The sequence below is a fragment of the Lepidochelys kempii genome, chromosome 4 (assembly GCF_965140265.1).
Source record: "Lepidochelys kempii isolate rLepKem1 chromosome 4, rLepKem1.hap2, whole genome shotgun sequence".
Taxonomy (NCBI): domain Eukaryota; kingdom Metazoa; phylum Chordata; order Testudines; family Cheloniidae; genus Lepidochelys; species Lepidochelys kempii.
Window position 1 is genome coordinate 11,075,952 of NC_133259.1, and position 52,457 is coordinate 11,128,408.

Below are 52,457 nucleotides of genomic sequence, written 5' to 3' on the forward strand. Positions count from 1 at the left end.
CACCTCCCTAGGTAACGCAGTCCAGTGTTTCACCACCCTCCTAGTGAAAAAGTTTTTCCTAATATCCAATCTAAACCTCCCCCACTGCAACTTGAGACCATTACTCCTCGTTCTGTCATCTGCTACCATTGAGAACAGTCTAGAGCCATCCTCTTTGGAACCCCCTTTCAGGTAGTTGAAAGCAGCTATCAAATCCCCCCTCATTCTTCTCTTCTGCAGGCTAAACAATCCCAGCTCCCTCAGCCTCTCCTCATAAGTCATGTGTTCTAGACCCCTAATCATTTTTGTTGCCCTTCGCTGGACTCTCTCCAATTTATCCACATCCTTCTTCATTCATGAATGGATCCTGACTTTTGTGAACATATTTGGCATGCACCGAATAGTAGTCTAAATCAACAACTGTCAACCTAAGGGTGGTCAGCTAACTGTTCACTTAGACCCTTAACTGTTTGCAGCGTGAATTCATCTGCTGAAACTTCTTAAACTCGGAGCAACAAACTGTGACCAGCAAAGAGTGAATAATTTACTTCTGGTACAAACCTTTGGATGAATAATGATTTGTGCTCAAACTCATGGAACTTTCAGGATTCAGCAACACTTTTTCGTGACTACCTTGTGGTTGTATACATAGTCTTAAATACAGAATCACATGAAGCCATGAATAATAGTGACCTGGACTCAAGGCTTTCATTCATGAATCGGCTTTTTACATTTTCAACCAGTTCTGCCTTTGTCTCCGAATACCATCTGACTGAACATCTCACTGCTCTCCTGGGCATGTCCTCTGCAGTCTAATCAGGTGAAGAACCAGGGCTTCTGAACTTCAGTCAGGGTCAGTTTTACAGGCAGGTAGTATTGCCCATATTACATGTCAGAGCTGAGGGTCTCCAAAAGAGACATCAGCCTGAACCAGATGGGAAAACATGGGACAGTATTAATATGTACTAGAGGTGTTCTAGTAAATGTACTAACCCACAGCTATTTACTAGAACAATGTAACACTTCAATGGTTTTCAGTCAAACAGAGTTTTGTGACCTCTGTGCAGTGCAAGAGCACTGATTATGGTGTATGTTTTGAATGAGGCATCTCTGAACTTAAAACCACATTTGCTGTCTGTGGCTGTGTTTAAGAGAGAAATATATGAGCTGCAAATCCAGATCTTTATCCAAATTTTCCCCAAGTTTAGGAATATTAGGAGCCATCTTTACTGATGTAAAATGTTTGTTTTGTAAAAGGCCAGATTCTGATAGCTTTATTCATGTTAACTAGACTAGAATGGTTAGACTAGAATCATCTGGTGGTCCCTCCTGACCTGAAACTCCTGATATTCTACATATAGCCTCTTTAGTCAATAGAACAGTTCAGTTAGTGTTACTGACCAGGGTAAGGGTCTCAATATCTGGCCCAAAGTAATATTACAATCATTCATTATAATGATTGTTACACTAAAATTTTACAAGAGATGGAAAAGAAGGGACAAGGGGGATCCATCTCTAGTATGTAAGTGTTACAATATGAAACCATTTGACTATAGGGTGTTGCAAACTTTTTGTATCACAAAATTAATCAAGAGACTAAGACAATGAGGACTTGTTTACAACTTGTACTTATTGTTAACAGCTGAGAAGTTTCTGAAGAATCTGTGGTTCATAAAACATTCAGTATTTTTTTAAACAGCATTCTAAACCACATGTAAGTGTTGTGGGGGCAGGAAGCAAAGTACAGGAGAAGTTGCACAGATGAATTTCACCTTTCTCCATTGGTGACCTGGGTAGAAGGAGAAACAAAAAGGATGACTCGGTAAAACTAAAATGTACATCTAAACCACCAATAATTGTATATGACAGACAGGGTGGGTGAGGTAATATTTTATTGGACCAAGTTCTGTTGGTGAGAGAGACAAGCTTTTGAGCTTAGATAGAGCTCTTCTTCTTTTCCCAAATCTGAAGAGCTATGTAAGCTCAAAAGCTTGCCTCTCTCCCCAAAGAAGTTGGTCCAATAAAAGATATTTCCTCACCCACCTTGTCTCTCTAATATCCTGGACCAACACGGCTACAACAACACTGCACACAATAATTCTGTCTGTCTGATAACCAAAGGTGACACAATCCATTTGTGAAAGTACATGTGTGGTAGTTAAGAGTTCTGTTCACATCATCTGCTTGGTTTTTTTGTTTTGGTTTTTTTAAAAAAAATACAGTTTAAGATCGCAGGATCAGAGCCTCTGTACTCCAAATTATTCACATGCTTAACTTCACACACTAGGTGCTTGATTCTGTACTATTCAAGTCAATCAGAGTTTTCCATTAACTTGAATGTGAGCAGGATCTTGCCCTATGAAATCATTTGGGACTGCTCACATCACAAAGTTAAGCATGTGAGTAACTCCTTGTAGGATTGGGACCATAATGCTTCTCAGTGTTGTAAGTCAGACTTCCATTGTCAGCTCAGCATAGGAATGTCCTGAGCACAGCTACATCTGTGCCAGAAGACCAAGTTAAAGCACAGAGCTCCCCAACTCAGTTAGAGCCTTGATCACGTCCACACAAGTTGTATTTGTGTTCTATCTCCAGTCATGGAACAGGGTTAAGCTACAACCCACATTTAGCCATCTTGTAAAGGGATCAGTAGAGAATCATACTGTAACTATATATGCAGTTGGACAGGTCTACCATGTTTCTACAACTCTATGGATCATGTTGCCGTAATATCTGAACACCTTACAAATATTAATTTATCCTTCTAACATCCCAGTGAGGTACTGTAAAAACTTCTCCCATTTTGCAGGTGAAGAACTAAGGTAAGGAGAGACTGTGACCTGCCCTCAATTTAGGAATAAAAACTGGATTTCCAATTCCTAAATCCCAGTTCAGTGCCTTAACCCCCAAACCCATCCAAAACCATCCATTCTCTCTTGCTTTGATCAATATGCAGTCTTGATGATGGTTGTATGGCTATCGCAACTAACCTATCTGGGATGATTTAGAGGTCCAAATACAAGTCAAAATCATGAATGAGATTTACAGTTCATAGTTTGGGTTTTTCAAAAGAGCCTAAGGGAGTTAGGCACCCATCTCCTTAGGTTCCTTTGAAAATCCCAGCCTGATCTTTGCCCTGGTCTAAAAGGTGAAATGTATGAAAATTACTATGAAGGGTTCTTTGTCAGCATGTATCATTTAGATTAAGAACCCTAGAATTTCAGCAGAATGTTGATTATTCTTCGGATTGGGCTCGCCAAAGTTAGTGAGATGTTCAGTGATGATAAAGGAGTAATTAGGAAACCCCTTCTGAATTTGGGAAGAAAATTTTGGCACATTCTCTGTAAGAGCAAAAACCACATACATAAGGGGCCAGGACCATCTTTTTGTTCTGTGTTTGTACAGAACCCTAGAACAATGGGATACTGGTCAATTAGTAGGCCTCCTAGGCACCATGGTAACACAAATAACAACAAGGGAGATATCTGACATTAAATTATGAGCATATTTGTTCTGAGCAGTTAAATGCACAGAGATCCCAATAGATATATATTGTTGCTGTTACCTGAAATGCTTTAGACTCCGACAATTCCTAAAATGGCTTTAATTTCAGCTATCAGTTTTGGATCCTGGAAAAAGATTACAAATATTTACAAGAGAGAATCAAAGAAAGGAAATTGCATAGTATTTGAGCAGGGAGCTTCTATAAGCTAAATTCTACAGCCTGTGTTACACAGGAGGTTTGACGAGATAATTATAATGGTCCTTGTCCTGAAGGACTGGAAGACCTGTGGCAGTTTGCCTGGGAGAGGCTTGCTGCAAGAGTTCATACTTTATTCTGCAAACTCAAAGTGATAACACGTTTATATAGAAATTTATTTCCAAAAGATTAATATCCTATCTGCCTGTATTATGTCCTTGCATTTTTAATGTACCCACCTATGTGGTATCTGAGTAATGAGAAAAAAATAAAATACGTAATTAGTCTAAAATACCCCAATTCTATATTTCAGTTATACGCTCATATGAACATATTCAATATATGGATGATAATGGAAGTAGCATTAAAGGATAAATCATTACTAAAATTGGATGGGGGACCATTTTAAAGGGAGGGTATGTGTCATGAGAGCCAACTGAGTAATTTAAAATAAGAATATTTGACAAATTTTAATACTTTCTCTGAGTTGTCTGTGAGTCTTAAATTATTTTTCCAATTTCTGTGAATAATTCTTAGTAGGTCGCTCGCAGGTAGCTTTTCCCAAATATTTTATTTTTGAATTTTGAAATTTGAACTGTTTTGACTGGACACAAGTCACGTTGCACACTTCTGTCTCCTGACTGGATAAGCATAAAGCTTAGAACTTGCAGAAATTGCTTTCTGATACTGTTCTCCAATATTTGCTTAAAATTAACAGTCTCTGTGATTGTCTGCCTGAATATTCAGCAAAAGCAAAAATCAAAAGGAGTTGGAGGGCTTAGTCAAAGGAAACTTGTTTAAAAGTTGGAATGAATATCCACAGAACATAATTTGCCCAGCTCTTCCTCTTTCCATGTTATTATTCAGACCTCTCTGCAATTATACAGATGCAGTTTTTATTTGTAATCCTTAAAGCTCCTATTTTGGAAATCCTAGAAGAATCTTTAGCACAAAGGGAAAATGTTGGATGCAAGCTCAAGCAGATTTAAACATATCTTTTAGATTAAATAAATTCTCTATGCATGCATACACACACACACACACGTATGTATATATATTGCTGTAGAGTATATCATCTAGGCAAAATTATTGCTTCTTCACACACAGAGCCATTCTAGGTTGCTGAACATTTGATTAAAATGTATATATTGACATTTTCCATGCGTGCCTTTAATCAAGAATATACCCTCAATACATGAAAATAGTGAGATACCTCTACCCCAAAGCATGCCTCGTGTTGTTCTGCTTTGCAGCACTTTTGTACCATGCCAGTAAAATCTGTTAAGATTTTCTTTAGCTGTTCATCTGTTACAGTGGTCTTTAGTTTAATGAGGTTGACAAGCAATCTGAAACAAACACAAAATACAGCAAAGTAAAATTAATACTAGTTATTGTGACTTGAGTTACCAATTTGTAATATCACATTTCCCTGATTCCTGTGCAGATCCAGGGCCTGTTGTGGCTTTACAATATTCTCCATATGGGCCTGAGCTGATGTTCAGTGAAGTTTAAGGGAGTTTTTCCATTGATTCCAATGGACTTTGGATCAAGCCTAAGTGCGGAATATAATAAAACTATGCAGAGGAAACTTTAAATAACCACCAGCCCTGCTTCTGCCACTCCACCTACAACTCCAGCCTCATGACACTGTTTGTCCACTGCTCCCACAACCACCTTCATCCCTTTTGCAACATTGCCCCTATGTCTGGAATAGACTTCTTGCACAGATTGGCAAAAAGCCACCATCAAAGTCCCTCTTTAAGGCCTAACTCTGCTAGGATAACTATGTGAAACTGGCCAACATAGACCCTTTTTAGTATTCAGAGAAAATAACACCTTACTTAGCATTGCACAGCTATGTATTGGCTCATGCTGAATAACCATGTCCTCTTATTGATGTTATCACTGCCTAAAATCGTTCTCACATGCTGCTGGATCCTAAAACATAGAAAATTCTTCCTCTTTAAAAAACAAAAAAACTAAGCTATATGACAGGTTTCAGAGTAGCAGCTGTGTTAGTCTGTATTCGCAAAAAGAAAAGGAGTACTCGTGGCACTTTAGAGACTAACCAATTTATTTGAGCATAAGCTTTCGTGAGCTACAGCTCACTTCATCGGATGCTCAGATAAATTGGTTAGTCTCTAAGGTGCCACAAGTACTCCTTTTCTTTAAGCTACATGAGTTGACCGTGAAGTGAATTAACTGGACTATTGGAAATTATTGCTCAAAGTTTCAGTGCAATGGGTCAGATCCTCAGGTGGGGTATACTGGTATAGTCAGTTGACTTACACCAACTGAGAATTTGGCCCACTGAATGCCTACAATTGTGAAAATAGTAGCTGCAAAGCCCTGGCTAGGTATAAAATTCATCACATTAGTAAATGATGATGTGTTGACAAATCGCTGGTAAGACTACCATAGTGCTATTGTAGCAAATGATTCCACACTGTGTATGGAAAATTTTAGAGACAAGGTGTGGGCGAGGTAATATCTTTTATTGGACCAACTTCTGTTGGTGAGAGACAAGCTTTCGAGCCACACAGAGCTCTTCTTTAGGACTGGGAAAGGTACTCCCAGCATCATACAAAATGCATGGTGGAACAGATTGTTTAGAAATGAGCAGTTACAATATGTGCAAGGGACCACTCAAGGTAGAGTGGCCCATTAACACTTAGCAATCATAGGACAAAAAGAGGGGGTTAGCGGGTTACAGATTGTTGTAATCAGCCATAAATCCAGTGTCTCTGTTCAGTCCATAATTTTTAGTGTCTAGCAGAGTAATGAATTGAAGCTCCCAGGCTCGTCTTATGAAGGTGTTGTGCAGGTTTCCTTTGAGGCTGAGGACTGAAGGGTCAGATAAGGAGTGATCGCTTTGTGAAAAGTGTTCACCCACAGGTGATAGTGTGTTTTTTGTGTTTTATCATTTTCCTGTGCAAGTTCATTTTGAGAGCGTAGTGATTGTCTGGTTTCACCCACCTTACGTTTTGCTGTGACTCTGGGAGTACCTTTCCCACACCTGAAGAAGAGCTCTGTGTGGCCCAAAAGCTGGTTTCTCTCACTAATAGAAGTTGGTCCAATAAAAGATACTACCTCACCCACCTTGTCTCTCTAATATCCTGGGACCAACATGGCTACAACTACACTGCATATGGAAAATTATGTTAAACTGTGACTCTCCTTCTCTATCAGAGCTTAATCCTAAAATCTGCTGTGAATTAGCAGACAGACATCTTACGTTAGCTGTTTTATATGCTGTGTTTCAGCAGGAGCAGTGCACAAATCTTCATGGAAGGTGAACAGTTCAGGGGTGAATTGAGGGGGCTTGTAGCTTTCATCAGCTCCCATCTTGGTGAAACATGGTCTCCTGTCAGCATATGAGTCATCACAGCAGTGTGTGACTTTTTCATTTATAGGTGTAGCCTCCTGTCTCATGCACATATCCTGAATCACCACGCTCAGCTGAACAAAGAGGAAGAGCAATAAAACAAGGTTCACAGCACTCTTAGCTTTAATGCTAATAAAAGCAATGCATGTTCCTAATGTTGCAATAGTATAGGCAGGGGTGCTGGCAGCTTTCACTTCTTGTTAAGCAGAGCTCCCATGAAAACAGAATGAAAACATTCAGTCATTCTGGAACTTTTCAGACTTAGACAAGTGATTGTCCTAGACAAAAGTTGCCCTTTCTAAATCATGGTCTCTCCCATTGGGTGCTCTTTGCTAGTTTCACAAGTGGCATCATTTCCTAGCAAGATGAGCCCACTGCCAGATCTAGATCCTTGTTCAGAAATGCCTAAATCTTTAAACTGCTTTCAGATAAAACCTATTTCACATGGTAACCAGCATTTGGGGAGATCATCTCCATTGCAAATGGGGCAGATTTCCACCTATGCATTTGGAAGCCTAACTTTAGGCTTCTATTTAAAAAAAAAGATATTGGCCAATGTCTCCATGAGAGAGCGTACTTTGTACTTCCTCCTTAACAGGATGTTGAACCTTCGAGAACAATATTGCTGCTCTCTCTGCATTTGGGCAGAATACCTAGAGTTGTAAATGTGCAGTACACAGAAAACACATAAAAAAGAAAGCTACAGTAAAGAAAGAAACGTACTCACATGTTCTTCTAAACAAGGTATGTGTCTAGCTTCAGGTTGCTGACAGCACTTGCTACCAGCGGCTGCCATTTTCTTTGAGATTTCAATCAATGTTTCAGGTGACACTTGAGGCATTTTCCTGGTGTAGCGGCCAAGGATACTGAAATAAAAAATATTCTAGCCTGTTCAACTATGAAGAAAATTTTTAAATAAAGCACCTCGATAGGGCTGTTCAATGAAATACAAATATATCGGTCCAAAGCTGAACTAATTTTTTGCATTCTTAGCCGTTGTAACAGAAGCAGCAATGAGTCTACTATTACATACACTATGAAAGCCTACATTCCTGTTCATACCATAACTTCTAAATACTCTTCTTCTTAATTGGAATAATGGCATCGTCTGCACTGCCAGCTGAACAAACGCTAATGGTTAAATTGTACCCTTGTCTTATTCATTTGGGTCTGGAGAATTTCACCTTTATAAAATCCCGAACATTCACTATATAAACATGAAACCACTCCAAAACAAAGAAACATACACTTTTTGGAAGTCATGTTCTCCCAAGCTCGCAAGGAGATCACAGTTAGTTTTTATTATTTCCTGAGTCTCCTGGATGTGACTCCTGAGTTTCTCTTCCTGCAAGTAAATATAATCATTATTAGAGGCAGGTTATTTATCTAAGGCTCTCATTAGAGCGTACACCCAACTCACAAAGGAACTCCTATCTATCCCATTTAGGCCCTTTCTATTCATAAATATTGTATAATTTCTGAGGTACACCTATGGCCCTCATCACCAGTGTGTCTGAGACCCTTGCAGTCATTACTGTATTTGTCCTCACAACACATCTGCGTGGTAGGAAAATATTCTCAATATACAGATGGGGACCTGAGTCACAGGCAGCCTAAGTGACTTGCCCAAGGGCATGCACCAAGTCTGTGGCAGACTAGGGAACTGAATGTTATATCCTGAGTCACAGACTACTGCCCTAACCACTCTATCATCCTTCCTCTTGAGAATGACCTTTGACTTGTAGGAACTTGTTCATTATTCAGAATTATTCACTCCTAATGTGAATGTTCATTTAGACAGTATACATCGTATTTCCTCTGTCTATGAACGTTCTTGTGAAAATATTTTTGCTCACACAGACATCTGTGAAAAGTGAACAGAAGGTTCACAAATGCTATAGAAGCAAATAGGTGGGTTTCAAATGGAAAAAAGTGTTTGTGCACCACTTTAGTTTTAGTGCAGTTTTGTCCAGGTTTGCAAAATCATAGCGCCATAGATTTTAAGGATCAAAGAGAATAGTATAACCATTTATTTTGATGTCCTGCCTATCACAAGTATAGAATTTCACCCAGTAATTCCTGCACTGAGTATAATAACTTGTGGTTGAACTAGAGTATATTTTAGAAAGACATCCAATCTTGTTTAAAAGTCTCCAAGTAATTAGCAATCTATTACCCAAGGATGTAAATTCTTCCAATAGCTAATTATTCTCACTGCAAAAATTTGCAACTTATTTTCAGTTTTAAATTTGTATAGCTTCATCTTCCAGCAATTGACTCCAGTAGCACTGTAAAAAGAGCTTATGCAAGTTGTCACCTTCTAACAAATCCACTTCCATTCTGTCTAGTTAGAATGTCTCACTGAATGGTAAACTCTTTGGGAGAGAGACTGTTTATATACATTTGTACAAGGCCTAGTACAATGTGTCCCTGATCCCCACTGGGGCCACTGCCATTGCTGCCATTAGTCCTATTAGGTTAGCATAGGGTTTTGAAAGTGGATTCAAATCCATCCATTGACGGGGGTGGGAGGGGAGGAAACGCTTTGACTTACTACATACAAGATGTCTGGAGTTTTGTTTTATTTTTGTATCTTTTTATTAAACCAATTTAGTGTTAGTAAAAGTTACAGGGCTTTTAACTTTGGAGATCGTTCAATGGATTAAAAAGAGAACAACAAAATTAAAGGCGACATATGTTGTTCTACTAACATGCCTTAACCCTCAATTTGAGGGACCGTTTCTGGAATCACAGAACTATCCATTCTCCGTGTTCACTGAATCTTAAGCCCCTCTGCAGAAGTTAACATATAAGATGTCTCTATGAGGTTGCTTTTTTGAGGGGCATACATGTCCATTAGAACTTAACGATCTCAGTCATTTTACATGGGCTCGGGGTGCTTTATGGAGTTACTCTAATTCTTCATTCATTCATTCCAGAAAACCATAGGTCTTTGTCATGAATGACAAACACAGAAATGCTATGTCATCTATGCAAATCCCAACTAATCCCCTTTATTAATCCCCAGTAAATCCCTAACCATCAGAATCCTATCGGTCACGATCAACTCATGAGAGTTCATCACCAAAACATTCTAATGTTTTCCTGTTATGTGTGATTGAACAGTAGAACTTACTGCGTGACTGTAACATTCAGAAGCACTCTCTTTTTTGCAGCACTCTTTCAGGATGGATTCGTAGCCCTTAGCAATCCGCAAAAGCATCTGACTAGAGAACTCAGGATGCCTTCTCGAATATTCATAAAGAAATCTGGAACATGAAAACTGCCAACATTAGAGTTTAAGAATGTAGTAGCCTCTACTGGATAGAAAATGGATAGAATTTCAAGATGCCATAAGCGATAGGTCAGCCACTCAAAGAACCAGACAAAGGAATCTCTCCATTATATACTTGATTACAATACTCTGCAGGACAGATCCTCAGGTGGTGTAAAATGACAGTTCAGAGACGTCACCAGCAGGACATCTGGCCCTTTATATTTTAGTCATTTCAAATAAATCTACTTCTGGCCTATCAGTCCCTCTGCGTACATACAAACGTAATGAGCTAAGGCTAGACACAAGAACATGTGACATTTGCTATACGTACTCTGCCATGAAGACATCTTGCCCTGCAGTAAAGGGTTTGCACACCTCCTTGTCTTCTATGTACTTCTTAGCTAGCAAGGGCAAGCCTTCAGGTGTGTCATCAAACTGTGCCCTAACAACACACTCACTTCGTTCCACCACTGGCTTCTCACAACAATCTTTTATTTTACTGGAGAAGAGGTCTTGTTTAGAGCAGATATAGTTCACAACCTCTGCCTGCAAAAGGAATGATACTGTGTCAGTTAAAAGGCCTTTATAAGCAACTACTTATTTTTAGTTTCCCAGTTGCTTTTCTTTTTCCAGTTTTGAGGCCAAAGTCAGAGCTGAGCTTGCCAATTTGTTAAGGAAATGGGAGACTCACTAGAGAGGGGAAACAGTTTTTTCAGGAGGCTACACCAGAAACTCCATTAGGCTGCTTTCTGCCTAGTGAAGAGCAGCCAGAGCTAATGGAGTTCCAGCTGTAGACACTGCTGTCTGCTGAAACATGGTTGGAGCCATGGCAACCCTGGGCCAGCATGGGGTGGTGATGTCCCTTCCTTTGTCATTAGAAAGCTAGAGGGGGTGAACAGTCAGGAGAGTTTGTGCCCACTAGAGCACATGCCTCTCCAGTACCCAGAATAGAACCCGAGATCTCTGAGTCTCCCTGTTCCTCCGCTGTCAGCAACTATCAATGAAACCCACTGGCAAAGTGTCCCATCCCCCAAACTGATTAATGATCTACTACTACTACCATCAGTTACTCCATAAATTCAAGTGGCAGAGGTCTTTGTGGTGAATGGAAAAGTTCCAGTCCAACATGACAAACTATGTTTAAAAAATATTAATATGGAAAAAATAGTATAGTAAGTGTCACATAATTAAAGACTGTATTATAATACATATACACAAGCAGGCCAAATTAAGGTGGCACAGGCAAATTTATTCCTGGCATTTCCTAACTTTTTTGAATGTTTGACTTTGCAACCTTACTGTTCTTTTAATGTAACAGATCCAGAGTTGGTGTAAATTGGCCCAATTTACACTAGCTGAGGATCCAGCTTTGACTTTTTAAGGTGCCAACCAGCGAAGAGTGTATAGGTGTATCATTGTAAGGGAACAGGCAGTGTTCTGATTTTTTCAAATATGTCAATATGAAGCAAAAGCAATGTAACTTACCCTGTCATCTGTACATTCGATCATGTCACCAGCACAACACTCCACATGGACATGTACGATATCCTTTACAATTTTGGAAATCTCTGAAAATGAAGCCTTAGGAAATTTTTGGCTAATTAAAGCAAGAGTACTAAAAAGGGGAAAAATCAGAAAAATGTCTGATTTAAAGCTCTGTATTGAAAATGAAACTTGCAAGTCATTACAATTTAGGTTACTCTAAATCATGATGGATTGGTTTAAATAAAGCAATTTTAAATCATTTATTTTAATCATGACTTAAATCAGCAAACAGAAGAGCTTGAATTAAATCAGTGATTTTCATTTTGTTTTGTATTTGTACTTTTTTAGGGTTTCCACTCTACCCCTAAAGAAAGTCTCATTGGCTGGTAATCATTAAAACATGTTGATTTGTAACCAAATATAGCATTTACACTAAACTTGGTCATCTTCTGACTGACTAGGAGGACACACTTTATCTATACACATTTATTTAAGCAATTATATAGCTAAATGTACATTTAATCAGAAACTTAATTTTCACATTTTTGATTGTTAACAAATGGTGAATGATGCATTTCTTATTTACAAGAAGCTGATTAACTTTGTACTTGTGATTTGTGTCAAGCTCTATTTGGGTGCAAATTCAAATTCAGTTAAATACACAAAAACAGCATTTTACCTTGTTTTTTAGTTAAATAAAACTAATGATTTTAGAACTAGTATATCTCATTCTCTCACACCTCATTTCTGTTCATAGATTGGAAGAGGAAAACAAGCTTTTCTGCTGTTTGTTTGTTTTTGTTTTTTAACTCCCATTGGCTTCTTAACTTTAAATGACTAGTCAGTGAACTGAACTGAAAACAATATTCTCACTGCACCCATAGAAGAGGATTCTGCTGTAATTTCTTAATTAAGTTTTTCAACAAACTGGTTCCAGGGTCTTATATAGTAACTACTACCAGGTGAGTGGCTTGACTTTCTTAAAATCTTGGCAGCAGCCATGTACTGTTTCATATATATTTTATTTAATCTAAATGTTTTAATAGATTGTAATACATTTAGGCTTTAACATAAGATGCCATAATTTCAAATTTAATTTTAAATAGGATTATTTTTAAAAACTTGTATTTAATTTAAATGAAATACAACTTATTTTTTAATCACTGAATTGTATCCACCCTGCTTTAAATTACGCAGGGTTAAGGGAAATATTTCATCACTGGGAGTCTTTAAATTGGTTCCGTGTGTGTGGCTCTTCTAAAACAAATGCACTAGTTCAACTTCAAGGTACTGGGCTACTTGCAGGAATCACTGGGTGTAATCTGTCTCTTCTGTTATGCGGAAAGTTAGACTAGATCATTAGACGGACCCTCTACTGACCTTAAAATCTATAAATCTGAAACTGAACTACAATTCTGCTGGGGACGGGGCTCCCTTCTGTCTTCTGGAACAGGCTCCGGATTCAGGGACTAGCAGAGGAGGGGGGTTGTGGAGCTATAGCCCCCAGTACTGCCCAGCTCCAGCTTCTGGCCTCCAACCTGGGCAGGGCCTCTGGCGGGGGGAGGTGGAGCTACCATTTACCTAAGGAGGAGCAGGGGATTGGATGACGGAGAGGGGCAGGGCCTCAAGGGGAGGTGCAGCCCCTCCAATTTCCTGTCTAGCCCACCTCAGCCATCCACACACCCTCCCCCAAAAGAGGTTGGTGCCGTCCCTGTCCGGATTGATTGATTGATTTTTGTCATTTACAAAAGTGCCCATCACCAAAATCTCCAAGCTATATATATATATATATATATATATATATATATATATATATATATATATATATAAATTTGAAGAAAGGTAGATTAAGAACATCAGAGTCTCTGATTCTGAGGTAAGTGACACCATCGTATGCAACTCCATAGCTGAGCGAACAGTTTGGCAAAATGAATTCTAGAGATGGTTAAATCTGCCTTTAGCCCATGTGGCTAGCCTTTCACTAACATTCACCATTAACGTAAAAAATATCATTCTTCCTTAGTGTGTGTCAATATACTAAAACTAACCCACAATTCTATTAGACATTGAAATCAATGGGAGCTTAGCAGAAGCACAGTAGGAATTGGCCCATAACTGGGAAAACGCTTTCCTGGCCTAATCTTTACACTGGATTTCAGAATGGCTGTCAGAGCTAGTTGTTCCTTCTGCAAAAAGCACCTCCACATGTATTAGAAGGAGGAGCATCAAACTCAGCACATGCAAACAAGTTACTGATTTGTTTTTGATGCTTTTCTCTGATGTGTCTTCAGGTCTTATAACAACCACTCGATTTTTATTCTAAAGTAGGGGTCAGAGACTTACTTTGCCTGGAAAGTTCTTTCTCCGAACTTCTTCAGGATTCCACAGGTGTAGGTGTACTTCTTGCTCAGAAGTAGGACTCTTTCCTTTATCAAAGAAAGCTAGAGTAATAACAAGCACATTGTTAAACGAAATGATCACATTTCATGGATTAGAAAAGAAAAGGCTGGCAGCGCCAGTTTAGAAACACAAAGGGCTCTTTCCTGATTAACTAAAAGTCCAAGCAAACCTAGAGTTCATTAGGCAATCCTTAGCTCCAGCCCTTTATTTTGTGTGTGGGTGTATTGTGCACCCAAATTCTACTACTCGCCTCCTGTGTAAGAAGCACCTTGCTCTGCAAATAGCTCAGTTGATTTGAATGGGACTACACAGCCCTATGCTCGTAGGACTGTATGCTACTCTCTGTGCCACCTACCTGACCCACCACATTGAAATAACTGGGAGTGAATAATCACTGTGTCTGAGTATTAGTAAAGGCAGAATTTAGCCCATAGCATTCTAAAAGTAGGTTAATGGCTAGATCGTAACTTCCCCATAAACTGTATGTCAAGGGAGATACTCTGCTACAGATCCATACTGGTACCAAATCATGAGAGTGCATGCAGTTGAAAAGAAAGCAGAACCAAAGCTGTTAATGTTTCATGTCCTATCTGCTCAGGGCAGGAAGTACAATGACTGCTTACCCCTGCATGCCTGGACCTAAGGTGTGTCTTACTCCCCCTTGCTCTCCTGTACTGCATGCTGCTCCATCACAGTCTAGACCCAGGCAATAAGCATGTGATTTTTTTCCTAAGGAATGTATATTGCCAATATTTAGTACAGCTGAGCAATAATGATCACGGATTGACAGAATGGGTTGGGAAAGGGATAAAAATCTTGCAAAATTTTTGATGGTAAAAATATATACTCGTATCATGAAATTTCAAAATGTGAAATTTTTCAACCCTCTGTCTGTAACATACTGATTCGTTCATGAGCAGATAGTTTTCTGTGAGAGGTCAGGTAGTATTTATTCAGACGAAGATCAGTTTTCACACACAAACATGCAAAAATGTGATTTCCTTCCCCCCGCCCCCCACCACACACACACACACATTTTGCTGCATGAAGCCACCCACTTTATGAAAATTTCACAAAAAGCAAACTTTCCAGGCAATTAGATGACCTGGAACATAACTATAACTATTTTCATCTAATTTTTATCAATATTTCCCCTGCCATTTTCACACACCACTACATTCAATGCCAGTAATCTGTCATTTGTGTGCATTGCTTTAAAAAAAACAGATTAGTGTATACAGATACGAGGGGGGAGAGAGGCAGATTTTAATTTCAAAATTCCTAGAGATTATTGTAAAAAAATTGACAGAACAAAATTATTTGAAAAATGTTATTAAACAAGATTTGTTTGTGTCCCCTTAAGGTTAAAATTGTTCAATAAACAGAAGTACAGTTAAGAGCAGAAGGAAACTTTTTAATAGTTAGCAATATTTGGTTTTTCACACTGAAAATCTGAATACCTTTCCATCCAAGCAAATGCTAATGGTGGCCTCTTTGCAACAGTGTTCAATTGCATGCTCAACGTCAACAGCCAGAGCAAGGATTGTGGGGGCATAAAGAAATGGGTGCCGTCTTGAGACCTCATAAATGTGACTGAAAAGAAAATGCAAAACAATGTGTGTTACAACCAGCAACAAATAGCCTCTAGTCTATAGAAAGCTTTTATTAAACAATTCTATACTAAAACAAACCAGTTCTAGCTCTGGTAACTACCAATGATACATGCCCAGTTCTCAGCTGTATTGCAGATTTTTGTGTGAACTCCTTACATTTTCAGCTGCTCAGATTTTTGTTAACATTCTTTATTCGTTTATTTATTTGGGGGAGCAAAACTTGCAAAATTCCCTGATTTTTTTTAAAGGGAAATAAACAAAAAAATCCCTTTTAAAGAGGTTTTTGGGGAGAGCAGACTGCAGCTTTTTTCTCTCTCTTTTTAACATTTCCCTGTCTCTCTTCAGTAACAAAATGAGAAAAGGAACAAGGGGAGGGGGGGGTGGAAGAGAAATCCAAAAACCAGAAATGAAGGGGGGAAAGGTTTGCCAAAAAGCAAGATTTCAAAGAAAATTCTCAAATGAAAAAATTCAATCCAGTCTAGCAACTACATTCAGTGAAAATTTTCATTAAAATTTCTAATTTTGACCAGCTGTATATTCTAAAAACTGCATAAGTGACCTAGTCGAGTGTTCACAATGTGTGTGTGCAGCGGTTTCCGCACATACACAGAGGCAGTTTTTCTAAAATGTGCTCCTGTGTGGCAGGATAGCACAGGCAGCATGGTGAACACTGCTTTTCTCCACAACTAAAAATATATAATATAAAATCAATGTTCTTACTGTGCCATAAACGACTCTTTGTTTTCTTGGAATGTCTTGCACATTACTTCAGGCTCAGGTCTTTGATATGGAGGAAGGAACCCTGGAGAAGAATGTTTGAATGACAGGAAACACTGATTTCTTTCGGGGTCAGCTTTGCTACAGCAGTTGGCCATTTTGCCATATGCTTGACCAAGCATCTCTATTTTGCAGATTTCATCCAGGACAATAGTAGGCTATAGGGGAAAATACATTGACTAGGGTCAGAGTTAAGGTTGTTCATGGAATGTCTGATGTAAATTTTCAGTCATCTAGATTTTTATAAAATACATCTAATCTGAAAAGAATTAGAATTCATGAGCCAGAATCTCACCTGGTGTACATTGACACAGCTCCATTGACTTAATTAGAGTTTTGCCAATTGAGATCACCTGAAAATCTGGTCCTATATTTATATTACTTTAATTTACCATTTTAATGCTTTATTATTGGGATGGATTCACTGGAGGTTTGACTTAGTAGGCTCTAGAACAAATCCTGCTCACCTTATGCAGGTAGCCTCACTGAAGTCAATGAGCATATGTGGGTGAATTTGGGAAGCAATTGTTATTCCTATAGTTAAATATTAATTTGGGCAGCCTTTGAGATGAAGCCATAGGATTCCTGTTAGTTGAATTACCAGTTAGAATGAGCTAGAATACAGTTCCAAACTGGCACATTAACTATAGTGCTGCCTATGAGCATATGTTAATGTGGCTGAGCCCAAGTTGCAAATTTCAGGTCTGGTTCCAAATTTCAAAGCATTCAGAATTCAGGTGTTTTCAAATTGTGATTGACTTGACTGGGCAAGCATCTGTGGAAATTTAATGCACTCAGGCTAAACATTTTCAAAAGTGCCTAAGGGCTAGATTTTCAAAGTTATTTAGGTACCTGAAGATGCATAGATGCTTAGGTGCCTACGACTGGGATTTTCTAAAATGCCTAAGTAAGCTAAATACCTATATGCATTTTAGACACCTAAGCATCTTTGAAAATCTGAGCAAAGACTTAAGACCCCGCATCCCATTGAAAATGAATGGAACATAGGCTTGTAAGTCATTTAGATGCTTTTGGAAATCCCACTCTCAAAATGTAAGAGAATCAAGCACCATGTTTCAGAATATATATACAATGGAGAGTAGCTCGCTAGCAGTATCAAAACCTGAGAGTCTTAAAGTTTTGTGATGAAATACCAATAAGTGATTTTGGTTCAGTATTAAAGATTGCTACTGAGTGCTTTATCATAATGCTGTATTTGCAGTGTAAACAGAGAAGAATCACAATAACAATGGACTCTTTGCCTACCACTGGTTTCAAACACTCCGGGTCCTGCTCATTGGCAACACACTTGTGTGCAAGATCCATGACATCCTTCACCTGTTTAGCTATCTCTTCATAAGGGCACTTGTAGAGATACTGGGCAAATGTGATCAGGGCACTGAAACACAAAGCATATTTGTAAAGATGTAGATAAAGGGGAGAAAAAAACTTCCCTGAAGTGCTAGTCTTCTTCTGGATTCAGAGACTTTGCTGGTATCTTTGGTAACCAGACAGAGAACCACTGAGTGAAAGAGGCAGGCAAGAAGTTTGCTGTAGGCTCAACAAAATTAGTGAGGGCCAGATGTTCCAGGGGCCTCAGTACCAGTGTACACAAACTTGTATGCACTATCGTGCAAATGGCTGAGAGCAAAAATTGTGCATTCAAATGTCAAACAGATGCCTAAACTGAGAAACCACATAATCATATTTCCACAATCAGTATCCTTCCTTGTCCATTCCTCTTCCTAGTGTATGGTTTATCTTAACACTTCTCTAGCAAGACCATGACATAGACTATAAGTGCCTCAGACCATGGACTTTTCTTCTGTGTGTTTCCTGGAACTTGTACCCAGCACACCTGTAGGTGCTATAAGTTTATTATTATTGTCATTGTTGAATAATGAGATCTTCTGTTATCTCCATCATGCCTAAAAACCACATAGGTCAAGCTGACTTTTCTCAAATAAACATCCGTTTGATCTATAAATGTGACTCCTTCAGTCATCCAGAGGGAATCACACTACCACACTACTCTTAGGCCCTAGCGGGTCACTGAGGGACTCTGACTAAATCTTGCAAGGAGCAATGTATTGTGTTGCCACAAGGCCAGACAATGATACTGTCGCTCACCCCTGAGCATCAACCAAATGTAGGATTGTGACTGCTTCAGCAAGCAAGTTTTATCCATATATTATCTAACTGGACATTTAGAAGGCTAAAATTTCTGTCACATTCTTTGTTTATATGTCTCGTGTATTCTATTGATTCATCTTGATGGGGTTTTTTGGCCAACTAAAAATGTAAAATGATGAGGATGATTATCACTACAGAACATAACTCGAATGGTCACTTACGCTCCTTTAAAAGTATCTTCTTTTAAATCGTTGAAACGGTGGACAATCTCACTCTTGTGTTCTGAGTGGAAAAAGAAAAGAGAACAATGAGGATCATTTTTTACATTAGCTATGTATAGAATCGTGCCCCTATAGTGAATATATTCTGGGCATTTGGGGTGGGATTTTCAAACATGTTCACCATTAACCTAACTCTTGAACTCTGGCAATTTTCCCACTGATTTCAGTGGGATCGGAGAAAGGCCAATGCTGAGCACTTTAGAAATCCCACCACTTGCTAACCTGCATTTCTGCTAACCCTGTATTCTCCCTCTCTCTAATCTCATCTCATCTGGCCCACCTATTCCACTTGCCATTGGCTACCCTGGCCTCTTACATGTGCTAATCTATCCTAAGTAAAATATTCCCACCATTGGCATTTTTCTGATTTAGTGTTTAACTGCATAAGTATGTTCCTATTTCAAGTATAGGAAATAACTACCATGAGTATGTCTACACTTCAGTATAGACACTACCTGTGCCGACAGGCTGGGTTCTCTCATTTGCATAGATAATCCACCTCCCCAAGAGGTGATAGCTCAGTCAACAGAAGAATTTTTCCATTGACCTAGCACTGTCTACACAGCGACTTAGACTGGAATAACTCTGCCACTCAGGGATGTGGATTTTTCACACCCCTGAGAGACATAGTTATGCCAACCTAATTTTCTGGTGTAGACCAGGCCTATAACTATTGGCAAGTGTGGACTTTCAATGACAACCATTGTACTATTCAAACTGGAGATGAGATGAGGACGATACATTTTGGTTTGGGGATCTGTTGGAAGAGTTTTTATTTTGCAAACTCAAAATTAAAGCCAGGTTGGGTTGGATTCTTGTTCCACTGTATGCAAATCACTATTGTCCTCAGTGAGTGGAAGTGTCATATAAAAGATTTCAGTTTGGCCTATCTGCAGTGAATGTAGCTTATGATTATACAGCATTGTTCATTCCAAGGCTCTTTGCAAGGTGTGTGCATAAAGCAATTATTCATCTACCACTGTACTTCATACACCTCTGGGGTGGAACTTGGCAGCCATTCTGCCCTAATAACACTACTCGGTGATTTTTTTGAAGCAGTGAAGAACAATTACGCTAACTGAAAGTAAAAGAGAGACTTTCACTAGATAAAACGTAATTACTACAGGTGTTATCTGGAAGGATATTGCTTCAGGCCTACCTAAGATTATGGGATTTCTACATTCCTTTTTGGGGTGTGATTCTAAGCCTCCTGAAATAAGTGGTAATTGTTTCATTAATTTCCATTGACTTTGGATCATGCCTTTAAAGTTCAGTTATGAAATGGCAAAATTAACTTCAACCAGTCACCAAAACAATTATAAAATACAAGGTTTGCAAAGACAACATGAAAGCAAGTAGCTAATATAGATCTTTCTTACCTGCATCTCTAGCAGATCTTTTCAGATCTCTGGATATACCAAAACTGAAGAGTAAAGTAAAAGAAATAAATGCTAGCCACTTCATGGTTGCAGCTTATTTTTTGGGGATGAATTATTCAGGAATGGTAGAAAGACTGATGGAAAGAGCATTGATTAATATACTCTTCTCAGGCGGTGTCTGTAAAAGATTAACCATACACTAGACACTATCCATTTGGCCTGAAGATTACAAAATGGGAAATATCCTTGCCAAAAATGAATTTGATAAAATTATTTGCTTATGAAGTTTGTTACCTGGAACTTTTTGTTTTGAAGACCTGGTAAATTCATTAGCTTTCCAACACCCAGACAGAAAAAGATTTGTGTAAATTACCTTCTCAAATGACATAAAAGGGATTCAAGGGATCTTATTAATGTATCATTTAGCCTAATCCCATAAACATGCATATTCGTAGCAAATATTTATACAAAAGTGATCTGGACTAATGGTGTACAGATAATGGTTTGGCTAGCTAGGAATATTAAGTTCAGGAATTAATCTGTAATTGCAGCTATCTAATAAACTATTTTGAAATTATTTTTTTTTATAAAAGATGAGATACCAGACTCATCAGGAAGCACAGATGCTTTGCACTGCTCCAATGGCAGACATACACTGGACACTTAAGATGTATTTATGGTTGCTTTGCATGATTAGAGTAGCAGAAAGAAGTCAGATCTGCTGGTGAATCTGATTCTCTATTTGGCTAAAGAAAAATATCACAAGTTGATGTGACACATTGATTGATTGATACATTGATTCCACATTTAATTGGCCCCAGAATTCTCAGAAAAACAAAAACTAAAGATGTGGAATGACATATCCTGTGCTTGTGTTCAGATTCCAGGACACTTATGGAAACAAAGATGACACTGAACCTTAGAATGTACATGTCCCAAGGGAGAAAGAGCCCCATTTCAGACAATGTATCTCTGTTGTCTAGAAGATGGGATTGACCCTTCCCCATTGTGTAGGACCAAATAGCAGCCCACAACTTCTGGGAGATGACCTGAGGTAACATCCACGAGGAAAGCTGGTCAAATAGTAAAAGATGTGAGTTGTGCAGTTTTGACATGAGTTTGAGTTCTACATTTCATGGGTTTGAGTTATTCCTGATGATCTGAACAACTGGCAGAGAGTTGTGAAAATGTTTGCAAGTCACTAGTTTTAACACACATCAAAAAATGATTCATCCCAGGAGTGCTTTATTTCTTATTCACAATTCTCCCATTTTAAAAAATGTCATTCCACTAGTCAGAGAGATTTGGGACCCAACCATGCAATAGGAATGATGAACAGTGATTGGTTTGCAAAGAGTTTTATGACTGACTGACGCATAGGCTGAAAAATATTTGTCCAAACTATTCAGTGAGTATTTTTGAATAAGAGAGCTAGACTGTCAGATGGTGTAAATTAGCAAAGCTCCACGGTGGGGAATGCAGTGATTTGCACCAGCTGAGGATTTGGCCCATAGTTATTTTAAAATAGGGATCAGTTTATGAATGGAGAAAGGGGATGACCTCATAACAAATATTATCCACAATGAATAATGCAACCATTCATAGCCCGATTACATAACTGACTTTCTACTGGACCTCTCAACCTCTTTGTTAATCACCCTTTAACTTTCCTCCAGTGAAGTGGTAGTCTGACCTAGAGTGGGCAACCCTTTGATTTTGGCTGGGAGGAATGAAATAAGGCACTGGTGGAAACAGCCTTAAGCATATGCAAAGTAGAAAAAGTAGGAGAGTAGCACACATCATGGATAGGCTTGAAAGAATTAGATTTTGTTCAGTAAATGTTGATAAACGTCGACTTCACTGTACAGACACAGCTGACAAAATATGTCCCTCAATAATTATTTAAACTTTCAGATAGGCAAAGGAAGAAAAATTCTCCTTGAAAACTTATTAGAGTTTGATTTATTAAGGCTGTTTACTTTGTATATTTTGACAATTTGTCTTTTAACAATTATGAAGATATAACTTTTTAAGACAACTGTCATTAAATAATGATTGACTGACACCCCCTATTGTCTGACACCTCCCGCCCCCAAAGTCTCCTGCAACTGTGAACATTTAAATCAATAAAAATAAAATGCTGAAAAATAAACATTGAAATTATATAAAAAAAGAAAAGGAGGACTTGTGGCACCTTAGAGACGAACCAATTTATTTGAGCATGAGCTTTCGTGAGCTACAGCTCACTTCATCGGATGCATTCAGTGAAGTGAGCTGTAGCTCACAGAAAACTTATGCTCAAATAAATTGGTTCGTCTCTAAGGTGCCACAAGTCCTCCTGTTCTTTTTGCGAATACAGACTAACGCGGCTGCTACTCTGAAACCTGTCATTATATAAAAAAAGTGATTCTGCCAAACCTAGTCACGGATAAATTTAGTGCTTTCTCTTCAGGATTAACATGATGACTGTGCTAAATGCCCATTTGTACAGAAAAGGTAGGAGCTAAAACAGCCAAGCTACAAGCTCTGTGTAATTCTAATGAATATGATCAGCCTATCAATACATCTTCTCCAGCCTCAATCCCAGTCTGTATGCTTTCCTCTCTCATCCCAAAATGGGACTCTGAGCTATCCCTCCTGCTGGGAGTTTTTAACCCCTTAATCTACCCCCACTATCCAAGTCCCTCCTATGATGGGATGTACCAGGGCTTTTCTGCCCCCTGCTGGCGGCATCACCACCCTGACACACCCACATGGAGTGGGAACATCACCTGGGAAATAGGGGCAGCAAGTTTAGGTCTCCAGGCACTGCCTAGTGAACCACTCAGGCCCTGGTACTGGTGGAACCAACAAGACTTAGTCCTCCAACAGCTGGGAGGAGACCCAGCGGGTGAAATAAGAATGCTTGCCTTTTTATTATGAAATGCTGGGTGGAGCTGGACCAGAACAGAGTTGCTCCCCAGTGCTAACAAAAAACATTCAGGCACTGGTCAGAACCTAATTATTCAATGGCACCTTCAAGTAAAAACCTGTGACAAACTGGCAGTGGTGATGGTGCTGTTTAGAAGGCTAGGTGGCCATTTTTTGTCAAATTTCAATTAACTGTTACAGGAGTAGCAAAGGGCTTACTCCACACCTTGCTCCTGCAAACTTTAATACCCCCTGACTCCTCTCAGTCCTCTTCTCAGCTTCTCTTACTCTCTGACCCTGAAACTCACTTCTCTCACTGTGTGGTGGGGAGTGCTCCCCCTACTGGTCCTGCAAGAACTGAATTGCTCCAGGTGAGCCTAATCAGACAACAAACAGGTGAGCGTTAGGCTGGAGGCAGCTAATTAGAGGGAAGCTCACCTGTGAAGGAACAGATGGGGTTTCTACAAAATCCAGGAGGCTGGCACAGAAGGTAGTAGGTTACAAACTAGGCAGATGGGAAAGGCAGTAGGAAGCTGTCACTCTCTGGGAAGAGCAGTCTTGGAGCTGGCACACCCAGAGAAAGGAGTGGAACTAGGAGTTGGTAGGAAGTAGTCCAGGGAAGGAGTAGTGAGGGCTGGAAGAGTAAAGCCCAGAACTGCTGAGCTGAGGGTCCCTGGACTGGAACTCAGAGTGGAGGGCAGGTCTGGGTTCCCCTACCAGCCACTGAGGGAGTGGCATTGGGGCAGTGAATGGCAGACTGCCTAGGACTATTGGTGGACTGCACCCCAGAAGGGGGAACACTAAGTGACCTAGCCAGAGGGCTAAGTCATGAAGAGGATGCTGTGGGTCAGGACCCACAGAGCTAGAGAAGCTGCAGACCAGAGTTGGAGTGACAGCATGCAAACCGTTGATGGGGATGATGACTTCAAGAGCTAATCCCCAGCGTGTCCCAGAGGAGGTGCCTGCACAGTGGTGAGTGGAGCATTCCATGACACACTGGAGTAATTTCTGTTAGCCTTCGAACATAATATGATATCCCTTTGGCTATTAAAACCCTTGACTTTTCAACTACTGTCCCCACTACTTTTCTTCCCTTTGCCTTGAGAATGAGGTCTTCTCCCTCTGATTTGACTTGCATTCCTCTAATTCCTTCTGGGATCTTGTGCAGTTGTTACTATCCCCTGCCTTACTCCACTGAAATTTGTTCTCTCGGACATGGTTAGGAAGAAACTTCCCATATGGGCTGGTAATACCATAATTGTCTGCTATTAAGTCTCTTGTAACTTTCTCTGACACACATGGTTCTGGCCATTGTCCAAGACAGGACACTAGACAATATATACCTTGGGTCTGCTCTGACGTGGTACTTCCTATATTCCTCTTTTCTTATGTTTTTTTCAATATTTGCTTAAAATTTTCTGGTTTGGGGAATGTTCCTGCTTGTAAGTGTAAAACTTTAAAACTAATTTTAACTGTTAAAAGTCATTTACCATGAATAGTGTAACAGTTGTTGCTGGGGAGTTACTTGAACTAGCTGCGTTGTTCTGTTCTTTGACCTGCCTTTCCTCTGCATTCCCCTCCAATCCATCCTTCATGCCAAAAGCATCTTCTTCTCTTGTCACTTTGACCATATCAATCCATCTTCAAACACTGTATGGTTGCTGGTTTCCCCTGATTTTTTTTCTCTCATGCTGACTTTCATGATCCTGCACAGTCTATCCCTTGCTCTCTTTATCCTTCTTTCTTTCTAGCTCACAATATTCAGCCCTAGCCCCCATCCCTTTGTATCGGTCTCCCACTGTGATTTCCATGCCTTCACTATGCCCCTCATGCAGATGGTTCCATGCACCAAGCAAACTCTTTGCCTTCGAATTCCTCCTCAAAATACACTTGACTCTTACCCTACTTCCAGTTCCCACTCGCGCACCATGAACTATGGCTGTCTGGATAGTTTGTATTTGAGCTGGTGTGACCCTCTCAGTGGCATGTGTTACACTTCCTGCTCTGTGCCCGTCTACGGAGGTTGCATGTTATTACAGTCCCCAGCTCTAGAGCCTTGGCTCTTTAGTTCAAACTACAGCAGCTTAGGGTCTTACCTCTGATGGTCTCTGGTGCAGTCTCTGGTGTGTCTGCCAAGAAGGCAGCTATCACGCTGGTAGGTTTCAGTCTATTCTTTTCCTAAAGTGCCAGCCATAGAGTTGGTGCTCTCCCGCCCCCAAAGTCAATAACAATGACGACAACAACAGTGATTTGGGTTCTATATAACCCATGACCTAGAGGAAACAGGCTCCACAGGCTATTCTCTGGCCCTTTTAAGAACCAGACCATAAAAATATATACTTACTCAGCAAAAGACATAAACTAATGGCTCATGTTCCCAAGTCATCCTTGAGTTCATGGGGTTATGAATGTGTCCCTTACATATTGATAGGAATTTCCTGAATAGGTAGGGTTGCCAATTTTCTATTCGCACAAAAACAAACACCCTTGCCCCGGCTCTGCCCCTTCTCCAAGGCCCCGCCCCTGCTCACTCCATTCCCCCCTTCCATCTGTTGCTCACTCTTCCCACCCTTACTCACTCATTTTCGCCAGGCTGGCTCAGGAGGTTGGAGTGTGAGAGGGGGTGAGGGCTCCGGCTGGGGGTGCAGACTCTGGGGTAGTGCCAGGGATGAGGGGTTTGCAGTGTAGGAGGGGGCTCCAGGCTGGGGCAGGCAGTTGGGGTATGGGGGTGTGTGAGAGGGGGTGAGGGCTCTGGGTGAGGGGGTGTGGGCTCTGTAGTGGGGCTGGGGATGCAGGATTTGGGGTGCAGGAGGGGGCTCTGAGCGAGAACCGAGGCATTTGGAGGGCAGGAGAGGGATGGGGCATTGGAGGGGGTCAGGGGCGCAGGCTCCAGGCGGCGCTTACCACTACTTCCAGGAGCTGCTTGAGGTATGTCCCCCCTCCGGCTCCTATGCCGAGGCATGACCAGGCAGCTCTGTGCGCTGCCCCGTCCTCAGGCACTGCTCCCATTGGCCGCGGTTCCTGGCTAATGGGAGTGTGGAACTGATGCTTGGGGCAGGAGCAGCATGCAGAGCCCCTGGCTGCCGCTACATGTAGAAGCTGGAAGGGGGGACATGCCGCTGCTTCCGGGAGCCACACTGAGCCACGGCAGGCAGGAAGCATGCCTTATCCCCACAGCACAGCGGACTGGACTTTTAACAGCCTGGTCAGTGGTGCTGACTGGAGCCGCCAGAGTCCCTTTTCAATTGGGCATTCCAGTCGAAAACCAAACACCTGGTAACCCTATGAATGGGGCCTCAACCCGGCAAATCACTTAAGCACATACTTAATGTTAAACATTGAGTGACCCACTTGAAGTCAATGGGACTTTCTGCTTGGTTAAAGTTGATATTCATGCTTCAGTGAAAGGACACTATGATGTCAGTGCTACTCAGTGCTCAAAGTTAAACATGTGTTTAAGTGTTTTACAGAATAGAGAACAATAAGCCTAACACAGACAAAAAATAAAAAACTAAGTCAAATTTAAGGTTGAGAGGATATGTCAGTAGCTGATTGTAAAACATAGAAATAAAAAAAACACGAGAAACCCATGTCATTCAGGGTAAAAAGTTAAGGATTTTTGTAAGTCTTTGAAAAGGAAAATGCTAGTTAAAAAATTGCAGAGTTGGTATGGCTAATATTCCTTTCCAGAGAGACTCCAAAAGAAACAGATTTCCAGATCCACCGTGCTTCCAAAGTCTTGGGCAAAGATTGTCTTAGCTTTCTATTGCTACCATCTACACTAGCCATGAATCCTTCAGTGTAAATGTTGTCTGACAACAGGCAGCCGGACATTAGAGCAGGGATGGCAGACTTCTTCCCTCCTAGTGGCTGGATTTGAATCAATGCATACAACCTGAACACATGACCAGAGCTTAAGCTCTAACCAGGTCTCTCAGCATATGTCTACGTTGCAATTAACACCCTTGGCTGGCCCATGTCAGCTGGCTTGGGCTAAGGGGCTGTTTAACTGCAGTGCAGTCGTTCTGGCTTGGGCTGGAGCATCCTAGAGCCCAGTGTCATGACCCATGGGTCTCAAACCAGGGTCTGCAGGATTTATAGATGCAGCCACACTCCAACCGTCCATCTGGCAGCCTGCTGATGCTTGTTTCCCTGGGACCCATGAGGCCCAGCCCCAGATGTAGGCTCTGTCCCTGCGCTCCTAGTGGCAGAGTCCCAGAGCAGTTGATTGGCCTGGTGAACCTACTTAATATAGCAGCAGGAACAGGGAGCTGCCAGAACAACTGGGCTACCCCGTTCTGGATTTTGTTCCTTGTACTTCCCTGGCTTGATTTCCTAGCACCGTGACCCAGCATGGCTCCTGGCATCTGATTCATGATCTCCAGTTTCATTCCTGCTTCTGACCTCCTGGTATCCTGACCAAGCTGATTCCTGGCTCTTTCTGTCTTGTGACTGTGGACTCTGGCTCCTACTACTTGGTCTGGCTGCCCACAACCCAGATGTGACACCCGGGCTCTAGCCCAAGCCTGAACATCTACGGCACAATTAAACCACCCCATAGCCTGAGCCCCACGAGCCTGAGTCAGCTGACGTAAGCCCGCCGGGGGTATTTAACTGCCATGTAGACATACCCTAAGTGTCTGTAGTCAGTAACTTTTCGTAAGCCTAGAAGGAGATGCTAGTATTTGTACTAAATCTAGCATATCAGGAAGCTGCCCTTAATGTATCTTATTGACAGCTTCCCCTTCCCAACCACTGTCTTGCTTTTTGAGGGCGGGGAGGAGTGCAAGGGAGTTTGTCCTGTGAAAAACCTAAATTGCACCAACAGCTTTGCAGCCAAGACCTTTCTTGGTGAGGACATATGGAATCAGAACATTTTAAAGGGTGCTCTACTTTGGAAATTGAACTGGAGCCAGACACGTCTCAGGGCTTGTCTACATGGGGACAATTAATCCAAATTAATTTTCAAATTGGATTAGTTAAACCCTTAAATCCTTGTGTGGATACTGTTATTTAGAATTAAATTGGCCTTCATTTGGTTTAGCTTAGCCCATTTCCAAAAGGTGTCCACACAGGGATTCAACACAGTTTGAGTAATCCACTTTAAATTCATGCCTTTATTTAATTCAGATTAATTTTCCTGAGTGTTCCTATGTAGACAAGCCTTTTAAAGGTAGTGGAAGAAAAGAAGACTCTCAGAATTATACAAGCACTTCACCATGTTAGAAATGGGGACAGTTCTTAACAAGATTCCAGCCACTCTCTGCTGATCCAGGGCAAAGAATCTGACCTTTTCAGCTCAGACCTTTACTTAAGCAAAACTCTCAGTGAGGAAAAGTGTAGTTTTGATTGCTAGATCAGACCCTTCATCCTATTATCAGATCTGCCTGACAGTTCCTTTTTGTCAAGAACAATCCGTTGCACCAACAGAGGCTATTTTTGCTAACATGTTAGCTTTGGAATGCCCAAATATTAAGGAATTAGATATTAATTCATTTTTAACTCTGTAGTACTTGTCTTAGACTCGAAGGGTGAAATCCTGGCTTACTAAATTCACTGGGAGTTCTGCCATTGACTACATTAGGGGCCTAGGTGCTAAAACAATAATCATAGGGTATGTCTACACTACGGAATAAGGTTGAATTTATAGAAGTCGGTTTTTTAGAAATCAGTTTTATATATTCGAGTGTGTGTGTCCCCACAGAAAATGCTCTAAGTGCATTAACTTGGCGGAGCGCTTCCACAGTACCGAGGCTAGAGTCGACTTCCGGAGCGTTGCACTGTGGGTAGCTATCTCACAGTTCCCGCAGTCTTCGCTGCCCATTGGAATTCTGGGTTGATATCCCAATGCCTGATGGGGCTAAAACATTGTCGCGGGTGGTTCTGGGTACATATCGTCAGGCCCCCGTTCCCTCCCTCCCTCCGTGAAAGCAAGGGCAGACAATCGTTTCGCGCCTTTTTTCCTGAGTTACCTGTGCAGATGCCATACCACGGCAAGCATGAAGCCCGCTCAGGTAACCGTCACCCTATGTCTCCTGGGTGCTGGCAGACGCGGTACGGCTTTGCTACACAGTAGCAGCAACCCATTGCCTTCTGACAGCAGACAGTGCAATACGACTGGTAGTCATCCTCGTCGTGTCCGAGGTGCACCTGGCCACGTTGGCTGGGAGCGCGTGGGCAGACATGGGCGCAGGGACTAAATTTGGAGTGACTTGACCAGGTCATTCTCTTTAGTCCTGCAGTCAGTCCTATTGAACCGTCTTATGGTGAGCGGGCAGGCGATACGGACTGCTAGCAGTCGTACTGTACCATCTTCTGCCAGGCAGGCAAGAGATGAGGATGGCTAGCAGTCGTACTGTACCATCTTCTGCCGAGCAGCCATGAGATGTGGATGGCATGCAGTCCTTCTGCACCGTCTGCTGCCAGCCAAAGATGTAAAAGATAGATGGAGTGGATCAAAACAAGAAATAGACCAGATTTGTTTTGTACTCATTTGCCTCCTCCCCTGTCTAGGGGACTCATTCCTCTAGGTCACACTGCAGTCACTCACAGAGAAGGTGCAGCGAGGTAAATCTAGCCATGTATCAATCAGAGGCCAGGCTAACCTCCTTGTTCCAATAAGAACGATAACTTAGGTGCACCATTTCTTATTGGAACCCTCCGTGAAGTCCTGCCTGAAATACTCCTTGATGTAAAGACACCCCCTTTGTTGATTTTAGCTCCCTGAAGCCAACCCTGTAAGCCGTGTCGTCAGTCGCTCCTCCCTCCATCAGAGCAACGGCAGACAATCGTTCCGCGTCTTTTTTCTGTGCGGACACCATACCAAGGCAAGCATGGAGGCTGCTCAGCTCACTTTGGCAATTAGGAGCACATTAAACACCACACGCATTATCCAGCAGTATATGCAGCACCAGAACCTGGCAAAGTGATACCGGGCGAGGAGGCGACGTCAGCGCGGTCACGTGAGTGATCAGGACATGGACACAGATTTCTCTGAAAGCATGGGCCCTGCCAATGCATGCATCATGGTGCTAATGGGGCAGGTTCATGCTGTGGAACGCCGATTCTGGGCTCGGGAAACAAGCACAGACTGGTGGGACTGCATAGTGTTGCAGGTCTGGGACGATTCCCAGTGGCTGCGAAACTTTCGCATGCGTAAGAGCGCTTTCTTGGAACTTTGTGACTTGCTTTCCCCTGCCCTCAGGTGCATGAATACCAAGATGAGAGCAGCCCTCACAGTTGAGAAGCGAGTGGCGATAGCCCTGTGGAAGCTTGCAACGCCAGACAGCTACCGATCAGTTGGGAATCAATTTGGAGTGGGCAAATCTACTGTGGGGGCTGCTGTGATGCAAGTAGCCCACGCAATCAAAGATCTGCTGATATCAAGGGTAGTGACCCTGGGAAATGTGCAGGTCATAGTGGATGGCTTTGCTGCAATGGGATTCCCTAACTGTGGTGGGGCTATAGACGGAACCCATATCCCTGTCTTGGCACCGGAGCACCAAGCCGCCGAGTACATAAACCGCAAGGGGTACTTTTCAATAGTGCTGCAAGCTCTGGTGGATCACAAGGGACGTTTCAGCAACATCAACGTGGGATGGCCGGGAAAGGTGCATGATGCTCGCATCTTCCGGAACTCTGGTCTGTTTCAAAAGCTGCAGGAAGGGACTTTATTCCCAGACCAGAAAATAACTGTTGGGGATGTTGAAATGCCTATATGTATCCTTGGGGACCCAGCCTACCCCTTAATGCCATGGCTCATGAAACCATACAGAGGCAGCCTGGACAGTAGTCAGGAGCTGTTCAACTACAGGCTGAGCAAGTGCAGAATGGTGGTAGAATGTGCATTTGGACGTTTAAAGGCGCGCTGGTGCAGTTTACTGACTCGCTTAGACCTCAGCGAAACCAATATTCCCACTGTTATTACTGCTTGCTGTGTGCTCCACAATATCTGTGAGAGTAAGGGGGAGACGTTTATGGCGGGGTGGGAGGTTGAGGCAAATCGCCTGGCTGCTGGTTACGTGCAGCCAGACACCAGGGCGGTTAGAAGAGCACAGGAGGGCGCGGTATGCATCAGAGAAGCTTTGAAAACCAGTTTCATGACTGGCCAGGCTACGCTGTGAAAGTTCTGTTTGTTTTTCCTTGATGAAACCCCCTGCCCCTTGGTTCACTCTACTTCCCTGTAAGCTAACCACCCGCCCCTCGTCCCTTTAATCACCGCTTGCAGAGGCAATAAAGTCATTGTTGCTTCACATTCATGCATTCTTTATTCATTCATCACACAAATAGGGGGATGACTACCAAGGTAGCCCAGGAGGGGTGGTGGAGGAGGGAAGGAAAATGCCACACAGCACTTTAAGCACAGCACTTTAAAAGTTTACAACTTTAAAATTTATTGAATTACAGCCTTCTTTTTTGGGGGCAATCCTCTGTGGTGGAGTGGCTGGTTGGCCGGAGGCCCCCCCACCGCGTTCTTGGGCGTCTGGGTGTGGAGGCTATGGAACTTGGGGAGGAGGGCGGTTGGTTACAGAGGGGCTGCAGTGGCAGTCTGTGCTCAAGCTGCCTTTGCTGCAGCTCAACCATACACTGGAGCATACTGGTTTGGTCCTGCAGCAGCCTCAGCATTGAATCCTGCCTCCTCTCATCATGCTGCCGCTACATTTGAGCTTCAGCCCTCTCTTCAGCCCACCACTTACTCTCTTCAGCCCGCCACCTCTCCTCCCTGTCATTTTGTGCTTTCCTGCACTCTGACATTATTTGCCTCCACGCATTCGTCTGTGCTCTGTCAGTGTGGGAGGACAGCATGAGCTCGGAGAACATTTCATCGCGAGTGCGTTTTTTTTTTCTTTCTAAGCTTCACTAGCCTTTGGGAAGGAGAAGATCCTATGATCATTGAAACACATGCAGCTGGTGGAGAAAAAAAAAGGGACAGCGGTATTTAAAGACACATTTTATAAAACAGTGGCTACACTCTTTCAGGGTAAACCTTGCTGTTAACATTACATACATAGCACATGTGCTTTCGTTACAAGGTCGCATTTTTCCTCCCCCCACCGCGTGGCTACCCCCTCAACCTTCCCCCCTCCCTCTGGCTAACAGCGGGGAACATTTCTGTTTAGCCACAGGCAAACAGCCCAGCAGGAATGGGCTCCTCTGAGTGTCCCCTGAAGAAAAGCACTCTATTTCAACCAGGTGACCATGAATTATATCTCACTCTCCTGAGGATAACACAGAGAGATAAAGAACGGATGTTGTTTGAATGCCAGCAAACATACACTGCAATGCTTTGTTGTACAATGATTCCCGAGTACGTGTTACTGGCCTGGAGTGGTAAAGTGTCCTACCATGAAGGACGCAATAAGGCTGCCCTCCCCAGAAACCTTTTGCAAAGGCTTTAGGACTACATCTAGGAGAACTGCAAATGCCAGGGCAAAGTAATCCTTTCACATGCTTGCTTTTAAACCATGTATAGTATTTTAAAAGGTACACTCACCAGAGGTCCCTTCTCCGCCTGCTGGGTCCAGGAGGCAGCCTTGGGTGGGTTCAGGGGGTACTGGCTCCAGGTCTAGGGTGAGAAACAGTTCCTGGCTGTCGGGAAAACCGGTTTCTCCGCTTGCTTGCTGTGAGCTATCTACAACCTCCTCCTCATCATCATCTTCTTCGTCCCCAAAACCTGCTTCCGTATTGCCTCCATCTCCATTGAAGGAGTCAAACAACACGGCTGGGGTAGTGGTGGCTGAACCCCCTAAAATGGCATGCAGCTCATCATAGAAGCGGCATGTTTGGGGCTCTGACCCAGAGCGGCTGTTCGCCTCTCTGGTTTTCTGGTAGGCTTGCCTCAGCTCCTTCAGTTTCACGTGGCACTGCTTCGGGTCCCTGTTATGGCCTCTGTCCTTCATGCCCTGGGAGATTTTGACAAAAGTTTTGGCATTTCGAAAACTGGAACGGAGTTCTGATAGCACGGATTCCTCTCCCCAAACAGCGATCAGATCCCGTACCTCCCGTTCGGTCCATGCTGGAGCTCTTTTGCGATTCTGGGACTCCATCATGGTCACCTGTGCTGATGAGCTCTGCATGGTCACCTGCAGCTTGCCACGCTGGCCAAACAGGAAATGAGATTCAAAAGTTTGCGGTTCTTTTCCTGTCTACCTGGCCAGTGCATCTGAGTTGAGAGTGCTGTCCAGAGCGGTCAGAATGGAGCACTCTGGGATAGCTCCCGGAGGCCAATACCATCGAATTGTGTCCACAGTACCCCAAATTCAAACCGGCAACGTCGATTTAAGCGCTAATCCACTTGTCAGGGGTGGAGTAAGGAAATTGATTTTAAGAGCCCTTTAAGTCGAAATAAAGGGCTTCATTGTGTGGACCGGTGCAGGTTTACATCGATTTAACGCTGCTAAATTCGACCTAAAGTCCTAGTGTAGACCAGGGCATAGACATGTAGGGCTGGAAGGGACTTAGCCCTGGTCTACACTACGAGTTTAGGTCGGATTTAGCAGCGTTAGTTCGGCTTAGCCCTGCACCCGTCCACACTACAAAGCCATTTTTTCCGACTTTAAGGGCTCTTAAAATGGTTTCTGTATTCATCCCTGACGAGTGGATTAGCACTGAGATCAACCTTGTTAGGTCGAATTTGGGGTAGTGTGGACCCAATTCAACGGTATTGGCCTCCGGGCGCTATCCCAGAGTGCTCCATTGTGACCGCTCTGGACAGCACTCTCAACTCAGATGCACTGGCTAGGTAGACAGGAAAAGCCCCGTGAACTTTTGAATTTCATTTCCTGTTTGGCCAGTGTGGTGAGTTCATCAGCACAGGTGACCATGCAGATCTCTTCAGCACAGGTGACCTTGGAGTCCCAGAATCACAAAAGAGCTCCAGCATGGACCGAACAGGAGGTACTGGATCTGATCGCTGTATGCGGAGATGAATCCATGCTATCAGAACTCTGTTCCAAAAGACGAAATGCCAAAATATTTGAAAATCTCCACGGGCATGAAGGACAGAGGCTATCACAGGGACCCGCAGCAGTGCCGAGTGAAACTTAAGGAGCTTAGGCAAGCCTACCAAAAAACCCAAGAGGCAAATGCGACCTTGTAAAGAAAGCACACATGCTATGTAATGTTTACAGCTTGGTTCACCATGAAAGAGTCTACCCATTAGTTTTTAAAAAAAAAAGACATTTTAGAGAACAATCTCCCTTTTTTTCCCTTCCGCAGCTGCAAATTTTTCAACGCTCCCCCTATCATCTCCATCCCAGAGGCTATCAAAGATTAGAAGCCAAAAAAAACGCACTCGCGATGAAATGTTCTGAGCTCATGCAGGCCTCCAGCACTGAAAGAGCCCAGCACAGTGCATTGAGGGAGACCAGGAAAGCACAAAATGAGCGAGAGGAGAGGAGGGATGAGCGAGAGGAGAGGTGGCGTCAGTGTGATGAGAGGAGGCAGGATGCAATGCTGAGGCTATTGGAGGATGAAACTGATGTGCTCCGGCGTATGGTTGAGGTGCAGGAAAGGCAGCAGGAGTACAGACCGCCATTGCAGCCCCTGTGTAACCAACTGCCCTCCTCCCCAAGTTCCATAGCCTCCTCACCCAGATGCCCAAGAACACGGTGGGGGGGCCTCTGGGCACCCAACGACTCCACCCCAGAGGACTGCCCAAGCAACAGAAAGCTGGCATTAAGTTTTGAAGTGCAGTGTGGCCTTGTCCTTCCATTTTCCCCTCCTCCCGCACCCAAACCGGTGCTTCCCTCCTCCCCTACCCCTCCTAGGCTACCTTGGAAGTTATCGCCCCCCCCCCCCATTTGTGTGACGAATTAATAAAGAATGCATGAATTTGAAACATCAATGACTTTATTGCCTCTGCAAGCGGTGATCAAAGGGGGGAGGGGAGGGCGGTTGGCTTACGGGGAAGTAGAGTGAACCAAGGGGGTGGGTTTTCATCAAGAAACAAACAGAACTTTCACACCGTAGCCTGGCCAGTCATGAAACTGGTTTTCAAAGCTTCTCTGATGCACAGCGCACCCTCCTGTGCTCTTCTAACCACCCTGGTGTCTGGCTGCACGTAATCAGCAGCCAGGTGATTTGCCTCAACCTCCCACCCCACCATAAACGTCTCCCCCTTACTCTCACAGATATTGTGGAGCACATAGCAAGCAGTAATAACAATGGGAATATTGGTTTTGCTGCGGTCTAACAGAGTCAGTAAACTGCTCCAGCACACTTTTAAACATCCAAATGCACATTCTACCACCATTCTGCACTTACTCAGCCTATAGTTGAACAGCTCCTGACTACTGTCCAGGGTGCCTGTGTATGGCTTCATGAGCCATGGCATTACGGGGTAGGCTGGGTCCCCAAGGACAACTATAGGCATTTCAACATCCCCAACTGTTATTTTCTGGTCTGGGAATAAAGACCCTTCCTGCAGCTTTTGAAACAGACCAGAGTTCCTGAAGATGCGAGTGTCATGTACCTTTCCCAGCCATCCCACGTTGATGTTGGTGAAACGTCCCTTGTGATCCACCAGAGCTTGCAGCACCATTGAAAAGTACCCCTTTCGGTTTATGTACTGGCTGCCTTGGTGGTCTGGTCCCAAAATAGGGATATGCGTTCAGTCTATCACCCCATCACAGTTAGGGAATCCCATTGCAGCAAAGCCATCCACTATGACCTGCATATTTCCCAGGGTCACTACCCTTGATAGCAGCAGCTCAGTGATTGCATTAGCTACTTCCATCACAGCAGCCCCCACCGTAGATTTGCCCACTGCAAATTGATTCCCGACTGACCAGTAGCTGTCTGGTGTTGCAAGCTTCCAGAGGGCTATCGCCACTCACTTCTCAACTGTGAGGGCTGCTCTCATCTTGGTATTCTTGTGCTTCAGGGCAGGGGAAAGCAAGTCACAAAGTTCCATGAAAGTGCCCTTATGCATACGAAAGTTTCTCAGCCTTTGGGAATCGTCCCAGACCCGCAACACTATGCGGTCCCACCAGTCTGTGATTGTTTCCCGGTCCCAGAATCAGCATTCCACAGCATGAGCCTGCCCCATTGCCACCAGGATGGCCAAATTGCCGGGGCCTGTACTTTGAAAGAAGTCTGTGTCCATGTCCTCATCACTCTCCTCACCGCGCTGCCATTGCCTACTCGCCTGCTTTTGTAGGTTCTGGTTCTGCATATACTGCATGATAATGCACATGGTGTTTAGAACAGTCACAACTGCCGCGGTGATCTGAGTGGGCTCTATGCTTGCCATGATATGGCATGAGCAGGAGAGCAGAGCGGCAGTGGAAGGATGACAATGCTGACAGCAATATGGTGCCCGCACAGAAAAAGGTGCAAAACGATTGTCGGCCGTTGCTTTCACAGAGGGAGGGAGGGGTAAGCTGGAAGCAGATGGTGCTGATGGCTGGGAGAGCAGCCTGAGGTAGGATGGCCCCCTCAAGGATTGAACTCACAACCTTGGGTTTAGCAGGCCAATGCTCAAACTACTGAGCTATCCCTCTGCCAATATTCCAAGCAGGACTGAATCTCCATTAGACAAAACTTGAAGAAGAGAATGACCTGAGTAACTCCCATTTATGTGCAGGCACCCCTGACAGACTTTACCGAGGTCTGCCAGGAGCACCCATGTCCAACCAGGCGCCCCCAACAGACCTTACCGAGGTCTGCCAGGGAGCACCCATGTCTGCCCCGGTGCCCTGACCAACCTGACCAAGGCCGGCCAAGAGCACCCAGGAGACAACGAGGATGGCTACTAGTCATACTGTACTATCTGCTGCCACAAGGCAATGAGCTGCTGCTGTGTAGCAATGCAGTCCCAGGTCTGCCAGCACCCAGGAGACATACGGTGATGGTGAGCTGAGAGGGCTCCATGCTTGCTGTGGTATGGCATCTGCACGGGTAACCCATGAAAAAAGGCACGCAATGATTGTCTGCCATTGCTTTCACAGAGGGAGGGAGGGAATGGTTGCCTGACGATATATACCCAGAACCATCCGCGGCAATGTTTTTTGCCCCATCAGGCATTGGGATCTCAACCCAGAATTCCAATGGGCGGCGGAGACTGCAGGAACTGTGGGATATCTACCCACAGTGCAACACCCCGGAAGTCGACGCTAGCCTTGGTACTGTGGACGCACTCCGCCAACTTAATGGTCTTAATGGTTTTAAGTGGGGACACACTCAATCAACTGTATAAAATCGCTTTCTAAAAATTCGACTTCTATAAATTTGACCTAATTTCATAGTGTAGCCATACCCTTAGAGATCATTTAGTTCCACACCTTACTCTGAGGCAGGACCAGGTAAACTTAGGCCATTCCCTGAGTTCCTAACAGGTGTTTGTCTAATCTGTTCTTAAAAATCTCCAGCGATCGGGATTCCATGACTATCCTTGGAAGTCTATTCCAGTGCTTAACTATCCTCACAGTTGGAAAGGTTTTCCTAATATCTCACCAAAATCTCCCATGCTACACGGTAAGCCCATTACTTCTTCTCCTACCTTCAGTGGAGATGGAGAACCATTGATCAATGACAGATCCATACAGAATATATAAGTGCAATGCACATCTTACTACATGGGGAAGAATCCAACAGGTTAGCTAACGTGGACGGGGTTATCAATGTCAGCTCCAAAAGTATAAAGATTAAATAACACTTAAAAACTAAAAAGAGGAAAAGAGATAGTGAATGAACACTGAAAAAGGCAACTCATTGGGTGGGCTTTTCAAAAGCTCTCAGTGTTGGCCTCACTCTGCTTCCACTGAAATCAACAGTAATCCCATTGAGATTCCCATAGGGAGCAGAGTGAAGGCAAAGCAGAGTGTTTCCACCCCTTGTGACTGGTCCTGTCACATTCCCACTAGGATTATAGTTCTATTTCCTCTTATCAGTCAAGCTACTTCAAATCTGCCAAACAAATGTCTTCCGCTGTTGCAAGTGTTTGGCACGGAAGGGAACTTTCTCTACGTGCCCAGCCTTGCAAGGTGATGACCACTTCCTGTCAGGTCCTGAATGACCTCAACCCCCATCTAAAGGCCTCTATTGACAGAGGGTATTTGAGGGCTCTATCTTCCCAAGGCAAATACAAGATATATCCATAGACTGTGTCCGCTCTCAACCTGAGGAGAGACTCCTAGAGACTTTTTTGGAAAAAATAATTGACATCTGCTGCTTGTTATGGAGAGTGAGGAATGTGAGCTGGCAGAGCAGCAGTATTTCAAATCGAGCAGGAAAACAGGCAGGCTTTTATACAAAAGCGACACAGCACTGAAGACTTCTGGGGAGATAGGGTGAAAAGAAAACTGGCTTGTGCTTAGAGTATAGATCTTGGTGATCGATGGGTTCTATCCTTGGACGTGTTCCGTAAGATTCAATCCTGTAAAGTGCTGAGGGCTTCCAGAGATGGGCCATATGCTGTCCCTCCCACTGAAGCCAATAGGAATGGAGGCGGCACAAACCCACTCAGGAAGAACTCAACTCTTGTTCTGCCCTGAGCCTGTTTCTACATAGGGAAAACAGATAATGATCCTGATTGCCTAATACCCTATTCTGATTTGGTAGAGCTTTACTCCTATTCTGCACTATGTAAATTACTATGCAGGGTGATGGAGAATCTGGCTCAATAATTTTTGAGTCCCTGATGGAAAGCACCACTGAAATGCAAAGCATCGTTAGTTTAAAAATGAGGGGCCTACTTCTCCTGTGCCTTGCACTTTGTGTCATCATATACGTCCCCATTTAGCCCCATGGCTTAAACTGTGGCTACACATGCATGCAAAGTGAGGGTAAAATGCTGCCATATTGGAAGAGTTAAAAAGTGAAAGTGATTGAAAAAGGTGCAAAGGAGTGAAGAATCAGACCCTAAGGTAGCACTTTGAGGGATGTATATGGCTGTAGAATTTTAAGCAGGTCTTCAAAACCGTAGGTGATTAACATCTGTTTGCTACATTGAAATGCAATACAAAAAAAAAGAAAATCCAGAAAAAAAACCAAAACTGCTACCTGCTGCATCATGAAATTGGTTTGGAATTTTCCCTTACAGTATTGTGCAGTGTTAGCAAGAATACTGCTTTTCTCCTTGAGTAAATATGTACTTTTCTACCTGCAGGGTCCATGTTTACTTCCAGATATCATCTGTTGTCTGTCCTGTACTTCGCGCCAACATTTCTTGTAACTGCTGAAAAAGAGATTTGGGTTCCAGTGTTCATATTTACTTTAAAGATATTAAAGGTTATCCCAAACCCATTAATTTCCTACATTTCCATACTGTTCTAAACATCTGGAGGTAAATTTCCAACAAAAGTATCCTTGCTTTGCATGCATGAAAATGACAATTGCACCTTAAAATGGATGCTTCTGCACTCAGATTTGCTTCTAAACTGGTGAACCCCTAGATGTGCATGACTGGAAGCATTTGAGAATACTCTGCATGCTTCCATAGATGACTCAGTTCTTAGCATCTCCTGGGGCTGATTATTCACCTTTGCATCTCTAATAAACATGGGGAAATAGTTTTACTTTGTGTAATGACCCATCCACTCCCAGTCTTTATTCAAGCCAAAGTTAATTGTATCCAGTTTGCAAATTAATTCCAATTCAGCAGTCTCTTGTTGGAGTCTGTTTTTGAAGTTGTTTTGTTGAAGAATTGCAACTTTTAGGTCTGTAATCGAGTGACCAGAGAGATTGAAGTGTTCTCCGACTGGTTTTTGAATGTTAAAATTCTTGACGTCTGATTTGTGTCCATTATGCTCAAATAAATTTGTTAGTCTCTAAGGTGCCACAAGTCCTCCTTTTCTTTTTGCGCATGCAGACTAACACGGCTGCTACTCTGAAACCTCTCTAAATATAGACATTTTCATTCAACATGACACTATGATACTATGACAAGTATACACATCTGGCTACACAAATACCCTTACCCTTCACTAATTGTTCATTACTGACAGGCGGGAGGCCAGGGCTGAGGGGGAAAAAAACGATAATTGCATTTGTAAAATTAGTATTTCTACGAGTAAGTCTGCTATCTGTCTCCTAAGGCAGCGTTTTGTTGGCCAGCTGCTACTGGTAAAATTCTGACCGTCCCTTAATAACGTATTGAAATAAAGAATCTCACTACCGATGAAATGTGAGGTCGGAGACAGCAGTTGACATAGTTTAGGGCCTCAAAATGTCGTAATTCCTGATCAGGCCTAATGATACGGAGTATATTTGATTCAGAAAAGACGTATATTTTGAAAAGGTTTTCCCCAGGAAAGAAATATTGTTTCTCTTGCTATTAAGAATACAGGCAAAGGATTTGTTGTTATGTATTACCTTTGGATCTAGGACCCCTCATTGTGCTAGGTGTTGTACAAATACACCGCAAACATCATACAAGGCCGATGTTTCAGAGGGATCCAATGACCAACTCCTGCACGCATATGGCTAGGTTCTGCGTCATACCATGGGCTATTTTACACCACGAGTCACGTACCCCATGCAGGTGTGCATGGGTCATGCTGTAGCCTCAGCCCCCTATTGCAGGGATTGTCAAACAGTGGGTTGGGACCCCAAAGTGGGTTGCAACCCCGTTTTAATGGGGTCACCAGGGCTGGTGTTAGACTTGCTGGGGCCTGGGGCTGAAGCCAGAGCCCTACCACCTGGGGTTGAAGCCAGTGGCAGACTTAGAGTTAGTGGGGCCCTGTGCTCAGCTTCATTTTGTGGGGCCCCCCTGGGGACCCTGCCAAAAAAAAGAACATTCTCTCTTATCTCCCTCCTGCCCCCATTTTTCATTCTTTTTTCCTTCATCCTCCTCCTATATTATAAGTAATAGGAAGTAAATGAAAATAAAGTGAGGTACCTTGATTGGTTTGGTAGTCTAACTTTTTTTTCCACAGACCACTTGAAAATTGCTAAGGGTCGAGGCAGACTACTTAATGATCTTTCCAAATATTGTTTATACCGTTAGTTAACTATTGTAAAGTGCTTTAGATAAGAGCGCTTTATAAAAAAAACATAAAAAAGCATTGGGGTGCGGGGTCTGGCCAGGATTTAGGGTGCGGAAGCGTGTTCAGGGTTGGGGTGTGGGGTCTGGGAGGGAGTTCGGGTGCAGGAGCAGGCTGGGGGTTGGGGTGCGGGGTCTGGCCAGGAGTTAGGGTGCGGGAGGAGGCTCAGGGCTGGAGCAGAGGGTTGGGGTGCAGAGTTGGGCTGGGTGTGTGTGGGGAGGGGGCTGCAGGAGTCAGGGTGGTCAGGGGGCTGGAGGTTCATGGGGGGGTGCAGGAGTCAGGGCTGGAGTTGTGGGGGGGGGGGTGCAGGAGTCAGGGCAGGGGGCTGGGAGGGCTGTATAGGGGGTGGGGGAGGGAGCTCAGGGCTGGGGCAGTCCCAGTCGCACCGCTGGGCTGCCTTACCTGGCTGGCTGCCCCGCCGCTGCTCCTGCTCACTGCCAAAGGGAGCTGTGGTGGCAGCAGCACGTGAGAGCTGAGGCCCCCCCTGGCCTGCCACTCCCTTGCCCTGGCCTTTTTCCAGGGGCCGCCGGCAGTAGGGCGCACGAGGGACTGCACCTGTGCTGCCCGGCGTCCAGAGGAGCAGGGCAGCAGGACAGGCGCGGATGGACGCCGCACCAGGGGAGCAAGCCTGCCTCCCCTACAGCGCCCCCCCAGCTGTCCCCTCACCTGGCTGCCTGCTGTGACACAAGGGGCCACCAGCGCCAGCCTGCAGCAGGAGCCCTGGGAGCCAGCGGGAGCCCGGCTCACCGGCTGGGAGAGCGCACCGCACGCTGCGCCTCCAGCCTGGCTCTTAGACGGCCCCCTCCCTGCTCTCCCCCACAGCTTCTGCCCTCGCAGCGGTCCCCCCCGCAGGGGGTGCTGGACGGTGCTGGGCTGCCTGGCCCTGGGCCCCCTGTAGTTGTGGGGGCCCCCGGGCCAGGGCACTGTGTGTTTCATTGTAAATCTGCCTCTGGTTGAAGCCAAAGCCTGAGGGCTTCAGCCCTGGGCAGCAGGACTCGGGCTTCAGCCTTGGGTGGCGGGGCTCAGGCTACAGGCCCCCTGCCTGGGTCTGAAACCCTTGGGCTTTGGCTTTGCCCTTCCGCCTGGAGTGGTGGAGGTTGAGCTTTGGCTTTGCCCACCCGGGGTGGTGGGGCTCAGGCTTTGGTTCCCCCTCCTGGGGTTGTGTAGTAATTTTTGTCAAACAGGGACACGGTGCAATAAAGTTTGAGAACCGCTACTCTTTCCCTGCTGCCTCAGCCAGGATTCCATTCCACCACCCTTAACAGAATGCAACATGCATTCCTGACTGCACCAGGGCTGCGAGGCTAGCTGCAACAAATCAGAGAGAAGAAAGGTCATGGCCACACCTTTGACCTGTATCCTGATTATGGCTGACCTCTGCACAGGATCCATGGAAAGGAAAGCTTCTTGTACCCTTGTCCCACACTTGGACATAATCTGGCCTTTAATATGGGGAGTGGAAAGGGATTTGGGATATGGGGGGTGGGAAGTGGGGGAATTGCCCATATTTTAATAGGTTTCAGAGTAGCAGCCATGTTAGTCTGTATCTGTATTTTAATGTACTTAACATTTCTGCATGAAAAATAAAATAAAACAAAAGAAAAATCCAGATGATTTTCAGGTGCCCAACTTGGAACACTTTGAAGAGATCTGATTATTTCAAGTCGATCATATGAATGAGATGTCCAAACCAAGGCAGCTGAGTTTTTATGAGCATGGCAAACATCTGATATTGATTAAGGTTTTTGATATTGGGAATCTTGTCCTACCATTTGACCCTGAAACGCACCGAAGACAGCTCCTATGGAAGTGATAAAGTGGTTGTCCGTGTCATACTGTCCATGTGTCTCAACCATAAAGAAGCATTGTGAGCATCACTGCATGAGAGTCTTTTCGTTTCACACCCCATTGCTTCCTAGATGTTGAGACAGCATTCCAAATGCAGAGTTGGCCTTAGCTGTGTGATGGGTAATCTCATCATGAATTGTGGCATTGTGTGACACCATGCTCCCTCGGTAGCAAAACTCCTTCACGGACTAGAGAGGAGCATTGTTGATCTTAATATTTGCATAGATATGCACACCCCTGACACAGGCTGTTAAGGTTCTTCAGTTTTCTTCAGGCTGATGGTGAAACCAAAGTCATTGATAACATTCCCGTTACTTTGCTCATGCAGTCAATCAAATGAGCAACAAAATGAAGTAGCAATAAAATGAAGGCTGGATCCTTAGCTGATGTAAATCGATGTTGCTCCATTACAGTGAAGGGAGGTAGGCCACCATTTGAAGTAAATGAATCTGCCCTTCTTTATGCCTGTAGAGGATCTGGCCCTTGGTCTTCTCTTTTCTCAGCTTGGTTGAAAAGTAAATGTTGTATGGTGAACAAGGCATAAGGCTTTTATCTGGGAATAACTGAATGTTGTTGATATCTTCCAATAGAGGATTAGGTAAATTTTGTTTGTAAAAAGTGGATTATTTTACAGACTTTATATAAACCGGGAGGAGAAGTCACACATTTCATTGCTTCTGTAGGATGAGTGCACTGCACACATCAAGGGCTTTCTTCCAGTCCTGCCTCCCATCCCCCTCTATTGCAAAGACTCCCTGCAATCCTCTATCTCATCCCTCACACCAAGGATTCTGTGTCTCCTATTTCTCCCCTGCCCCTGCCCTTCAGCAGGGCCCCTCATTCTCCGTCCACCACATGCCAGGGGTTCTGTGTTCCTCCATTCCCCCATCCCTCTTCTTCCCCACCATAGCAGGGGCTCTGTATCCCCATCTTCCATACCATTCCCCCCCCTTCTCCTCCATGTCAAGGGCTCCATGTGTAGGGTGACCAGATAGCAACTGTGAAAACACAGGACAGGGGGTGGGGAGGAGGTGATAATAGGCACCTATAAAAGAAAAACTCCCCCAAAACGGGACTGTCCCTATAAAAATGGGACATCTGGTCACCCTACTCCATGTGTTCCCTCTTCCTCCCACTTGACGTCACCATTCTTATTTCTTTCTGGGAGATAAGTCATTAGGGTGTCAACATTTTTAAACTCTTGGGATGATAGGCAGAGCTGCGATGGGGTGTGTTATGCAAGAATTGATCTAAAGACAATAACAGAGGTGGCTGAAGCTGGTTCATCCGCTAATCAGATGATAGGGGCACCATGTTTGCCCCATTTCCTCCCTCAGTTTTCTGACTCTCACCAGAATCAGTAGGGTTCTGCTTATTGGAAGCTAGAACACTCCCTGAAACTGAATTGACCCAAAATGGCATTCTAAAGTTATCGCATTACAGCCAGCCAGACAAATCGACAAACTGAGAGATGCCATCGAGTTGAACATAGAGCACTGATTCACTCATCCAATTGCTACACCAAAAAAGAAAAGTCACAATATGATTTTTAAAAAAAATCTATGAAGATTAATTCTTCAACATTGAGGTGCAAATTCAAATCTACATTAAGAGCCAAGTTTTGAAAGGTTAGCGCCCCCAACTCTCTGCCAAAAATGGACACGTAAAAGTGCACAAACCATGGTCAGAATGATGAATGCACAGAGTGACGAATGCACATTGTGCATAGAATGATGAATGCACTTTTGCATATGTATTTTGCTTTGAATCCCAAATGTCTTTTCATTTTGGCTCTAACCCTCAGTAAATCGCCGAGTAAGTGATTAGGTTTTTAGAACTATGACCAGCGACCAGTCTTTTTTGTTTGGCTTGTTTTTTCCTGGCAGATTGTTTGCTGTACTTATCAGTTTGATTTTTTTCTAATGTTTGGCTTACATGTTTAAAAAAAAAAAAAGTCAGACATTGACAAACAGTAGGTATGCATCTTTTATTTGCGACTAGATGGAGACTTCGCTATAGAATGTGCTAGAATGAGCAGAAAATGTTCATTTGAATAGAAAACAAAAATGTGAATAGGGTAGTTCCTTTGATTGCTATAGTGGCTAGGACGTGCTGATATGTATTAAGTAATGTGCTACAACAGGGCCATTTGCTCAGGAGAGCTGTCAGGCAGTATTGTCAGCCTTTTGACCTTAATGCTTGTTAAAAGTTCCTGTAATTAAAAATGTGTAGTTCTCTGTCTAGGAGAGCTACAGTATATGCTATGGCTGGATCCTTCCACTGTGCCTAAGGGATTAGCGCACCACTTCCCATCAGGAGTTAAATTGCAATGGGAGTTAGGTGCCAAACTCATTTATGTGCTTTTGTAAATCCCTCTAGGTATCTATCTGCCTTTTGAGGTGCCCAAATACCAGGTTGACTCTGCACCCTAATGCAGAGAGGGCGTAGGGCTCTTCACTTTCCAGCTGCCTTTGCCACTGTATTTTTCCATGTACAAATGACACACACACTTATCTCTCGTCAGAATATCCTTTACTTTAGATCAAAAGAACAATAAAGCCGGCATTATCTGTGAGTGTTTCAGCATTGTCAACCCCAAGCATTTAAAACCTGTGAGTCAGGCCTCAAAAAAATAATACATTACTTTAAATATCATGAGATTATTTTTGAATTTTTTTTAATTATTTCTAAGCCGTTAGGATGCATGTGTGTCACTTTTTCAAGCTCTTCTCTATGATCTTAGGGTGACAAACTTAAAAAAAAGTCAGCTGAGATTCTCACACAATCACATGACTTCAGAAGTAGGGGGCTTTAGGAAAAATGCCATTTATTGCCAGGCTGGTAATAAAATCAGAAGAGTTGGCAACACTGGCATCTCTTCTTGCCTCTGCAGCAAGCAGAGACAGGCTCATGTCCATTTTCACACATGACTAGTCAGAGCAGATGCAAGTCACATGTGCTACATCTCCCTCTTGCCTCCGAATAAGCCCCCATTGGTCAGGATCAGTGGGGGTGTCCTGTTATTGTATAGGATTTGTAAGCACCTCATAGTCAAAGACTTGGCTAATTGCTTTTGAAGGACTTAGTCTTTTAGTATGGTTAATTTTCCTTTTGCCTGCACAGGACTGAGCTGCTCCTTAGTATTCGAAGTATGAAAACAATAGACAAATAGAGGCCTCTGGTGCACACACAAGCCCTATTGGCGTCCATGAGTTATGTATGCACATACGAGCAGGGACACCATTGGTCCGGTTTAGATCCGGACAGCCCCAGTTCTGTATCTGTCCAGGGCGGCTTAGCCCTGGATGTGGCTTTCTCCAGTAAATGAGGTCTCATAGCCCTGGCTCCATTCTGAGTGGGAATGTCTACACTACTGCTTTTCGCCCCGAAGCAGAAGCCCAAGTCAGTTGACCTGGGCTCTGACACTCTCAGCTGCAGAGGAGTTGGTTTTTTTGGAGTGGGGAGGGGTTTGGCCCCACAGCGCTTGTTGGTTTGGACATGTGTAGCTAGATCTGAAAGGGCAAAGAACTTGCAACAACATTCCAACCATGGCCTCAAACACAGCTGAAAGGATTGCTAGGCCTTGATGCTGCAGGGACTTGCCTAGTGCTCTGGCAGGAGCTCAGAGCTGTTGTGTTCCAGTCCTGGTGCGAGTGGGGTCTGCACAAGGGCACCAGAAAGGGTAGGTCTCTCGCACAGAGCAGAATTATGTCTCATGCCCTTTGCATCCTTCCTCTTAGAAGTTGGGGTAAAAAAGCAATCAGGGGTGGTGCAATCAGGGGTAATGCATCAGTGAATCAGGTCCGCAGCGTCCATCATTTTTATGGGCATGTGAGCTTTTGCAAACTGTCTGCCGAGAGAGGTTCCTTTTCAAAATGTGGCTTTATGGGTCATATGTAAAACTAATATTTTGTTCCCCTAATCTGCCACTCTGCCCATTTCTGACATAAAGCAGTACCTTTACGGCAATTCAGGGCTGATGCTTCCTTCAACGAAGACCTCAACACACAAATAACCCACTGAAAGGGGATCCATAGTTGCCATACCTTAGGCTTAGAACAACAAATGTGGAAGCTCTTGGCTGGTAACCTTTGCTACTTTGCTGATGAGACATATTTTTATCAGTTTCCATGGTGTTACCCAGGAAACTTTGAACTGACATTTTTGTTTTGAAAACTTAGTTATTGTACCTCCTGGTCACAAACACAAACCGCACTGATATGGACTTAGGCTGTTGAACAGTGTCCTGCCACCCACAAATGGAAAATAACTAGCAAGTTGGTCATTAGACTCAACAGCACAGAAGATTCAGCATTTGCTAAAAAAAAAACCTTACTGGGGCAACTTTCAAAGTTATAGTGCATTCACTGACTGGACTTACTGTTGGGTTATTTTTATTTTTTTGCTTCTTTCTCAAAAATAATTTTATTTGGCTCATGCTGTCTGCAAAAGGGTGTTCATAGTCTGTCTACTTCCTTCACCTTGTCAAGGGAAAGGATCAGAGAGCCAACTCCTTCCATATATTTATTGAACCCTGACTGTAAATAATTAAGGACAATGACCCACTCAGAAGGAGAGAAGTTGGAGATTCATAAAGGGGTAGATTTTTAAAACCTTTCCCCCTCTTCTCTTCTCCCCTCCCCTGCAATCCACCATTTGCAGGTACAAGCAACTGTGGGCACAAATTATATCATTTAATCTACCTACATATGGGCAAAAGCAGGTAGTAAAATACCTAGGGTGGGATCAGTGCTAGCCTCACTCTGTTCCCGCTGGAGTCAGTGGTAAACCCACTGACTTCAGTGGAAGCAGTTAGGCTAAAACTGAGCGATTTGGAAAATCCCACCCCTGCATTACCTCAGTTGCACCTGCAGATTACCTACAAACTTGTTGGGTCAAAAAGGGAGACAGGGACGAGGCTGGATGAAAATCAGGCCTTTTATATAAGGAATAAGACACTCTAGATTACAGAATCATCCAGGTCAATTCTACATGTAAACTCTGGTTCTGCAATTGGATCCACACAGATGAGCCCTTACACATGTCTGGTTTCAATGAGGAGCCATGCCAGGATAGTCCTTGATCATGCAAACACTTACAGACACACATTTAACTATATGCACGTGGGTAGTCCCATTGATAAAGTTAAGCATGTGAATTGGTGTTTGCGGTCTTGTTAGTTTGGATGTCTGAAGAATTTCATCTTGGTTATGGGTAATCTGCTGGGCAAAATATTCTTCATGAAAAAGGAGAGGGATTTTGGGAAGGACTGTATTCACAAAGGGTAGAATTTTCAAACTTATGTAGGTGACTTAGGTTCCTAAGTCCTATTGATTTTCGAATAGAGAGGCTCCTAAGTCACTTTTGAAAATGTTGCCCACTAAGTGACTTTAAATTTACAGAACTTCAGCAAAATTGCAGTAATCTTGTGAAATTATTTGAACTTGCAAAATAATGATGATGAAGTTTTTTTTTGTGTGCAAAAATTTAACTTCTCTGTAAGAATCCTCTTCAATTTTGACCCAGCAGAAGCAGGTTGGAAAAGACCTCCTGGAAGCTGGATAGCATCAGACAGATGTCCTTCACAGGCATACTATCTCATAACGCACCAGACTTGGCTCAGGACGGAACATCATGACATGTTCGATGGCCTCTACGCTGTCCAAGCGACAGCATGAGAAATACCCTAACCTTTGTGCAAACTTTTCAGTGCAAGGATGGCGACAGTTGCAGTTTTCACATGAGGCAGGTCACATAAGTCACATAGTATTGCCTCACTTCTCTCTAAGCTGAGCCGATTCCAAACCATCAACATGTTCAGCAGGAAGCATGGCTGGTGTTTCTGTCAGGAAAAAGCTGCGGTTAGAATTATTACAACCCAACACTTCAATAGAGCCCCAAACTGTGGTGTTCACGCAAATGGCCTGCTGTCAGCTTGGGGGAGCATGGAGAAAAACTGCCGAGCCCTTCAGTTCAGCCCTCACACCACTTTGCTTGCTGTTCTCCACACTGGGGCACAACTGACCCATAATCATTCTTAGAGGTGGGCAAAAGTAGCAATCCAAATGAAAGCATGCAGATTTAGTCTGATGGCATTAACACCCCTTTTGCTCATTCTGAGCCCAGTGTGCTGCCGTCCCTTTCAATGGGGAACACTTACTTACACATGATTGCCTGCTAAAATCCAGGGGAGTAAGGACTGCACAATCAGGACCCGACTGCAAATGTTCAACTGAATACATTTTTGTTCTCCGAAACGTCTGGGGAAAGGGGAAGTGTAGTGAAGTTTAGTCTGGATTTGTGCCAGGAGCGTTCACAAAGTCAGCTGGAAGCTCTTTGTGGTTTGGCAGTCATTCATTCAGGAAGCAGAAATGGTGCCATTTGGCTTATGTGATCAGTCAGACTGGACAAACTTATGTCTCGCAAATACTGAAAGCAAGCAGTTCGCAAGCGTTCCCTAGGTCGAGCGATGTTCACAAACCAATGGTCTGCAAATAAGAAACAAATTCATATGAAGAAAAGGAGTACTTGTGGCACCTTAGAGACTAACAAATTTATTTGAGCATAAGCTTTCGTGAGCTACAGCTATGGCTGAATGCATCTGATGAAGTGAGCTGTAGCTCATGAAAGTTTATGCTCAAATAAATTGGTTAGTCTCTAAGGTGCCACAAGTACTCCTTTTCTTTTTTGCGAAAACAGACTAACACGGCTGCTACTCTGAAATTCATTTGAATTTGTCTGTTTGTAGATAAAATTGCAAACAGAGCGGGAGGCTAAATTCATCAAATCCACAGGTTTCAGAGGAACAGCCGTGTTAGTCTGTATTCGCAAAAAGAAAAGGAGTACTTGTGGCACCTTAGAGACTAACCAATTTATTTGAGCATGAGCTTTCGTGAGCTACAGCTCACTTCATCAGATGTTTCCACGGTAAACATCTGATGAAGTGAGCTGTAGCTCACGAAAGCTCATGCTCAAATAAATTGGTTAGTCTCTAAGGTGCCACAAGTACTCCTTTTCTTTTTATCAAATCCACAGTTGTCTGTGCATAGGTCACCCAACTCTAATCCTGATATAGTTCCTTTCCAAGCTATATGAGATTATTTTAAAACCAGCATCAAAGCACCAATCCTTACAGGTGCTTGCAGGTACCAGAACCCTCACAGGGGAACTGGCAACATTTCCTGCAGAAAGCAGTTTACAGCATTCAGTACTGGGTGCTAGCATAGGTTCAGAGCATGCCTCCTTGTGTTAGTCAAAAGGGATTCACAGCACTAGACTCAGCCAGGACAAGGGTGCCATCTCCTGTTAGAATAGCTCTTCTGCACAGAGAAATTTTATGCTAACATAAGGCAGAAAAATTTTTGCAGTTTGGTACAAAGAAACTCACAGTCATAGCTACTAAAGGCAAGGAAAGGTTTTTACTTCTGGACAGAGACAGCATTCCCACGGGCTGCTCCCATTCAGTAGTTGGCTGTTCTGGCATACACGACTCTTGGGCCTCTTCTATATATTTCATTACATTGGGGCAGGGCGTTATAACAGAGTAGTGCCCCGGTAGTATTTTCAGCCATGGGTCCCATGTCTAAAAAATTCATCAACACTCAGGCCCTAACTCTGCAACAACATAGAACTTTCCTTCTCCAAATTCCCACCAGGGAGGGATGGGAGAAGCCACCATTTCCCTTCAACACCCACTGGGAGAAGGAAGGCAGAAGCTACTGAAACAGTCCCCACAACCTATCTGTCAGACCATACGGGCAAAGGAGGAAGTGCTGGGACAAAATAGGGAAGAGGCCTTCTCTACTGGATAGGTCACTGGGCTGGGACTCAGATGAACTAGGCTCAATTCCTGGCTCTGCCATTGATGTGTTGTGTAACATTGGGCAAGTCACTTCACCTCTCCGTGTCTTACCCCACCCTTTGCCTGTCTTGTCTATTAAGATTGTGTGCTCTCACGGCAGGAAGTGTCCCCTGGCTCAATGAGTGTCTGATTTTTAGTTGGAGCCTCTGGGTGCTACTGTCCTGCTAGTACTAATAATAATCAGTGACTTTAATTTTTAATTTTCATATTTTACTTTAAAAGAACTCTCAAAAAATGTGCTTTGAGCTGAGGTGCATTGTGTACTAATGTGTTAGTTGAGCGGGTCACAAAAAACCATGTAGGTAATTGTCCAATGAAAATACCATGAAAAAATTGGAGGATTGGGCCAAAAGAAATCTGATGAGGTTCAATAAAGATAAGTGCAGGGTCCTGCACTTAGGACAGAAGAATCCAATGCACCGCTACTGACTAGGGGCCGAATGGCTAGGCAGCAGTTCTGCGGAAAAGTACCTAGGGGTGACAGTGGATGAGAAGCTGGATATGAGTCAGCAGTGTGCCCTTGTTGCCAAGAAGGCCATGGCATTTTGGGATGTATAAGTAGGGGCATAGCGAGCAGATCGAGGGACGTGATCGTTCCCCTCTATTCGGCATTGGTGAGGCCTCATCTGGAGTACTGTGTCCAGTTTTGGGCCCCAAACTACAAGAAGGATATGGATAAATTGGAGAGAGTCCAGCGAAGGGCAACAAAAATGATTAAGGGTCTAGAACACATGACTTATGAGGAGAGGCTGAGGGAGCTGGGATTGTTTAGTCTGCAGAAGAGAAGAATGAGGGGGGATTTGATAGCTGCTTTCAACTTCCTGAAAGGGGGTTCCAAAGAAGATGGCTCTAGACTGTTCTCAATGGTAGCAGATGACAGAACGAGGAGTAATGGTCTCAAGTTGCAGTGGGGGAGGTTTAGATTGGATATTAGGAAAAACTTTTTCACTAGGAGGGTGGTGAAACACTGGAATGCGTTACCTAGGGAGGTGGTAGAATCTCCTTCCTTAGAGGTTTTTAAGGTCAGGCTTGACAAAGCCCTGGCTGGGATGATTTAACTGGGAATTGGTCCTGCTTCGAGCAGGGGGTTGGACTAGATGACCTTCTGGGGTCCCTTCCAACCCTGATATTCTATGGTTCTAAATATAGCCAAAGTGCAGTTTTTGAGACTCACTTTTTTCACTGTGACGTTAGCATTCTGCTCTATCATCCACAATGTAATTGTTCAGAGCTGAACTCATGAAGCTATTTGCAATGCATCATACCAACAAAAAACTTTACTGGGCCAATGTGATCCCTGGATATATAAATGGGAATCTCAAGTAGGAGTAGAGAGGTTATTTTATCTCTATAGTTGGCACTGGGGAGACTGCTGCTGGAATAGCATGTGCCCACAATTCAAGAAGGATGTTGTTAAACTGGAGAGGATTCAGAGAAAAGCCACA

General features: G+C 43.5%; 2 protein-coding genes across 2 annotated transcripts; both read right to left on the bottom strand.

The window, feature by feature from the left end:
* Positions 1-1,687: 1,687 nt before the first annotated feature.
* Positions 1,688-20,494, bottom strand: LOC140909926 (albumin-like). The gene is made up of 15 exons (XM_073340016.1): positions 20,410-20,494; positions 18,971-19,031; positions 17,883-18,015; positions 16,560-16,774; positions 15,687-15,819; positions 14,170-14,267; positions 11,827-11,956; positions 10,673-10,887; positions 10,201-10,333; positions 8,312-8,409; positions 7,792-7,930; positions 6,915-7,138; positions 4,893-5,025; positions 3,545-3,608; positions 1,688-1,768 (listed from the first exon to the last, which is right to left on the bottom strand). Exons 1-14 carry the CDS (start codon positions 20,492-20,494, stop codon positions 3,555-3,557), a joined length of 1,851 nt encoding a protein of 616 aa, XP_073196117.1. The 3' UTR covers positions 1,688-1,768; positions 3,545-3,554.
* Positions 20,495-32,010: 11,516 nt separating this feature from the next.
* LOC140909927 (uncharacterized) lies at positions 32,011-33,525 on the bottom strand. Its single transcript, XM_073340017.1, has 2 exons — positions 32,813-33,525; positions 32,011-32,226 (listed from the first exon to the last, which is right to left on the bottom strand). The coding sequence occupies exons 1-2, from the start codon at positions 33,393-33,395 to the stop codon at positions 32,141-32,143; spliced, it is 669 nt and encodes a 222-aa protein (XP_073196118.1). The 5' UTR covers positions 33,396-33,525; the 3' UTR covers positions 32,011-32,140.
* Positions 33,526-52,457: the final 18,932 nt, after the last annotated feature.

Excerpts from the sequence above, each read along its gene's own strand:
- LOC140909926 (XM_073340016.1), bottom strand. The coding sequence starts at position 20,494 with ATGAAGTGGCTAGCATTTATTTCTTTTACTTTACTCTTCAGTTTTGGT. Across the intron at positions 16,775-17,882 it reads CGGAGTGTTTGAAACCAGTG|CCTACTATTGTCCTGGATGA; the intron begins GTAGGCAAAGAG and ends TTTCCCCTATAG. Across the intron at positions 7,931-8,311 it reads GAACATGACTTCCAAAAAGT|TATCCTTGGCCGCTACACCA; the intron begins GTATGTTTCTTT and ends TTTTTATTTCAG.
- LOC140909927 (XM_073340017.1), bottom strand. The coding sequence starts at position 33,395 with ATGCAGAGCTCATCAGCACAGGTGACCATGATGGAGTCCCAGAATCGC. Across the intron at positions 32,227-32,812 it reads AGGCGGAGAAGGGACCTCTG|CTGCATGTGTTTCAATGATC; the intron begins GTGAGTGTACCT and ends TTTCTCCACCAG.